Source organism: Carcharhinus amblyrhynchos, chromosome 2 (genome assembly GCF_965287045.1).
Source record: "Carcharhinus amblyrhynchos chromosome 2, sCarAmb.v2.hapA, whole genome shotgun sequence".
Taxonomy (NCBI): domain Eukaryota; kingdom Metazoa; phylum Chordata; class Chondrichthyes; order Carcharhiniformes; family Carcharhinidae; genus Carcharhinus; species Carcharhinus amblyrhynchos.
Genome location: NC_137325.1, coordinates 112,334,566 through 112,406,654, shown reverse-complemented (window position 1 = coordinate 112,406,654; position 72,089 = coordinate 112,334,566). Strand labels below are relative to the sequence as shown.

The 72,089-nt window shown below is 43.4% G+C and overlaps 2 protein-coding genes across 2 annotated transcripts; one reads left to right on the top strand and one right to left on the bottom strand.

The window, feature by feature from the left end:
• The first annotated feature begins 31,695 nt into the window (after positions 1-31,695).
• On the top strand, positions 31,696-41,969 carry LOC145361458 (sperm microtubule associated protein 1-like). Its single transcript, XM_080217287.1, has 3 exons — positions 31,696-32,003; positions 33,003-33,102; positions 40,917-41,969. Exons 1-3 carry the CDS (start codon positions 31,758-31,760, stop codon positions 41,072-41,074), a joined length of 504 nt encoding a protein of 167 aa, XP_080073413.1. The 5' UTR covers positions 31,696-31,757; the 3' UTR covers positions 41,075-41,969.
• Positions 41,970-45,664: 3,695 nt separating this feature from the next.
• On the bottom strand, positions 45,665-67,954 carry msrb2 (methionine sulfoxide reductase B2). The gene is made up of 5 exons (XM_080217275.1): positions 67,798-67,954; positions 58,926-59,032; positions 51,751-51,827; positions 47,375-47,522; positions 45,665-46,599 (listed from the first exon to the last, which is right to left on the bottom strand). Exons 1-5 carry the CDS (start codon positions 67,907-67,909, stop codon positions 46,492-46,494), a joined length of 552 nt encoding a protein of 183 aa, XP_080073401.1. The 5' UTR covers positions 67,910-67,954; the 3' UTR covers positions 45,665-46,491.
• Between the last annotated feature and the right edge of the window lie 4,135 nt (positions 67,955-72,089).

Below are 72,089 nucleotides of genomic sequence, written 5' to 3'. Positions count from 1 at the left end.
CCCCCGTCCCCAACACCTCCCCCCACCAGAGAGCCATCTGACCCACCTCCCTCCTCCCACCCACCAGAGAGCCATCTGACTTACCTCCATCACTACTGCCCCCCCCCCCCCCCGCCCCCGCCCCCACCACCCCCACCACCAGTCTGAGTCAGAGAGCCACCAGCAGCTCTGAACTTACCTCCTCTGAAGCTGGAGCACCTGAATCAGACTTTTGCAGACCATGTCAGTTTCGCACCAAATCTGGATGGGTGAACGCGGTGGTAAAGGGGGAAGTGCTGGTAAATTTGGGCGCCCAGCCCACTAGGTCAACTTAAATGCATGCAAACACTTTTAAATGGGTGTGATCCCAATGGTGGCCATTTTCGGCCATTGGTTAAGGTGGAACAGCGCGGAGGTGGGCGCAGATCACGCTACTCACCTCACGCCCGACTATATCAAGGTTTTGCGTTTGAAAACGGGCGCAACTTGATGGTAAAACTGGGTTCTTTGTGTTCAGAACCATTCCCTTTCAAGGAACTCCATCATTGCCAAACTCTCCTCATTATACTCTAATCTTTCCAACTCACTCTGACAAGTATCAATTGTCGCACTAAAACATCAAGTGCTTGACAATCCCCAAGCAGGAATGTTCCCTTCCTGTCAGGGAACAGTTCAGCAGTCACGGGCATTCAGCTTCTGATCTTCAAGTAAGCCTTCTCCAAGGCAGCCTTCACGACACACAACAATGTAGAATTGCTGAACAGAAACTGATAGCCAAATTCCGCACACATGAGGACGGTCTCAACCAGGATCTTGGGTCATGTCGCACTATTTGTAACCCCCATGACTTGCCTGGGCTTGCAAAATCTCACTGACTGTCCTCTGAGGATAATACACATCTCTGTAACCCGTGCTTAACCTTCTCTCCACTCACATTGTCTGTACCTTTAAGACTTGATTACCTGTAAAGACTCACATTCTAACCATTACCTTGTAAATTGAACTTGTGTCTTTATATGCCGTGTTTGTGAACACATCTCCCACTCACCTGATGAAAGGACAGTGCTCCTAAAGCTTATGGCTTGTGCTACCAAGTAAACCTGTTGGACTTTAACCTGGTGTTGTAAGACTTCTTACACTGCAGCAGACCAAGGACGGACATGTGGGCATGAGAGCAAGATGGGGAATTGAAATGGCAAGCAACAGAAAGGTTGGCGTCATGCTTGCGAACTGGGTGAAGGTGTTCCACAAGTGGTCACCCTGCCTGTGTTTAGTACCCCCCCTCCCCGGCCTGGTGCAGAGGAGATGGCATTGGGAGCAACGAATACAGCTGGAATAGAAAGAGGAGCAAATGAAATGTTGCTTCACCTGTGTTCGGGGACCTTAATAGAACATAGAACATTACAGCGCAGTACAGGCCCTTCGGCCCTCGATGTTGCACCGACCAGTGGAACCGATCTAATGACCCTCTAACATAAACTATTCCAATATTATCCACATGTCTATCCAATGACCATTTGGACACCCTTAAAGTTGGCGAGTCCACAACTGCTGCAGGCAGGGCATTCCACGCCCTTACTACCCTCTGAGTAAAGAGCCTACCTCTGACATCCGTCCTATAATTATCACCCCTCAATTTAAAGCTATGTCCCCTCATGTTAGCTGTCACCATCCAAGGAAAAGGCTCTCACTGTCCACCCTATCTAATCTTCTGATCATCTTGTATGCCTCAATTAGGTCACCTCTTAACCTTCTTCTCTCCAATGAAAATAACCGCAAGTCCCTCAGCCTTTCCTCATAAGACCTTCCCACCATACCAGGCAACATCCTGGTAAACCTCCTCTGCACCCTTTCCAATGCTTCCACATCTTTCTTATAATGCGGCGACCAGAACTGTACACAATACTCCAAGTGTGGCCGCATCAGAGTTTTGTACAGTTCTAACATGACCTCACGGCTCCAAAATTCAATCCCTCTACCAATAAAAGCTAACACTCTGTATGCCTTCTTTACAACCTTATCACCCTGGGTGCCAACTTTCAGGGATCTATGCACATGTAACTGAGATCTCTCTGCTTGTCGACACTACCAAGAGTCCTTCCATTAGCCCTATATTCTGTACTCCTGTTACTCTTTCCAAAGTGAATCACCTCACACTTTTCCGCATTAAACTCCATTTGCCACCTCTCAGCCCAGCTCTGCAGCTTATCTATGTCCCTCTGCAAACTGTAACATCCATTCTCACTGTCTACAACTCCTCCGACTTTACTGTCATCAGCAAATTTACTAACCCATCCTTCTACATCCTCATCTAGGTCATTTATAAAAATGACAAACAGCAGTGGCCCCAAAACAGATCCCTGAGGCACACCAATAGTAACTGAGCTCCAGGTTGAATATTTCCCATCAAGCACCACCCTCTGTCTTCTATCAGCTAGCCAATTCCTGATCCAAACTGCTAAATCACCCTCAATCCCATGCATCGGTACTGTCTTCAGTAGCTTACCATGGGAAACCTTATCAAACGCTTTGCAAAAATCCATATACACCACTGAGGAAGGATGAGGTAAAGGGGCAGGGATTACATCTACAGCGATTGCAAAGGAAGATGACATGGAAAGCGGGTGAGGGGTTCGGGGTGATGAAGTGTGTTATAGAGGGAGCGGTCCCTGCGGAATGGAGGCAAGTGAAGTGAGGGGAAGGTGTATTTCGTAATGGTATCATGCTGGAGTTGCTGCTTTTATCAAACATTTTCTGTTTTTATTTCAGGTTTCCAGCATCTACTGTAATTTGCTTTTATTTTAGTGTCACATTTATAGATGGCAGCGTGACTTGGGCCAAAATCAGAAAGCAGCCCTGATCCCAGATTACAGGAAATCTATGAAATGTTAATACCATGGAAGGCAGCAACTGAAAGAATTGGCCATAATTATATATCCAATGTTTCCTTTTGGCACAGAGTTTTGCCCAATAGGTAGTTCAGTCTGGTTTGTGACTGGCACACAAGATTTTCTTTTAAAACTGGAGGGATCAATCCAGTGGCCCTGATAATCGCAGGGTAAGTCCCAATATTCATACCAGTGATATAGGCTCTGGGAGGGGAGGGCTTACATAATAGTAACATTTACTCCGACTGCTGCTGCACGTTCTCATGACAATAACTTCATCCCATCAATTCTAACCCAACAAACGCCAAACTTGTTCATACACAACACAAATACAGGAAATGCTAGAAAAGCTCAGCATTTCTGACAACATCTGTGGAGAGAGAATAGAGCTATAGTTTTACCTCTGAATGACTCTTCATCAGAGCTGGAAACAAAAACTGAAAATGCTGGAAAATCTTAGCAGATTTCAGCATCCAAAATAATTTGCTTTTACTGGTTCATAAATACTTCTACACATTGAAAATAGGAGCAAGAGTAAGCCATTCAGCCCTTTGAGCCTCCTGCACATTCATTATGATTATGGCTGATCTTCCAATTCAATAGTCCAATCTCACCAACCACCCCCCCCCCCGCCATATTCTTTGATCGTTTTAGCTCCAAGAATTACATCTAACTCATTCTTGAAAACAAATAACGATTTGGCTTCAGTTGCTTACCATAGTAGCAAATTCCACAGGCTTGCCACTCTTTGAAAAAACTTCTTCTCATCTTAGTCCAAAAAGATTTAACCACAAATTCTTAGACTATGACCCCTGGTTCCAAACACCCCCACCATCGGAAACATCCTTCCTGCATCTATCCTGTCTAGCCCTGTTAGAATTTTCTAGATTTCTATCACTTCACCTCCTCATTCTTCTAAACTCCAGTAAATGCACCTGAACAGGTGGCGACTAGTGGATTTTCACAGTAACTTATTTGCGTGTTAATATAAGCTACTTGTGACACTAATAAATAAATTTCAAATTGCTAAGATGCAGGGAAAGATCAATTTAATACAAGGTCATTTGAAAGTCTGATGGCAGCAAGGAAGAAGCTGCTCTTGAGCTGGTTGGTATGCGTCCTCAGAATTTTGTATGTTTTTCCCAACCAAAGCAGGTGGAAGAGAGAATGTCCAGAATGCATGGGATCCTTGATTATTTGGATGCTTTTCCGAGGCAGTGGAAAGTGTAGATAGAGTCCACACTCTGGATGGGAGACTGAGCTTCATTCCTGACCCTTTGTAATTTTTTGTGGTCTTGGGCAGAGCAAAAGCCATACCAATCAGTGATAAAACCAGGAAGAATGCTTTCTATGGTGCATCTGTATAAATTGGTGAGGGTCATAACAGACATGCCAAATTTCCTTAGCCTCTTGAGAATGTTGGTGAGCTTTCTTAACTATAGCATTGGCATGGAAGGACCAGGATAGGTTATTGGTGATTTGGACATCTAGAAACTTGAAGTTCTTGACCATTTCCACTTTGTCCTAGTTGATGTAGACAGCTGCATGTCGTCCACTATGCTTCCTGAAGTCAATTACTATCTCCTTTGTTTTGTTGACATTGAGGGAGAGATTATTGTCATCACACCAGTTCACCAGATTCTCTATCCCTTTTCTGCACTCTGTCTCATTATTGTTTGAGATCTGACCCACTACGGTGGCGTCATCAGCAAACTTCAAAATCAAGTTGGAGGGGAATTTAGCCACACAGTCATAGTTGCATAAGGAGAATAGTAAGAGGCTGAGGACACAGCCTTGTGAGGCACAGGTGTTGAGGATCATTGTGGTGGACCGTGCAGGCTCTGTGTGCTTGTCTGGGTACCCAACTGGCTGCAATGGTGACCTCGGATACAGGTTCATCCGAGGCTTTCAGGATGATGGGCATGCTCTCACTGACCTCTTGCTCAGAATGGACATAGAATGTGTTTAGCCCATCGGGGAGAGGTGCATTGGTGCCAGTGATTTTATATGCTTTTGTCTTGCAGCCTATTATGTCTTGCAGACCTTGCCATAGTTGGTGGGAGTCCCTGTGGTGAGCCTGGGACTCCAGCTTGGTCCAGTATTGTCTTTTGGTAACTTTGATGGATCTCTGTAAATCATACCTAGTATTCTTCTATAGATCAGGACTGCCTGACTTTAATGCCTCAGACCCTGTTTTATTCACTTTAGTTATTCCAACTTTATTTATAATGAAGAACAAAGAAACAGCTGTTTAACTAAGTTCATACTTTCATAGAATCATAGAATCCCTGCAGCGCAGAATGTGGCCATTCAGCCCATTTAGCTTATACCGACATCTTTGGACTGTGGAAGGAAATCCATGATGTGGGTATGACTAAAACCTGGTGTTGTCAGACTTTTTACGAAGGAAATCCACCCAGACAAGGGGAGAATGTGCAAACTCCACACAGTTACTTCGGTTTTTCCTTCACAAAGGAGGACACAAATAACATCAGCAATGTTGGGGAACACAAGATTTACTGAGAGGGAGGAACTGAGAAGTTTAAAGTTTAACCTATTTGTGTCACAAGTAGGCTTACATTAACACTACAATGAAGTTATTGTGAAAATTTCATGGTCGCCACATTCTGGCACCTGTTCGGGTACCCTGAGGGAGAATTTAGCATGGCCAATGCACCTAACCAGCACGTCTTTCAGAGGGAGGAAATCAGAGCACCTGGAGGAAACCTACAGACATGGGGAGTATGTGCAAACCCCACACAGACATTCACCCAAGCCAGGAATAAATTCTGGGTCCCTGGCACTGTGAGGCAGCATTGCTAACCACTGTGCCACTGTGCTGCCCCCTGACTGTAACACTACATTCTGCACTCCCTCCTTTCCTTCTCCATGTACAGTATGCTTTGTCTGGATAGCGCGCAAGAAATAATACTGTATTCTAATACATGTGACAATAATAAATCAATTCAAAAATAAATTTCCCTGTTTCTGTCCATAACAGACTTGTATTTATCTTCACAAATCTATTTCTCTTCACATATTTATAGAAAATTTTACAACCAGTTGTTATAAGAACATAAGAAATAGGAGCAGGAGTAGGCCATCTAGCCCTTCGAGCCTGCCCCGCCATTCAATAAGATCATGGCTGATCTGTCGTGGCTCAGTTCCACATTCCCGCCCTCTCCCCATAACCCTTAATCCCCTCTCTTATCAAAAACCCATCAACCCGCGTCTTAAAAATATTTAGCGAGGTAGTCTCCACCACTTCAAGGGGCAGAGAATTCCAGAGATTCACCACCCTTTGAGTGAAGAAGTTCCCCTGACCTTACTCTCCCATTTTCCTTTTTTAAATTAAAACCGGGATCCTCCTTTGCTGAATTCTAAACTGCTTCCAGTCCTCGAGTCTGTTGCTTTTTTCCCTCTAATCAATTTGAATGCACCTCCCTTGGATCTAATACTATCTCTAATTTCCCTTGTAAGCCATGGTTTGGCCGCCTTTCCTATTTTACTTCTGCGTCAGACAGGAATAAACAATTGTTGCAGTTCATCCATGCACTCTTTGAATGTTTTGCTATTGCCTATCCTATACTAATTCGTGTGACAGTAATAAATCAAATCAAAAAGTAACGTGTCCCAATCCATCACAACCAACATCCGACTCAAATACAGACATGAGCTATCCACACCAATTTAAACCACGGCCCTTTAGCTGTTTGCTATAAATTTCGGGCTGTGTATTCCGTCTGGTTTGTTGCGCTGGTTGCGGTGACAATGAGAAAGAAAGAGAGTGACAGAGCCAACTCCGGCCTGGACTTTGTGTGGTCTGACTCGGTTCAGCCTGCGGGCGACACCTGCCGGAGGGACTGACAGACAGCACAGTGCCCAAAGCTGGTACCTAGCCTCTTGTACCGGTTTTATAACCAATGCCGTGCTTGTCTGCGCCATTCTGTCCAGAATCATGAAGGTCACGTTGTGAAAAACATGAAAACCCCTTTCAGCCCAGCCTGGCAATGCCTGTAGCGAGGAAGGGAGAAGGCGCTGGGAATCCCAACACATGCGTTCTTTCAGAGCAGCAAGGGGGCCGGACGCTATTCATATCCAGAAAAACGGGACCGTTCCATCTGAACATTATGAATTATGCAGTCATTTCATATTGCCTCAGAGAGCGTTTAAGCAATTAAATTTAAAAAAACGTTCGATGGCATGATTTCCACGCTGTGCAGTCTTGAGAAAGTAACACGCTTAAAAATTACGAACAATTTACTTGGATTTCTCGACGCCTTCCGCTTTCCGCATTCGGGGGTTTTAAGTGATGACCGGGAAGTTCCCCTTTTACTCCGATTTCTTGCAGCGTAGCCCGTGTTTAGACATGCTGAATGCACAATATTGGTCAGGGTCGCTTGCTGCACCAAGGCATTGTGTTTACCGCCGCTTGTTGCCTTTGGTTGCCTTTGTCGAAACAAGCGATTTTAAAATTTAATGTTCTAACCTGAGGAGCAGAGTGGTCAGGGGTTCTGAGTCTGCAGTAATGTATGAGGGAAATATGAATTTTAATCCGGAGTCGGATATTTTATCTTCGATAGTTTGATCACGTTCTCTCAGACTGACAATTACATCGATATCTCTCAGCCTCTGTCGCTGTTATAATCACATTTACAAAAGTTGCTGAAAGACATAAAGTGATAGGTGACTGTGGGCAGAATCTGAATAACGCAGCCCATTTTACCCCTCAGAATCATTCAGTAACAACACAGCTTCTCGCTCAGTCTCCTCCACTGAATTATTCAGCAAAGCCGTTTTGAAATTATACGTTTATTACAGGTGCGAAACAGACCAGGAAATTAAATATTTCCCACTACATTTTTTTTCTGGAGAAAACTTGTGCACTATTGCACACATTTTCACAGTCGCTTCATTGCAGTGAGCCCACTCGTGACACCAAAACTTTAAAACTATTATGTTAGAGAGTTTATTATTGAACTCTTTTTTTTCATGATCGTGGGGAAAATCCTGGGAGTGAACCGATGTGTCAGCCTTAATGGAAATGATTGTTTACATTCTGAAAGATCCACGGGCCATCTGTTCATGTTCCAAATTCTCCATTCAACATCTATCCCCAATAACCTTCCATTCCCTTACCTAATTAGAATCTATCTACCTCTGCCTGAAAAAAAATGCAGCGACCCCTCCCCCCCACCTCCATCCCCTTCCGAGACAGAATTCCAGTCACACAACCCTCTGAGAGAGAAAAAAAAATCCTCTTCTCTGTCCTAAGAGGGTGACTCCTCATTTTAAAACAAACGCGCCCCGAATCCTGCGCTCATCCACCAAAGGAAAACACCCTTTCTACTTCCACTTTGTCAAGACCATTCAGGACCTGACACACTTGTATCAAGTCACCCTCTCATTCTTCCAAACTCCATTGGAAACAAGCCCAGCCTGTCCACAGATTACAGCCCGCTCCAGTTCAGGTATTAATCTAATAAACCTCCTCTGAACTGCCTCAAGTGCATTTACATCCTTCTTTAAACGAGGAGACCAAAACTGCACACAGCATTTGAGATGTGGTCTCACCAATGCTCTGTACAACTGGAGCGTAATATCCCTACTTTGATGTTCAATTCCTTTCGTAATAAAGGATAGCATTTCATTAACCTTCTTGACTACTTGCTTCACCTGCACACTAACCTTTTGTGAGCGGTACACTAGAACACCTGGATCCCCCTGCACATCAGAACTCTGCAGCTGTGCTCCATAAAAGTAATACACATACCAAGGACGGTACATTACAGCCAGCTGAGGACAGGAACCAGTATCACAGGACATCCCAGGGTTAGACAATCGGCAAGCCCCAAACTCAGGGTTTGATCCCAATGTATGGGGGGAAAATCGAGAAAGCATTGTCATCCAGCAATTTCAACATTTGAAAAGGTCAGAGTACCTTCAGGCCACATTAACATGTTGGAAAGTCAATTCCTGTATCCAACACTGATTTAATTTATAGTATTTGCAATCGGTTATGCAAATCAGGACTTAGCCTATCATCACCACATCAACACAGTCATAACCCGTTTTATCGCGGAACACTAATCTGTCTTCGACAGGGAACTCCAACCTAATAACAATTGTATGAAAGTTCAATACACTGTTAACCCCGTTTATTTAAGGTAATTTATTCTGTTTGACGGTATTACGTAATGAAGGTATCGTCAGATTGCAAATCCATTCAACCAATAAAACAGAATGCTCCATAGAATATTAATAATTATTACATAAGTATGAAATGGTTTAAAATACATTCCAATCCCACGGATCAAGACGTACTTGCAAATTGAAAGGGGAGTCTTTTAATTATCGGGGAGCAAAGACAGGAACAATAAACAACAATGAAGGTTTTTTTAAAAATAAAACTGATGTGAGGCACATGCATACAGTTCACTACAATGTTGGTGACTATTATTCTTCCGTGACATGTGCCTCCCCCTAGCGAACTGAAGGTAGACCTGCAAGAAGGCCGCAATGTTGTAACAACTTTTCAACATGACCGTTCCCCTCCTATTTATGTTACTCAGTCCATTGGAGGACAAAACATATGAAGAATATTATAATGTGGGAAAGGCTCTAAGGGCCCTATATTCGTTCATCCATAATTAAGGACTTTTTTTTAAACTTCCCGTTTAATAATATACAATTATATTGCTCACAGCACACACACACATCTATATAATCGCATTTACATTCAGACGAGGTTTGCTCCCAGTTTTTAACGTGCTTCATGCACTAAACCAGATCACTTTTGTTCATATCGCACATTGATGGATTATATTGTGTAGAATTGAAATAACATGTTGGAAACTGAATAAAATTTGATGCACATTGCAACAACTTTTAACATTTTCCCGTCAAACAAAATCATGTGCTCAACGAGATTTCTTGGGTTAATGTTCAGAGTCAGTAATCTACTATTACTTCAACGCCGTTAGGAAGAATGAATGAGAGAAACAAATACTTCAATTTCCGTCGTGGCTTTCACCATATTGAAGCTATTTTTGTGTTTGCCCCCCAAAAAATTTTCGCCAATACTATTTGGAATACTACTTCGCCCGTTACTATTTGGATTTGATTTATTATTGCCACATGAATTGGGAAATAGTGAAAAGTATTGTTTCTTGTGCGCCACACAGAGAAAGCATACCGTTCATAGAGAAGGAAAAGAGACGATGCAGAATGTAGTGTTAGAGTCGCAGGAGAGCGTAGAGAAAGATCAGCTTAATATAAGGTCTGACAGCAGGAGGGAAGAACCTGTTCTTGAGTCAACTGGGGAAGATCCTGTGGGTATATTTTACATCTTGATATTAACGTGCTTTCGGATTAAAAATTCGAGCAACTTTTTAAGTGTTTTATATCAGATATATATTTCAATGATACATTTCACAGCTTCTAGCTCTGTATTGTAAATTAATACTTTAAGATGCAATGTTGAAATTGCTTGCTTTGCCAATCGGTGCTAGATGCCATGTTCACGCTGGTGTCTGGCGGCCTCTGGTGGATTGTCTGTGACATTGCGGAAAATGGAAATATTTTAATCGAATCATAAAACTGGGCCACTTTGCACTACTATCAACGGAATTCAGAAAATCCAAGAAATCTGATCCTTCTCCTCAAAACGCAAAAATGTTCAATTGTTAAACAACGTTGAATAAAGGCTGATGACCAAGGTCACTGTTTGCAAACCAGGAAACAATTCCATTTCATTTTACTGCATTGGATTTCAGGATTTTTGATATCAGGTACAAACGTTTCGTCAGTTGCATTGTAGGTGAAAGAATCGATTTCAATTTTTGTAGCGTTACAAAGAACAACACAGCACGGGAAACAGACCCTTCAGCCCAACGAGCCCACGCTGCCGTTTTAACATTGTGAGTGTCCTCTTCTACCTACGACCTTTGTCTACGCCTATTGGGGAAGATTGAGGAAGATTGAGTGAAGACTAATTTAGGGACAATTTGTTATACCAATCAGCCTAAGAGCACGTTTTTGGGGTGTGGGAGGAAACCGGTGCACTGGGAGAAAACCCACGCAATCACGGGGAGAATGTGCAAACTCCCACAGACACTGGCCCAAATCCATGTATCTGCACAGCAAACAGTGATAGTCACTGAGCTGTCATGTTGCCCGTCAGATGGTCCAGTTTAAGCGTACACTAATGACATGAAGCACTAGGCAACTCTCGAAGCAACATCCAAGAGCAGCCCTCGCACGACCCACCGCGTGTATGCCCCTTCTTGGGCAACAAGTTAGATATATAGAAATGTGCAAATTTTATTTCCCGGGGAGTCTGGAGCAAATCTTCCTAATCTATCCCATAAGACCATAACACCATAAGACATAGGGGTAGAATTAGGCCATTTGGCCCATCAAGTCTGCTCCGCCATTCAATCATGGCTGATATTTTTCTCATTCCCATTCTCCTGCCTTTCCCCCATAACCCTTGATCCCCTTATTAATCAAGAATCTACCTATCTTTGTCTTAAAGACACTCAATGATCCGGCCTCCATAGCCTAATTTAATCTTGTCTATTTCTAATTGCCATTGATAGTGGTGAACAATCTTCTTGAATACAACTTAGTGTCTTACTAGGCCATTATAAAGGGCAATTAAGAGTCAGACTCGAATGTCTCAATCACCATGTATAGGCCAGACAAGGTAAGGACAGCAACTCTCCATCCTTAAAGGATATTAGTGAATCATAGAATCCCTACAGTGAAGAAGCAGACCATTTGGCTCATTTAGCTTGCATTGACAACAATCCCATCCAGACCCTATCCCTGTCACCCAATGTAATTACCCTGCTAACCCCCTGACATGTATGGATAATTTAGCATAGCCAATCAACCTAACCAGCACATCTTTGGATTGTGGGGGAAATTAGAGCACCCAGAGGAAACCCACACAGACACAGGGAGAATGTGCAAACTCCCCATAATCACCCAAGATAGGAATTGAACCCAGGTCCCCTGGCACTATACGGCAGCAGTGCTAATCAGTGGGCCACCTTGCTGTTCATAATCAGAAGGGCTTTTAAAACAATCCTGTAATGCCATGGTCACTATTACTGATATTAGCTTTCTATTCCAGATTTATTTAATTCAAATGACTAACACCAACAAGAGAAAATGTTGCCATTCACCCTTGACGTTCAACAGCTTCAGCAACTCTGAATTCCAGCCTTCCTCACATCAACATAAGTGGATAAGTGGAAAAGCAAATTGTGCGGAGGGTGTGGAAAGTCTGCAGAGGGATCTAGATAGGCTGAGCGAGTGGGCGAGGACCTGGCAGATGGAGTACAATGTTAGCAAGTGTGAGGTTATCCACTTTGGCAGGAATAATAGTAGGGGGGATTACTATTTAAAGGGCGAAAAGCTGCAGCATGCTACGGTGCAGAGGGACCTGGGGGTCCTTGTGCATGAGTCGCAAAAACCCAGTCTGCAGGCGCAGCAGGTGATCAAGAAGGTGAATGGAATGCTGGCCTTTATAGCGAGGGGGATAGAATATAAAAGCAGGGAGGTCTTGCTGCGACTGTACAGGGCACTGGTGAGGCTGCAGCTGGAGTACTGTGTGCAGTTTTGGTCGCCGCACTTGCACAAGGATATTTTGGCCTTGGAGGGAGTGCAGAGGCTGATACCGGAGATGAGGGGATTGGACTATGAAGAGAGGCTGAATAGACTAGGTCTGTACTCGTTGGAGTTTAGAAGGATGGGGGGGGGATTTTATAGCAGCATATAAGATAATGAAGGGGATGGATAGGGTAGAGGTAGAGAGATTCTTCCCGCTCAGAAAGGACAGCAGGACTAGAGGGCACAGCCTCAAGATAAGGGGGGAGCAATTTAGAATAGAGTTGAGGAGGAACTTCTTCACTCAAAGGGTGGTGAATCTCTGGAATTCTCTGCCCGTTGAAGTGGTGGAGGCTACCTCGCTAAATATATTTGAGTCACGGGTAGATAGGTTTTTGGTAGACAAGGGAATTAAGGGTTATGGGGAGAGGGCGGGAAAGTGGAACTACAGATCAGCCATGATCTTATTGAATGGCGGGGCAGGCTCGACGGGCTAGATGGCCTACTCCTGCTCCTATTTCTTATGTTCTTAACATCCTGGTTACCACTGACCAGAAACTTAACTGTACCAGACACAGAAATGCTGTTGTTGCAAGGCAGGACAGAGATTGGGAATTTTTGGATGAGTAACTCAACTGACACTCCAAAGTCTTTCCAACATATCAGAAATGTGATGGACATGAGTGTGCTTGGATGAGTGCATCTCCAGAAATGCTCAGGAAGATCAATGCTATTCAGGAAAAAGCCACCCACTTGATTGGCACCCCATCCATTACCATGAAAAGCCACCTCCTCCCAACAAACAGTGGCAGCAGTGTGTGCCATCTACAAGATACAGTGCAGCGACTCACCAAATTTACTTTGACACCATCTCCCATACCCAGAATGACAAGGGCAACAGATTTCTGGGAACACATAGAAGTTTCTTTCCAACACACTCACTATCCTGACTTGGAAATACATCACCGTGCCTTCACTGTTGCTGAGTCAAAATTCCAGAACTCCTAACAACATTCTGGATGTACCTACACAACATGGACTGCAGCATTTCAAGAAGGTGGCCAAACATCACATTCTCAAGGGTAAGTAGAGATGGGCAATCAATGCTGGCCAAGCCAGTGACACTTAAATCCTAAGAACAGATAACAAAAAAAGTTGAATTGAAGTTTCCCAGCTACCATTGTGGGATTTGAAATCATACCAAGAATTTTCAGTCCCAGTGGGGGTGTACAGGGAGGTGGGTAGATATGAAGATTTGTTCCATTGGCCAGTGCATTGTTTTGTTGGCACCATCCCACCCCTGAGCCATTTTGCTGGAGTAGGACCCATTTGACTTCATTATACTCTCACTATTGAGTAAGAATATAAGAACATTGGAAACAGGAGCAAGATTACTCCATTTTGTCCTTCATGCCTTCTCCATCATTCAATAAAATTATGTTCAATCTGTTACCTCAAATTCACCTTCCTGCACTACCCACATATTCCTTATATCCTTTTGTACCCCTAAATTTATTGATCTCTGTCTGAATACTCAACAACTGAGCTTCCATAGTTTTCTGCAGTGGGGAATTTCTACGATCTACATTTTGATTGAAAAAATATCTCCTAATCTCAGTCATAAATGGCAGACCCCTTACTGTGACATTAAGAACATAAGAAATAGGAGCGGGAGTAGGCCATCTAGCCCTTCGAGCCTGCCCCACCATTCAATAAGATCATGCTGATCTGAAGTGGATCAGATCCACTTTCACGCTTTCTCCCCATAACTCTTAATTCCCTTGTCTGTCAAAAACATATCTACCCGTAACTTAAATATATTTAGCGAGGTAGCCTCCACCACTTCAACGGGCAGAGAATTCCAGAGATTCACCACCCTTTGTGTGAAGGAGTTCCTCCTCAACTCTGATGTAAACTGCACCCGCCCCCCCCCCCCCCCCCCCTTATCTTGAGGCTGTGCTCTCTAGTCCTGCTATCCTTTCTAAGCAGGAAGAATCTCTCTACCCTATCCATCCCCTTCATTATCTTATTTGTCGCTATAAGATCCCCCCCTCATCCTTCTAAACTCCAACGAGTACAGACCTAGTCTATTTAGTCTCTCTTCATAGTCCAACCCCCTGATCTCCAGTATCAGCCTAGTGAACTTCCTCTGCACTCCCTCCAAGGCCAATATATCCTTCCGCAAGTGTGGCAACCAAAACTGCACACAGAACTCCAGCTGCGGCCTCACCAGTACCCTGTACAGTTGCAGCAAGACCTCCCTGCTTTTATATTCTATCTCCCTCGCTATAAAGGCCAACATTCCATTTGCCTTCTTGATCACCTGCTGCACCTGCAGACTGGGTTTTTGCGACTTGTGCACAAGGACCCCCAGGTCCCTCTGCACCGTAGCATGCTGCAACTTTTCGCCTTTTAAATAATAATCCCTCCTACTATTATTCCTGACCCCTGGTTCCATTATGGACCCCTGGACCCCATTATGACCCCTGGTTCTAGGCTCCCCAGCAAGGGGAAGCAATCTCCCAGCCACAGCTGGAGTACTATGTGCAGTTTTGGTCGCCGCACTTACGCAAGGATATTTTGGCCTTGGAGGGAGTGCAGAGGAGGTTCACTAGGCTGATACTGGAGTTGAGGGGGTTGAGTTATGAGGAGAGGCTGAATAAACTAGGCTTGTACTCATTAGAGTTTAGAAGGATGAGGGGAGATCTCATTGAGATGTACAAGATGTTGAATGGGATGGATAGGATAGAGATGGAGAGGTTCTTTGCGCTCAGAAAGGACAGTCAGACTAGAGGGCACAGCCTCAAGATAAAGGGGGGGTGGTTTAGAATGGAATTGAGGAGGAACTTCTTCACTCAAAGGGTGGTGAATCTCTGGAATTCTCTGCCCGTTGAAGTGGTGGAGGCTGCCTCGCTAAATATATTTAAGACGCGGGTAGATAGGTTTTTGGTAGGCAAGGGGATTAAGGGTTATGGGGAGAAGGCGGGAAAATGGAACTGAGCCACTTCAGATCAGCCATGATCTTATTGAATGGCGGGGCAGGCTCGAACGGCTAGATGGCCTACTCCTGCTCCTATTTCTTATGTTCTTATGTTCTATCCAATGTTTTTGAAAAACAAAATACACTATATCTATTGGTTCTTCTTTATCTACTCTGCTCACAATTGCAAAATATTCTAGAGAATTTGCCAAACACAACTTCCCTTTCATAAATCCACAATGTCTTTGAGTAAACCAGTTATAACTTTAATATTACCATGTCCCTCTATAATTGTCATTTTCCCTGCTATAACTGTCAGGTTAACTGATCCATAGTTCCACACTTTCTCCCTCCCTCCTTTCGTCAATTGTGACATTATATTTGTTATCTTTCAACCTATGAGGTCTGTTCCAAAATCTAGGGACGTCTGGAAGATCAAAACCATTGCATTCACTATCCCTGTAGCTACCTCTTAATACAGGTCATTTGATCTACAGTAATTTTTCATTTTTAGTCCTGTTGCCTTCCACTGTGCTATTTTTTGTTAATGCTAATTTCATTCCCAATAGATCTTTGGTTCCTTATTATTTCCAGTCTGATTTCTGTGCCTTCTACCATGAAGACAAATGCAAAGTGCTGGGTTTTATAGTCTGGGTGGATGGCCTGACGGTGAGCTCATATCTGGGTTTGCGAGCCACATGGACAGGTAGCAGGACTTCCTCACATGTATTGCCATGAAAAGCCAATTAACAGCCAGAGGCTGTGCCAACAGACTGCTGGAAGGTGCCTCTTTTAAGAGAAGTCTGCAGTCTTCGGGCAGGCTGCGGACACAGGGTCCTGAGGAAGGTGGGGTGCTGAACAAGGGAGGCAGGGGATGAATCTTGAGGAAGGGTTGCCCCAAGGTTTAGTGATGTCTTCCTGGAGGGGGGAATAGAATGAAGTGAGATAATATTTCCAACTGATGGAAGAAGGTGGCCACAAAGAAAGCATAGTTGGGGATGTTCAGGGAGGTCAGTAGTTGTGGGATGGTGGCAGGAACATGGGTCCAATGCCAGAAGAGAGCTAATGGCCTGGTGTAGTCTGGAAGCTGAGGCTGGCATGGAGCCAATGGAGAATGAGCAGAGTGACAAGTATATTCTTTGAACATGCATGAGCTGTGGCGCCTGTGTTGGCCCTTAATACCACTGGAAGCTCATAGTTAAGGGAAGGCACAGGGGGTTGTTTGAAGGAACGGCTCTTTAATGATTAGGTAGAGGAAAGTACATTGAGGAATTCCAGTGATAAGTGTTTGGGTGCGCAGGAAAATAAACCGTTGTTGGAGATGCTTCAGTTGGAATTATTTCAGCAAGAAGGGAAAGAATCATGAATAATATATTATTTCAATTCCACATAATAAAGGTCATTGCATTGTATGTTGTTATATTGCAGAAATTTCATTTACGCATAAAATTAAATTTCTATGAAAAGTTGTTCATAGGTAAATATATAAGTGGAGAATGAACAAATAACCTTTTTATTTCCATCAGAGCTATTTCCAATTGTTTGCATTTATTACTATATTTGCTGAGCTGTGGTTGGTCATGCTGGTGGAGCCAGTGGGCAGATTTCAGACTGTGTCAGAAGATACAGTCAGAAGATTCAGAAGATGCATCATTAGGATAATAGAAGTGTTCTTGATTTCTCATGTTATAACTAAAAGGAGCATATTTGATGTCATCGGATCTAGAACAGAGAACTTGTTCTCTCTGTGAAACAGCTTTGATTAATAACAAAATGCATTTCAAGCAATTCATGTTATAAATGTGCTAACTAAACCTGTTTTGGTTTTGATAATTGTCCAGCTCAAGAGATTTCAATAGAGTAAGTTGTAAATACTCACAGGTATAACCAGGACATAGATCTGTCAATACTTTGAACATGAGAGCTAATCCTAGACCTTTCTTCACTATTATACATTGACTGTGTTCTAATTTTGTTATAAGAATTTAATGAGACCCAAAGAAATTGTAGACAGTAAATGATCTGATTATATGAAGAGACAATTAATTCTTTTCACACACATTCTCCATAATTCAGTACAAGCAAAGTAAAGTAATAAATTATATAGCAGTTTTAAGATAGAATGCATCACAAGCAACTTGAATGCACAGAATGAAAATACAACCTCTTAAATGAAATGAGCTTCAGTGCTAATTAGAGCACAACTTTTGACATAGCGAAAATAAGGTTGAAATAATCGTACTGGTGGAAGGGTGTTTGAAGAGAAAAGTGGATGAAGTAAACATGAACTAGAAAGAAAGAACTTGTATTTACATACGGGTAGATTTTCAAATTATCATCCTGGCTTAAAACCATCACTCCAGATCAGCCATCCATTATAGAAACCTGAGCTTCAGTTTTATTCCCGTTGATTTCAACACGTTGAAATTAAGACACATCAAAGTCTCCCATTTTAACAATAATTTCAAAACTGCTGACTTCTCCTCCCCCAACCTCAGCCACCAGTCTTTCCTTTGTGTTACAAATTTTAGGCTTTTAAAACTTAAACTTGGCATCACCTATTCATTTAGGGTTCACCTCATCTTCTCCTTCACACTTTGTGACCTTGTTAGTATGAGGGAAAATATAATGGATTACAAAGAAATAAAAATACCACTTTATAAAATATATTTTTATTGAAGATTTTTTTCAGATCATACAAATAATGCAACAAACTTTCAAAGATTCTTACAGCACATCAGGATAATTTTCAAACAAATACATGTAGGAAGAGAGAGGAAAAAAGAAAATTACCAACATAGTCAGTTCCAGATTATTTGTTGTATCATCGCCTCCCACCACATACATAATATAAGGATATATCGAAGGATGGGGGGACATCAGGAATACGTAATGCAGCCACAATTGGTGGCTACCTCACTCATAGAATTGTCTCTATCAATGTGATGAATCACACAACATGATCAATTAAGAGATGCAATTACAGGGGATACATTCAAGGATTAACAAAAAAATTCAGAACATGACTCTAAACAGGACAGTCAATGAAATTCACCTCATGGCTCAGTCACAGGATTGTCCCCATCAATATGAAAAAGTATTGGATGGATACCATTATTACACGTAAGCACACCACGCATCACAATACACATACTCATGTGACTCGGCCAACATTGCCTACCTCATACGCTTCTGTAAAGGATGTCCCAAGGTGTGGTACACCGCAGAGACCATGCACACACTATGACAATGCATGAATGAACACCGCACGACAATCATCAGGCAAGAGTGTTCTCTTCCAGTTGGCGAACACTTCAGTGGTCACAGGCATTCAGCCTCCAATCTTCAGGTAAGCGTTCTCCAAGGCAGCCTTCAAGACACACGACAGCGCAGAGTCGCTGAGCAGAAACTGATAGCGAAATTCCACATACATGAGGACGGCCTCTCCTGAGATCTTGGGTTCATGTCACACTATCTGTAACTCCCACTATTTGGCCTGGGCTTGCAAAATCTTACTAACTGTCCTGGCTTGAGACAATTTGCACCTCTTTAACCTGTGATTATCCCTCCTTTCAGTCACATTGTCTGTACCTGTAAAGACTTAATTACCTGAAAAGACTCACATTTCAACCATTATTTTGTAATGGAGATTGTGTCTGTATATGTTCTGTTTATGAACCCATTCCTCCACTCACCTGATGAAGGAGCAGGGCTCTGAAAGTTTGTGATTCCAAAAAACCTGTTGGACTTTAACCTGGTGTTGTGAGACTTCTTACTGTGCCTGCCCCAGTCCAACACTGCTATCTCCACAATATGAAAAAGTACAGTCCCAAGGAATAATTACAGGTGATACAATCCAGGATTAACAAGGATCTGCAGATTGCTACTCTAAATCAATGTCTTTCACGGATTCTAAAGAAGTTGAAGCCTCAGCAGGATTGTCAAATGTCCTAACTGACCCTTCGGAGGTGATCCTAAGGACAGCAGGTACTGGAGGACAGACTGAATTCCAAAAAGCCATCAAACGCTTCCTGACTGCATCAAAGCCTTTGTGTTTTTGCTGCTCTGCTGCCAAGAAGTCCTGGAAGAACCAGATTTTCACCTCTTCATAAAGCCAAGTCCTACCATATGTGGCAGCCTCCTAAACTCTCTGGTGGTCCTTGAATCCATGGAAATGTGTAATAGGCTGTGTATGTTCTTTGTCCCTGAGCGTCGAGGATAGCACATGATGCACCCTTTCGAGCTTGATCTGTTTTGCCTTTGTTTGGGGATAAAAAATGTGGCAACCTTCAAAAGATTTAACCAGCAGCCTGCCTTCAGCTCTCTCTAGAAAACAGATCTCACAGATATTCTTCCTCCCATCCTGATTTTCCAGATCCATCTTTGAGAGAACTGGACCCAGAGCCTGCTCCCCTCCTGGTCACCATGTTGAGGGCCCAGCTCCATCACAGGTGCCTCCAACTGCTCCCTTTATCGAGGATTTTCTTGACGCTCCTTAGACAGCACCATCCAAGCTCACGACCACTACCATCTACGACAAGAGCAACAGATACATGGGAACACCACCAACTTGAAGTCCCTCTCCCTTCACCAAACAGGCTTGGGGTATTGCTGGGTTAAAATCTCAGGACTCCCTTCCTAACAGCATTGTGGGCGTACCTACACCACATGAACTGCAACTCACCACCACCTTCTCAAGAGCAACTAGGGTGTGCAATGAATGCTGGCCTAGGCAGCGATGCCCATGTCCCATGAATGAATAATTTTTTAAAAATCTGTTTCAGTGCCATTGTTTGAGGATTAATATTGGAACGACAAAAGGTCATGAATGTAGCCCAATATGTCATGCAAACCAGCCTCTTATCCATTGGCTCTGTCTACACTTCCCGTTGCCTCGGCAAAGCAGCCAGCACAATTAAAGATTCCAAGCACCCTTTTCTCTTCCATCTTCTTCCTTCAGGAAAAAGGTACAAAAGTCTGAGATCACGTACCAAATGACTCAAGAACAGCTTCTTCCCTGCCGCTGTCAGGCTTTTGAATGGACTTACCTTGCATTAAGTTGATCTTTCCCTACACCCCAGCTATGACTATAACACTACATTCTGCACTGTCTCGCCTCCTTCTTTATGAATGGTATGTTTTGGCTATATAGCGCACAAGAAACAACACTATTCACTATATGTTAATACATGTATCAATAATAAATCAAATCAATATAGACCAGAACACCGGGGAGAACTTCCCTATTCTTTATTGTCATCAATTCTCCCCGACATGGAGTATACACTCCAGGAAAAATGATTATGAATGGTGCATTAGGATTAAAAAATGAATTAAAAAATGAGCAGCACCAGGGCAGAAACACAACCATTCCGCCATAATCACATCATGCAACTCCAGTTAAACAATCATTCAAAAAGTTTTTTTTGGAATCTATGCTGTTGTATCTGTGGATATGGTTCTAAGCTTCTAAGCTCCCAATCCCAAATCAAATAACTGAACAAAGTAGTCATTTTGTGTTATCAGAAAGAGTTGAGCAGATGATGAGTCACTTGGAAGGCAGATGTCCCAAACTGACCAGTTGGTAGGTCACCATGTCTTGTGTCACCATGATTCTATGTTAGCACTTTTGCCTGAAATAGTAAGTGGTGGGTTCAGTTGAAGGCAAATATCTAGGCTGTCACAATTATTTTTGGATAAGGCATTAAACCAAGTCTTTCCTGTCAGGTGGACATCAAAGATCTCAAAACACTATCTCAAAGAAGAACAGGGAAGTCCTCCCCAATGTCCTGTTCTGTATTAATCCCTTAAACAATGGCACTAAAACAGATTTTTAAAAAAATAATACATGGGATGTGGGGCATCGCTGCCTAGGCCAACATTCATTGCAGACCCCTAGTTGACCTTGAGAAGGTGGTGATGAGCTGCAGTCCATGTGGTGTAGGTACACCCACAATGCTGTTAGGGAGGGAGTTCCAAGATTTTAACCTAGCGACATCCAAAATCAGGTTGGTGCATGGTTTGGAGAGGGAGTTCAAGGTGGTGGTGTTCCCATGTACCTGCTGTTCTTGTCATAGATGGTGGTGGTCATAGGTTTGGATGGTGCTGTCTAAGGACCGTTGGTGAGTTGCTTCAGTACATCTTGTAGATGGTACACATGGTTGCTACCATATGTCAATGGTGGCTGGAGTGAACATTTGCAGAAGGGGTACCAATCAAATGGCTGCTTTGCTTGGATGTTGTTAAGCTTCTTGAGTATTGTTGGAGGTGCACTAATCCAGGTAAAGGGAGAGTATTCCATCACACTCCTGACTTGCACTTTGTGGACTGGAGTTGGGTGGTCAGGAGGTGAGTTACAAGCTGCAGGATTTCTTCCTCTGACCTGCTGTTGTAGCCACATTGTTGGAAGGCTGGTCCAATTCAATTCCTGGTCAATGGTAATCCCCAGGGTGACTAGTCATTATCTCATTGCTTTTTATTGCTCTTACAATGCATAAATTAGTTTCTACTGTTATTGGAGAACAAATTTTATGAAATTGGGTACACTCAGAGCCTCCCCACTGAAGGTCACAAGGGAACAGACACAAACTAGCAGGCAAGGACATGCTTTTAGAATGCAAATAAGGGCTAGCGCACAAAGGGAACTGGACAGGATGGCACCTACAGGAACTAAATTAAAAAGTACACCCCCATCCAACCAAATCAGCACCTCTGATCTAATCAAGCAACCCTCTATGGAGACTCTTAAGGATTAGCATAACTAAGGAAGCATCCCTGGCCCCTCAAACTTACTGAGAATAGTCAAACACCCATTGTTCAAACCCCAGAGATTCTAGACCCATCAGACAGAAACGATTAACAGACACTTAAAAACATTGTTACAACACTTGGAGACATCGAAACAGGATGGTTAGAGTCATATATTTTAAACAAAACATTAGTATTTGAATTGTACAATGTAGCAAGTTCAGGTATAACTGTAGCCCATTGCAGCAGGTCTTTAGAGTGCTTTTGGGGCAGTTCTGTTTGTATGTCCTAACTGCACCTCCATCGACGTAAAAATAAAGCTGTACTGCTGTTGAACTTGACCCTGAGTCGTGTTCGCCCACTCGCCCTAACACTACATTTCTTAAATTTACAACAGTGACAATCCTTCAAATGCATTACATTGACTGTGAGGTGCTTTTTGACATTTTGGAGTTTTGAAAGGCTTCTGGGAAAAGCAAGATTTGTTTATATCTAGTTGCTCAGCCCACAGCTTGTTAACAATGTGAGACACCAGGCTCAGTAAAAAGTCTGACAACACCAGGTTTAAGTCCAACCGATTTATTTGATAGTAAACTCACAACGGGCAGAGAATTCCAGAGATTCACCACCCTTTGAGTGAAGAAGTTCCTCCTCAACTCCATTCTAAACCACCCCCCCTTTATCTTGAGGCTGTGCCCCCTAGTCCTACTATCCTTTCTGAGCGGGAATCTTGAGGGGAACTGCTTGATAGAGCAGACGCAGCACGGTTTCGTTAAAGGGAAGTCGTGTCTGACAAATTTACTGGAGTTCTATGAGGATGTGTCTAGGGCGGTGGACAGAGGAGAGCCGGTGGATGTGGTCTTTCTGGATTTTCAGAAGGCGTTTGACAAGGTACCTCACAAGAGGTTATTGCAGAAGGTCAGGGGGCATGGAGTTGGGGGTAGGGTGTTAGCGTGGATAGAGGACTGGTTGTCGAATAGGAGACAGTGAGTGGGGGTCAATGGGTGCTATTCGGATTGGCGGATGGTGACTAGTGGAGTGCCCCAGGGGTCGGTGCTGGGGCCTCAGCTATTTACCATTTATATAGATGATCTGGAGGATGGAACCGAGTGTAGGGTGTCGAAATTTGCTGATGACACCAAAATTGGTGGAAAGGCAAATTGTGCGGAGGGTGGTGAGAGTCCACAGAAGGATCAAGATAGGCTGGACGAATGGGCCAGGAAATGGCAAATGGAATTTAATGTTGGCAAGTGCGAGGTGGTCCACTTTGGAAGGAATAATGGTAGGAAGGATTATTACTTACGTGGAGAAAAACTGCAGCAGGCGACGGTGCAGAGGGACCTCAGGGTCTTTGTGCATGAGTCGCAAAAACCCAGCCTGCAGGTGCAGCAGGTGATCAGGAAGGCGAATGGGATGCTGGCCTTCATAGCGAGGGGGACTGAATATAAAAGTAGGGAGGTCTTGCTGTGACCGTATAGGGCATTGGTGAGGCCGCAGCTGGAGTACTGTGTGCAGTTTTGGGCGCCGTACTTACGCAAGGATATTTTGGCCTTGGAGGGAGTGCAGAGGAGGTTTACTCGGCTGATGCCGGAGTTGAGGGGGTTGAGCTATGAGGAGAGGCTGAATAAATTAGGCTTGTACTCGTTAGGGTTTAGAAGAATGAGGGGAGATCTCATTGAGACGTATAAGATGATGAATGGGATGGATAGGATAGAGGTGGAGAGACTCTTCCCGCTCAGAAAGGATAGTAGGACTAGGGGGCACAGCCTCAAGATAAAGGGGGGGCGGTTTAGAACGGAGTTGAGGAGGAACTTCTTCACTCAAAGGGTGGTGAATCTCTGGAATTCTCTGCCCGTTGAAGTGGTGGAGGCTGCCTCGCTAAATATTTTTAAGACGCGGGTTGATGGGTTTTTGATAAGAGAGGGGATTAAGGGTTATGGGGAGAGGGCGGGAATGTGGAACTGAGCCACGACAGATCAGCCATGATCTTATTGAATGGCGGGGCAGGCTCGAAGGGCTAGTTGGCCTACTCCTGCTCCTATTTCTTATGTTTCTTATGTTCTAAGCTTTCGGGGTTTGTCCCTTCGTCAGGTGGATGGAGAGTTCTGGCCTCAGACAGAGCATATAAAGCACAGACAGTTTACAGATTACTGATTAGAATGCAAATCTTTACACCTAACCTGCTGTTCAAGTCCTGAAGTGGCCAACAATGTGAGTGCTCCTTCCACTCACATTGGTTGGACTTAAACCTGGCGCTGTCAGACTTTTTACTGTGTTTACCCCAGTCTAAGGCTGGCATATCCATATCAAGACACCAGGCTGCCAGCTGAGCCTGAGTGCAAAGCATCTGGCAACATTTTAACCCAACTATGAATGACTGGCCAAAAATGACTAGCCAGATGTGGAATATAGTCCAACAGTGCACAAATAGTGCAAACTAATTAATAAATTAAGGGCAAAAGTTCCCACGTTATGGATCCTTCTCTTGACTCAAGATATCCCTGGAGTATCTCTTCTGGGTGTGTGTAAAAGACATTGGAAGTTCATCCGCAATGGATTTTGATTTAAGTGTGGGGAAAAGAGCAATCCTATGGAAATCAGTTCAGTTAATTTTTTATAAGAACATAAACATAAGAACATAAGAAATAGGAGCAGGAGTAGGCCATCTAGCCCTTCGAGCCTGCCCCGCCATTCAATAAGATCATGGCTGATCTGTCGTGGCTCAGTTCCACTTTCCCGCCCTCTCCCCATAACCCTTAATCCCTTCTCTTATCAAAAACCCATCAACCCGCTTCTTAAAAATATTTAGCGAGGCAGCCTCCACCACTTCAACGGGCAGAGAATTCCAGAGATTCACCACCCTTTGAGTGAAGAAGTTCCTCCTCAACTCCGTTCTAAACCGCCTCCCCTTTATCTTGAGGCTGTGCCCCCTAGTCCTACTGTCTTTTTTGAGCGGGAAGAGTCTCTCCACCTCTATCCTATCCATCCCATTCATCATCTTATACGTCTCAATGAGATCTCCCCTCATTCTTCTAAACTCTAACGAGTACAAGCCTAGTTTATTCAGCCTCTCCTCATAGCTCAATCCCCTCAACTCCGGTATCAGCCTAGTAAACCTCCTCTGCACTCCCTCCAGGGCCAAAATATCCTTGCGCAGGTGCGGCGCCCAAAACTGCACACAGTACTCCAGCTGCGGCCTCACCAATGCCCTATACAGCTGCAGCAAGACCTCCCTACTTTTATATTCAATCCCCCTCGCTATGAAGGCCAGCATCCCATTCGCCTTCCTGACCACCTGCTGCACCTGCAAGCTGGGTTTTTGCGATTCATGCACAAGGACCCCGAGGTCCCTCTGCACTGTCGCCTGCTGCAGTTTTTCGCCACGTAAGTAATAGTCCTTCCTACCATTCTTCCTACCAAAGTGGACCACCTCACACTTGCCAACATTAAATTCCATTTGCCATTTCCTGGCCCATTCGCCCAGCCTATCTAGATCCTTCTGCAGACTCTCCACACCCTCCGCACAATTTGCCGTTCCCCCAATCTTGGTGTCATCAGCAAATTTCGACACCCTGCACTCGGTTCCCTCCTCCAGATCATCTATATAAATGGTAAATAGCTGAGGCCCCAGCACCGACCCCTGGGGCACCCCACTAGTCACCATCCGCCAATCCGAATAGCACCCATTGACCCCCACTCTCTGCCTCCTATTTGACAACCAATCCTCTATCCACGCTAACACCCTACCCCCAACTCCATGTCCCCTGACCTTCTGCAATAACGTCTTGTGAGGTACCTTGTCAAACGCCTTCTGAAAATCCAGAAAGACCACATCCACCGGCTCTCCTCTATCCACTGCCCTAGACACATCCTCATAGAACTCCAGTAAATTTGTCAGACACGACTTCCCTTTAATGAAACCGTGTTGCGTCCGCCCTATCAAGCAATTCCCTTCAAGATGCCTCGCAATTTCCTGCTTAATGATGGATTCTAACATTTTACCTACCACAGACGTTAAACTAACCGGCCTATAATTCCCCGCCTTTTGCCTGGCACCCTTCTTAAACAACGGCGTAACATTAGCCGTTTTCCAATCTTCCGGCACTTCCCCGGAATCCAGCGACGTCTGGAAAATAACCACCAAGGCATCCACTATCACCTCCGCCATTTCTTTCAGAACCCTCGGATGCATTCCATCCGGTCCTGGCGACTTGTCCACAATCAGCCCCTCCAGTCTGTCGAGCACCACCTCTCTAGTAACAGTAATGTCATTAAGACCCTCCATTCCTACCACCTTTCCATCGCTAACACCCGGCAAATTATTCACGTCCTCCTCCGTGAAGACAGAAACAAAAAAGTTATTCAAGACCTTCGCCATATCCCCATCCCCTACCACTAGCTCCCCTTTCTCATCCTCTAAAGGACCAATGTTCACCCTAGCCAGCCTCTTCCTTTTTATATATTTATAAAAACTCTTGCTATCCTTTTTTATATTAAGTGCTAGCCCAGCCTCATAGCTTCTCCTACCCTCCTTTATCAACTTCTTTGTCAATCTTTGTTGACATTTAAACCTTTCCCAATCCTCTTCTCGCCCACTGCTCTTAGCTACTCTAAATTCCTCCGCTTTTAATTTAACACTTTCCTTCACCTCCTTCGTTATCCACGGCTTATTACCTCTCTTCCTACTGTCCTTTTTAACCATCGGAATAAATTTCTGCTGAGCACCAAGAAAGATCTCCTTAAAGATCCTCCACTGCTCCTCAGCAGACCTACCTTCCAACACATTCCCCCAGTCCACATTCGCCAATTCTTCTCTCATCCTACCATACTCCCCTCTATTCAAACAAAGGACGCGTGTCCGGGAACCCACTTTCTCCTCCTCCATCTGCACCAGAAACTCCACCATACAATGATCACTCTCTCCAAGAGGATCCTTCACCGCAAGGTCCCTAATTCTACCCGCCTCATTACATAGCACCAGATCCAAGATAGCTCGCTCCCTCGTCGGCTCCAACACACACTGTTCAAGGAAATTATCCCGGCAGCATTCCAAGAACTCCTCCTCGAGCCCACCTCGTCCAACATGGGTCGACCAATCAATATGCAGATTGAAATCTCCCATAACTACTGCCGTCCCATTCCTGCACGCCGCACTTATTTGCGTGTTAACAGCCCGCCCCACCTCCAGATCATTATTCGGGGGCCTATAGACGACACCCACCAGCGTCTTCCTCCCTTTGCTGTTCCTAATCTCCACCCACAACGATTCCACGTTCTGCTCTTTGGCTCCGATATCATCCCTTGCTACCACCTTGATACTATCCTTAATCAGCAGAGCTACGCCACCCCCTCTTTCCTCCTGCCTATCCTTCCTAAACACTTGATAGCCCTGTACATTCATCTCCCAGTCCCTGTCACCTTGCAGCCACGTCTCTGTAATGGCCACCAGATCGTATCCATTTGTGTCGATCTGCGCCACCAGCTCATCCACTTTATTCCGAATGCTTCGTGCATTCAGATAAAGCGCTTTCATCCCAGCCTTCACCTGGACCCTATTTGCCGTAACGCCACCAATTGGGACATCCTCGGCCTCTTCCCTTACCTGTACCCTATCCTTAACTTTAGACCTCGTAGCGTCACCTACCCTCGCACCCTCCCCCCCCCTAATTAGTTTAAAGCCCTGTCTACAGTCCTCTTTACTCGATTCGCCAACACTCTGGTCCCAGCACGATTCAGACCAACCCCATCCCGCCCGAACAAGTCCCACCTACCCCAATACTGGTGCCAATGCCCCATAAATTCGAACCCATTCCTCCCACACCACTCCCTGAGCCACCCATTCACTTCCTTTATCCTGTCAACCCTACGCCCGTCTGCACTCAGTTCAGGCAGTAGCCCAGAGACGACCACCTTGTCGGTTCTACTTTTTAATTCCATTCCCAGCTTCTCATACTCCCTCCGCAGATCCTCAGTCCGCACTTTGCCTACGTCGCCGGCACCCACATGTACTACAACGACCGGGTTCTCACCCTCCCACTCCAGGTTCCTCTGCAGCCCAGCTGTGACATCCTGTACCCGAGCACCAGGCAGACAACACACCCTTCTGTGCACTTTGTCATTGTGACAAAGGACAGTGTCAATACTCTTCACCCCACTATCTCCAATCACTACTACGTTCCTTTTCCCCTTCTCTTTGCCTATGTCCTGCTGCATCACTGTACCGTGTGCAGTTTGCTCACCAACCTCACCTGCCTCGTCCTCTTCCAGAGTGGAAGCAAGAACCTCAAACCTGTTATGCAGATTAAGAGGCTGAGGCCTCCGCTCCTCACCCCCCTTCCTCCTCCTCCCAGCAGCCCCCTTTTGTCCCTGACCCTTAGATTTAGCCAGTCTAGGGGCACCCTCTCTCCCCCTGATGAGCCTCAGTGTCTGTAGCTCAGAGGCCAGCTCATCCACCTTGAGCTGGAGCTCCTCCAGCAACCTGCACTTACTGCAGACATGGTCACTGGGAAGGACCCTGGGGTCTGCCAGTTCCCACATCATACACAAACCACACATCACATGTCCCTCCATTATTCACTGTAATTTTTTATGGGAAAAAATTTTTTTTCCTTGTTTCTTGCTGTAGTAGTTTTGAAAAAATTTTTTTTTTTCCTTGTTTTTTTTCAAACAAACTCACCTGGCCTTTTTCCTTCCAGCCCTTTTTGATATTAAGCCCTATTAACTCACTCTGCTTCCCCCTCACTCCGCTGCCCGCTCAGACGCTGCCCGCTGTCTACACCAGGCCTCCTTTTAAACCTGGCGCTGATTTAAAGCAGGCTGGTCCACAAATGCCTTTTCACCACACCCTCAGAATTCTTAAAGCAGTAAATACAATAAATAAATGCTTTAAACAGTTCTACAAAGAGTAAAGTGCTTTAAACTTATTTTAAACAGGTTTTTAACAGGTAAAATCTTAGCTCTGTCTCTCTCTCTCTCTCAGCTCCAGCAAACAATGGAAGGCTTCACCGTGTGGCCCCTTGATAATTAAGCAGGCTGGTCCACAAATGCCTTTTCACCACACCCTCAGAATTCTTAAAGCAGTAAATACAATAAATAAATGCTTTAAACAGTTCTACAAAGAGTAAAGTGCTTTAAACTTATTTTAAACAGGTTTTTAACAGGTAAAATCTTAGCTCTGTCTCTCTCTCTCTCAGCTCCAGCAAACATTATTCATTCATGGGACCTGGGTGTCACTGGCTGGGCCAGCATTTATTACCCATCCCTAATTGCCCTTGAGCTGAGTGGCTTGCTAGACCATTTCAGAGGGCATTTTATGAGTCAAGCACTTTGCTGTGGGTCTGGAGTCACATGTAGGTCAGACCAGATAAGGACGGCAGATTTCCTTCCCTCAAGGGCATTGGGGAATCAGACCGGTTTTTACAAAAATCGACAATGTTTTTGCGGTCACTGCTAGACTTTTAATTCCAGATTTTGACTGAATTCTAATTTCATCGTCTGTTGTGGTGGGATGTTAACTTGGGGGCACCGAGCATTACCCTAGGTCTCTGGATTATCAGTGACAATACCAGTGTCACAGTGACTACTAATCATTTGTGGAGGATCAAAGATTCGCCAACCAGAACAGGTTTGCGAAGTCAGAATATTCTGCGAGGCAGAAGATGAAATGTTTTAATTCAGAGCGTAGTTTATGTGTGTGTGTGTGGGGGGGGGGGGGTGAGGGGCGGGGGGAGAGGGGAGGAGTTACTCACAAGCTACTCACCGAGTGTTACCAGTAGAGGGATTTCTGGGGAAGTCTGGGTTGCGTGGGTTGAGTAAGGCTCAGGCAAGTTCTGCATGCTGATTTTGCTGACAGCACAATCAAATCTCCTAAAATCGTGTAATGTCTTATTGGTCAGATAGACGCCGTGTTACTGCGTAATAATAGTTCAAAACTGGCCTCACCCATCAAGTATTTTCTTGCTAAGGAGAGGGACGAAGAACTCGCACAATTTCTGCATCAGCTAAGAGCCGAACAAACTTCTTAGGGGGCATCCATCGTTGCCTCCGCGGGGTAACATCACGCCAGCTCCACGCAGTTAGCCCTGAAACCCTGCCATACTCTCAGCTGCTGCCATTGGTTTTGAATTGGAGAGCAAATTCAAGGAACGTGATGCCAGCTTTCCGCATAGACAGGAGCGGGGCAAGTGTAATCCAGGAATCTTTCAGGCAGGATATTGAGTTGGACATGAAGATGTTTAACTATTGTCTCTGATACCTGTCGTCCACATAAGCAAGTCACCCTGAAATGGTCCTTGCTGATTTTATACATGAGACATCAATAACCAAATTCATGCAGGGAAATATATGATATAAATGCGAATCCATTCTCTGTCGTTTCATTTTAATGTTGAATTAAGCCGAAACATTGACTTCAAGTGGCTTTCTGAACAGGCCATCTCTGAATACTCCACATCCGCCCATACATAAACCATTGCTGGTGTTCTGCGAGTCTTAACAAAGTGATAACTTCATGGAATAACGGGAAGACTAATGCTGTGCTTGCATTAATTGGTTCCCCTCTCGGTAGTTCACATAGAGTTTAACGTGCACTTAAAGTTGAAAAAGTTAGTTTATTTACTTATCACAAGTAGGCTCACTGCAATTAAGTCACTGTGAAAATCCCCCAATTGCCACACCCTGTGGATAAAATAAACTCTGTGGATTGTATATAGATTTTTTTTAAAGTCAAAAAATATGTGGGTTAGGTGGATTGGCCATGCTAAATGGTCCCTTAATATCTGGGAATGAGCTAGGGTAAATGCATGGGGTTGTGGGGATAGGATCTGGGTGGGATTGTGGTCTGTGCAGACTCGACGGGCCGAATGCACTGTAGGTTGAATATCATTAATTTCTGGTCTGACAAATGGTAAAATGGAAAGGAGTGAATTGAGTTTGAATATAAAGGGGTAACCCACAAAACAGGTTGAAGATTAATGTAAATTCTATTTCACCTCAGCAGTAATGGAGAAAGATGCGGTGGGTCCGATTTCACTTGGTTTCATGGTAAAAACAGCGCCTGCTACAAGAACACAAGTTGGGGAGTCAGTAGCTGAGATGAGCCTGTTGGTGCTTGCTGTGACCTGTAAGCACAGAGGGGCGGCAGTGCACTGCCCGTGAGGGTGACCAGGTTATTAATGCATTTATTAAAGTGCCCTCATGTTTAGTTTTAATGAGTTGGGATTTTGTTAATTGTAATTTAAATAAAAATGAGCTCTTCAGATTTTGGCTTTGATGAAGCTGGCTTCTGAAGAAAAGACATCTGTGGAGAAATGAAAGGAAGGTTTCATGTTTCAGGGTCGGTGACCTTTTGTTTGTGTTTTTTTTCCACAGTGTTGGTTTACTAACCTCCTGTTTCTATAGCAACACTAAACAAATACACCATTACCCCCCTTGGACAATCACTTCCGAGAAGCTGAATTTCGCGCCGTTCACAATTCGCCGAAGCCTTTTCCACCGGGGTTGGAGTCTCACCGGCGGTAACATCAAAGTGAAGGGAGCCGGGGATCGCCATGGTGATGATGGTCAGTGGGTTGTCACCTCGCTTCGCCCCCTCTCCTCCCCGGGCAGAGTTGAGGCGGCGGGAGAAGACTTTCCTGCTGGACTGTGTGGCTGTCAGCTCCATCGCCAGAGACCACAGTCACTCCGCGCCCAGAGCCGCATCCATCATCCCGCCCTACAACCCACAGAAGGACCGCCATGTGCGAGCCTATTTCAGGACCAAGCCTCTCCCACCACTCTTGAAGAAGACCGGCCAAGTAAGTAGATCGCACAGGACAGGTTGAAGAAATTTGTCTTATTATTTATTAGCGTCACAAGTAAGCTTACATTAACAATGCAATGAAGTTACTGTTGAAAATCTCCAAGTTGCCACGCTTCACACCTGTTCGGGTACGCTGAGGGAGAATTTAGCATGGTCAATCCACCTAACCAGCCCATCTTTCCAATGAGAGGAAATTGGAGCACCCAGAGGAAACCCACACAGACATGGGGAGAACATGCAGACTGCGCACGGATAGTGACCCAAGGCTGGGAATCAGGGTCCCTGGCTCTGTGAGGCAGCAGTGCTAACCACTTTGCAGTCCCAATGTTTTATATATTGTATATGTATGCACACGCACTTTTGAAGGACAAAGAATCACCAGACTTGAAACTTTGGCTCTATTCTCTCTCCACAGATGCTTCAGATCTGTTGAGTTTCTCTGGCATTTTCTCTTTTTGTCTTTTGGAGGACCTACTCGTTTCTGGTAAAATAATAAGTAATGCATCCAGCAGCCTGTGAACCCAGCCTGACCTGATGGGTTGTCCCCATCCAATCACCCATTAGATTACAGCAATTGAACAGAAAGGGCAATCCAATGCATTGATTGTATGTAACTGCAATTTAATCAATGCAGTTCAGGCGTAGATGTGGATTTTAATAAAGAACCATGAAATGAATGGCAAGTGTTTGTGCATCAATTGAGTTTAACTTCCATGATCGTTTATTTCTTAAATCCTATTGCACTATTATGTCATTTTTTTAATAAGACAAAAAATCATCCTGACTTGAAATGCTAGCTTGATGCTCTCTTCACAGATGCTGTCAGATCTGCCGAGATATTCCTGCATTTTCTGTTTTTGTTTCAAATTCTACCATCTGCAGTATTTTGCTTTTTTAGTTTATGATTCCTTTGGTTCTGTGTTGTGTCTATGAGTAATGCATTAGAAGAATACATTTGTAAATATTGACAGCTGTTAAATCTGTGCCCCCTTAGGCTCACGGTGGGACGTCAATCCATGGCGCAACCGTCGATCGATTCCAGTCCCAAGGAGCAGCCGCCAGTTACCTGCAAACCAGAAATCGAAGCGGCGCAGGTACGGCATCCACACGGATTAATCAAAGTACTCAGCAGGGCAGGCAGCAAGAACAGAGAGACTGATCCGTTCAAAACTGGGAGTTGTTAGAGATGAGCATCTTACATCGGGAAAGTTAAGGCAACAACCAGAATGAACTGTGATTAATTAGAGGGCAATGGTTAAGTAGGAAGAGTGATAATTGTGTGACAAAAAGAAGCAATAATATGATAAATAAGAAAAATGATATATATTAGTTAAAGATGATATCAAGGTTGTGTTAAGAAATGACATTAGCACTGAGAAATGACGTAAGCACTTGATGCTACCGCCTACAAGAGGTTGAATCAATCTGGGTGGAAATAAAAAAAACTAAGGACAAACATCATGGTAAAAGTAATTTACAAGCCCCCAAGCAATAGTTCCAAAGTGGGGCATAGTATAATCCAAGAATTAATGAAGGCTTGTGAAAAGGTGCATTGGTAATCACGGGTGATTTTAACGTGCATATTGACTGGATTAATCAAGTTGGCAAAGGTAGTCTTGAGCGAGATTTCATAGAGTGTATGAGGGATTGTTTCTTAGAATAATATATTATGGAACCAACCAGGGAGCAGGCTAGTTTAGATTTAGTATTAAGTAACGAAGAAGGATTGATAAATAGCCTTGTTGCCAAAGATCTTCTTGGAAAGAGTGATCACAGCATGCTAGAATTTCAGATTCAGATTGAGCAAGAAAAGAGAGAGTGCCATACTAGAGTTTTAGCATTGGGCAGAGATAACTATAGAGGCCTGAGGAAAAAGCTGGCCCAAATAACCTGGGCAGAAATAATTGAGGGCAGGACAGTTGAGATACAATGGCGGATGTTTGGGGAGATGTTGAATACTACTCAAGATAGGCTGGGCGAATGGGCCAGGAAATGGCAAACGGAATTTAATGTTGGCAAGTGCGAGGTGGTCCACTTTGGTAGGAATAATGGTAGGAAGGATTATTACTTACGTGGAGAAAAACTGCAGCAGGTGACGGTGCAGAGGGACCTCAGGGTCCTTGTGCATGAGTCGCAAAAACCCAGCTTGCAGATGCAGCAGGTGGTCAGGAAGGCGAATGGGATGCTGGCCTTCATCGCGAGGGGGATTGAACATAAAAGTAGGGAGGTCTTGCTGCGGCTGTATAGGGCATTGGTGAGGCCGCAGCTGGAGTACTGTGTGCAGTTTTGGGCGCCGTACTTACGCAAGGATATTTTGGCCTTGGAGGGAGTGCAGAGGAGGTTTACTAGGCTGATGCCAGAGTTGAGGGGGTTGAGCTATGAGGAGAGGCTGAATAAATTAGGCTTGTACTCGTTAGAGTTTAGAAGAATGAGGGGAGATCTCATTGAGACGTATAAGATGATGAATGGGATGGATAGGATAGAGGTGGAGAGACTCTTCCCGCTCAGAAAGGATAGTAGGACTAGGGGGCACAGCCTCAAGATAAAGGGGGGGCGGTTTAGAACGGAATTGAGGAGGAACTTCTTCACTCAAAGGGTGGTGAATCTCTGGAATTCTCTGCCCATTGAAGTGGTGGAGGCTACCTCGCTAAATATTTTTAAGACGCGGGTTGATGGGTTTTTGATAAGAGAGGGGATTAAGGGTTATGGGGAGAGGGCGGGAATTTGGAACTGAGCCACGACAGATCAGCCATGATCTTATTGAATGGCGGGGCAGGCTCGAAGGGCTAGTTGGCCTACTCCTGCTCCTATTTCTTATGTTCTTATATCCCTGAACATTCCATGGCTAGACAAGGAAGTTGAAGAGAACATAATGACAAAAACTAGGGCATATCAAATGGCAAAAGCTAGTGGCAAGCTGAGCGATTGGGATAACTTTAAGGTTCATCAAAAGGTTACTAAAAAGAACCAAAAGAGCAAAGGTAAACTATGAAAGGAAATTAGCAGAAAACATAAACAAAGATACCAAAAGCTTCTACAAGTAAAAGAGGAACAGAATAACTAAAGTAAATGTTGGCCCTTTGGAGTACAATACTGGTGAGGTATTAATGGAGAACACAGATGGCCAATATTTTGCATGTCTTCACAGTAGAGAACAATGAAGATTTTCTAGAAACTGTAGTTAATGCAGAGCAACTTGGTGCAATAGCCATCACTAGGGAGAGGATATTGAATAAATTAATGGGATTAAAGGCAGATAAATCTTTGGGACCTGATGGCCTTCACTCTAGGGTATTAAAGGAGGTGGCAGCAGAGATAGTAGATGCATTGGTTGTGATATTTAAAAATTCATTGAATTCTGGTAAGGTCCCGGTGGATTGGAAACACGCTAATGTGACACCCTATTCAAAAAGAGAGAGAAGCAAAAAGTAGGAAACTATAGGCCAGTTAACTTGATCTCAGTGGTGCGGAAGTTGCTGGAATCAATCTTTAAGGAGGAGAAGACTGAGCATTTGGAAAGACAAAGCTCAATCCACCATTGTCAGCATTATTTTATAAAGGGAAAGTCATGCTTGACAAACTTGCTTGAGTTCTTTGAGGATGTAACCAGCAAGGTGGATAGCGGGGAGTGTATGGATATGGCATATCTAGAGTTCCAGAAGGCTTATCCATTTTGACAAGATGCCGCATAAAAGACTGATCCAGAAGGTGAGATCACAGGAAATTAGGGGTAGTGTACGCGATTGGATTTAGGATTTGCTGTCTAACAGAAAGCAGAAGGACAGGATAAATGGGTCCTTCTCTAGCTGGCGAAATGTAACTAGCAGGGTGCTGCAGGGATCAGTCCTCGGACCTCAACTGTTTAAAGTCTATATAAATGATCTGCAAGTAGGGACAGAGTGTAACATAGCAAAATCTGTGGATAATACTAAAATAGGTAGGCCAGCAGGCAGTGAAGAGGATATAAAGATTCTATAGATGGATACATTAGGCGAGGAGAGTGGGCCAAGTTTTAGCAGATGGAGTTTAATGTGGATAAGTGTGAGGTTATCTACTTTGGCAGAAAGATTTGAAAGGCAAATTATTACTTAAATGGAAAGCAGATTCAAAATGTGTCCAAGCAGAGGGATCTGGGTATCTATGTTCATGAATCGCAGAAAGTCGGTATGCAGGTGCTGCCATAATAAAAAAGGCAAATGGGATATTGGCATTTATTCTAAAAGGACTGGAGTATAAAAGTAGGCAAGTGTTGTTGCAACTGTATAGACTGTTGGTGAAATCACATCTGGAGTATTGTGTCCAGATGTGGTCTCATTATTTGAGGAAGGATGTGGTGACATTGGAAGTAGTTCAAAGGAGGTTCAACAGATTGATTCTGGGGATGAAGGGGATGATGTATGAGGTGAGATTAAAGTTTGGGCTTGTACTTGTTGGAGTTTAGAAGGATGGCAGAGGATCTGATCAAGGTATATAAAATTTTAAAAGGGCTTGATAAAGTAAGTGTAGACCAAATGTTCCTTCTTATGGGGCAATCGGTATAGTTGCAAGGCTGTAGATTTAGGGACGAGGAGGAGCTACTTCTCACAGAGAGCGGTGATTTTGTGGAACTTGTTGCCCCATAGCACAGTGAAATCTGAATCATTGAATGGTTTCAAGAGGGAGACAGACATGTTTCTAAGAAAAAAAGGGAAAGGGATATGGGGAACAGGTGGGGAGATGGATTTGAGACCAGGGAGAGATCAGCCATGATCTGATTGAATGGCGGAGTAGGCTCAAAGGTCTGAATTTACCTACTTCTGCTCCTAATTCCTATGTTTCCTAAGATCAAGTGTACAGTTTGACATACAAATGGTTATTGATGTACCCAGCATCTGAAGTTTGAAAACTGTGGAATTGTGCAGAGTAGTAGTTCTAATATAAACCTGGTGTCTTTTTTTTTGCAATGCCTGATGCCTAAAAACAGTCAACAGTTCACATTTAGTACTGGATAAAGTAATAAATTACATTGAACATAAGAACATATGAAATAGGAGCAGGAGTAGGCCATCCAGCCCTTCGAGCCTGCCCCGCCATTCAATAAGATCATGGCTGATCTGTCATGGCTCAGTTCCACATTCCCGCCCTCTCCCCATAACCCTTAATCCCCTCTCTTATCAAAAACCCATCAACCCGCATCTTAAAAATATTTAGCGAGGTAGCCTCCACCACTTCAACGGGCAGAGAATTCCAGAGATTCACCACCCTTTGAGTGAAGAAGTTCTTCCTCAACTCCGTTCTAAACCGCCCCCCCTTTATCTTGAGGCTGTGCCCCCTAGTCCTACTGTCCTTTCTGAGCGGGAAAATTCTCTCCACCTCTATCCTATCCATCCCATTCATCATCTTATACGTCTCAATGAGATCTCCCCTCATTCTTCTAAGCTCTAACGAGTACAAGCCTTGTTTATTCAGCCTCTCCTCATAGCTCAACCCCCTCAACTCCGGCATCAACCTCCTCTGCACTCCCTCCAAGGCCAAAATATCCTTGCGTAAGTACAGCGCCCAAAACTGCACACAGTACTCCAGCTGCGGCCTCACCAATGCCCTATACAGCTGCAGCAAGACCTCCCTACTTTTATATTCAATCCCCCTCGCTATGAAGGCCAGCATCCCATTAGCCTTCCTGACCACCTGCTGCACCTGCAAGCTGGGTTTTTGCGACTCATGCACAAGGACCCCGAGGTCCCTCTGCACCGTCGCCTGCTGCAGTTTTTCTCCACGTAAGTAATAATCCCATGGATAATCACATTGATAATCACACAAGTAATAATCACATTGATATGTGTTTTTCACATCTGCATGATACCCAAAGTGCCACAGAACAAATGAATTACCTCAAAAGTGCAGTGTTTTGTAGGCAAAATGCCTACACTTGTGTACTGTTGTGGGGTTCTCCCAAGGCTAGATATCATCAAAACTTCAGCCAATATAAAGACTCATGAAAGCCAGTGTCCCAGTTTAAATACTTACCTTTATTAACCAACGATCAAAGGGAGAATGAGCATTGGATACTCCAGTGCCTCACTACAAGAGAAGGCTTTGAGCATTGCAATACCATTCTGAGGTTACAAGGCATGGATCAATCAACTATACATTTTTCATATCAAATTTTCCCACCTTCCATTAGTTATGATCAAATCATCTTCAATATAAATCAATCATTAATATCACTTGTCACATACTTTAGCCAATTACAGTCTACCCTCTGGTATCATGGGATTTCATTGGTCCGTAGAATCCAGATGCTTCCTCCCCCTATTGCTGATGCTTCTTCCTCTGTTGCCTAGTAACCCCTGATGCTTAGCTACAAAAATCAAAAGTTAAGGTTCCCTACAACTCCTGCTACATCACTGGCCAAATGAGACAGATGTATGTTCTCACATCTGAGAAGCAGCTGGTCTTATCTGGGTAGTATGAAAAACTCCAACTGTAAGTAGTCCTGAGAACCTTATTGCTAGCAACCTTCGCTGATAAGAACTTGCACATTCTGAGGTTTCATTGTTTCCGAAGAATGTGGTACTGTTTGCTAAGGCTTCATCTCACCATCCTTTGCAGCAGCCTGCTCTTGGCTAAAGTGCACAATTACTTTTATAAAATACAGTTTATATATTTAAAATACCAAAATACATGTTTAATTCAGAAATACTTTTTCAAATCTCATTCTTATGCCTTTATGAAGGCAGTTTCCCTGTTAAACTATTAGTCTGACCTGAAGCCATTTCACTTAGTGTCAGTGGTTTGATTAGTGCCTTAAATACGTAATTATTTAAAATTTCTCTAATCTACTAGGATTTTCTCTCCAACATGTATACTTCCTGCTGCATCAGAAGAGCAGCCAGCATAATTAAAGACCCCACACACGCCGGTCATGCTGTCTCTCTCTCTCCCATCTTCTTCCATTGGAGAAAAAAATACAAAAATCTGAAAACGTACCAACCAACACAAGAACAGCTTCTTCCCTTCTGCCATCAGACTTTTGAATGTTCATATCATATATTAACCTGATCATTCGCTTCACCCTGAGGGGATTTTCACAGTGATTTCAGTGCAGTGTTAATGTGAGCCTACTTGTGATAGCGAATGTTGCACCGTTATCGGATAGCGAATGTGGTACCGTTATTTAAGAAGAGTAGCAGGGATAACCCAGGTAATTATAGGCCAGTGAGCTTGACGTCCGTGGTAGGGAAGTTGTTGGAGAGGATTCTTGGAGGTAGGATATATGCACATTTAGAACAGAACAATCTCATTAGTGACAGCATGGTTTTGTAAGAGGGAGGTCGTGCCTTACAAATTTGGTGGAGTATTTTGAGGAGGTGACAAAAACGGTTGAAGAAGGAAGGGACGTGGATGTCATCTATATGGATTTCAGTAAGGCATTTGATGAAGTCCCTCATGGCAGGTTGGTGAAAAAGGTTAAGGCTCATGGGATACAAGGAGAGGTGGCTAGACGGGTAGAGAACTGGCTTGGTCACAGGAGACAGAACATAGCAATTGAAGGGTCTTTTTCCCACTGGAGATCTGTGACCAGTGGTGTTCCGCAGGCTCTGTACTGGGACCTCTGCTATTTGTGATATATATAAATGATTTGGAAGAAGGTCTAACTGGTGTGATCAGTAAGTTTGCGGATGACATGAAGATGGCTGGACTTGCTGATAGCGATGAATGAACATTGTCGGAGAATACAGCAGGATATAGATAGGCTGGAAAATTGGGCAGAGAATTGGCAGATGGAATTTAATCCAGATAAATGTGAAGTGATGCATTTTGGCATAACTAATATAGGGCGGAGTTATACAATAAATGGCAGAACCATCTAGAGTATAGAAATACAGAGGGACCTAGGTGTGCAACTCCACAAATCCTTGAAAGTGGCAGCACAGGTGGAGAAGGTACTGAAGAGGGCATATGGCATGCTTGCCTTTATAGGACAGGGTATAGAGTATAAAAACTGGAGTCTGATATTGCAGCTGTATAGAATGTCGGTTAGGCCACATTTGGAATACTGCACCCAGTTCTGGTTGCCACACTACCAGAAGGACGTAGAGGCTTTGGAGAGAGTGCAGAGGAGGTTTACCAGGATGTTGCCTGGTATGGAGGGTCTTAGCTATGAGGAGAGATTGGGTAGACTGGTGTAGTTCTCCCTGGAAAGACAGAATGAGGGGAGACCTAATAGAGGTGTACAAAATTACGAAGGCTATAGATAGGGTGAACAGTGGGAAGCTTTTTCCTAGATCAGAGGTGACGACGATCACGAGGGGTCATGGGCTCAAGGTGAGAGGGGCGAGGTTTAACTCATATTAGAGGGACTTTTTGTTTTACACAGAGGGTGGTGGGGGCCTGGAATGCGCTGCCAAGTAGGGTGGTGGAGGTGGACACGCTGGGATCAATTAAGACTTATCTGGATAGTCACATGAGCAGGCTGGGAATGGAGGGATACAAACGAATGGTGTAGTTGGATCAATGAGCTGCACAAGCTTGGAAGGCCGAAGGGCCTGTTTCCTGTGCTGTATTGTTCCTTGTTCTTTGTAATAAATAAACTTAGAATTTAAACTTAAACTTAAAACTTACCTGTAACTGCACACTATATTCTGCACCCTATCCTTTCCTTTTCCCTATGTACTCTGTGAACGTTTTTGTCTGTATAGCATGCAAGAAAATCAAAACTTTTTACTGTAAACCAATACGTGACATTTAATATTAAATCAAATGTTTCTTCCCCTACACTGTTAAGATCAAAAGGAGGATTATTCTTGGTATTTTGGTGCTGTGTAGTGTAAATATAAGGAGAGTTGATGGATTTTGATGATGTAACTGGAAATGTTATATTGTTATAAAAATACTTAGAATATCATGGTTGTGTGCTCAATGACAGGTCACTCCATCGATCAAGTAAAGGGACACTCTCTCTTCCTTAAAGGAATTCAACCTATATTTGGATACAACGGTCGCTATGGATACAGGAGGAACACACCGGCACTGCGTAAATTCCCTTCACCTTTTGGTGTAATTACCCGGTCCCCTATTTATTGAACAAGCAAGCCCGGATGCAGTTGTTGCCCATTACAATTTGGTGGTGCAGTGTCAGAATGGTTTACACCAGAAGTGTGTTCGAGACCATGCCTGCTGCTAGGAGCTGTATGTCACCTAACAGTTGTGTCAGTCTCCTTGTTAGATAGTAGTTCTAACCCTAAAATACAAATAGATGAATCTGCTATAAGAGTAATCCCCAATGAAATACTGTAGATCATTGCTTTTACTTACCATGTTTAATAAAATCTGTAAAATATCGCTTCCTAATAACACATGGATACAAAAGTGTTAAGGAAATAATAAAGACAATCCAAAATTTCTACATTTCAAGTATCTAAGAATTTGATTTGACTTGTTCTCTAGTTTGTACTGAAAGATATATAATCTATACTCCAATGGCTAGGGGAATGAATTAAAGGTCAACACAACCTTTGTTGTGTTGACCTTTATGTTTTGTAGCTGTTTTTCTTTATAGAAAATTGTTAAGTCAGTAAAAACTCTCGGTAACAGTGACCAGTCATTGGTAAGTATTTCTAATATCCTTGGTTATCATTTAAAATTCTCTTGTTTACATTCATGGAAATTGGTATAAAATAATAAAATTTGGATCTCAGTAGAGTGCTTTTCTCTCGGTGTTACTTCTGGAAAAAGCTGTTCAGAAATTTTGAAGTTGAAATAAAGAATTGATGAGCTTTTTAACTTTGTGAGATTATATAAATCCATAATGAGTGTGTGTGCATTATATTTTAATCTGCTTCCTGTCCATTGTATTTTTCCCACCCTATTGCATTCCTTTTGATTTGTTCTTTGTTCTAAATAATTTAGACCTCAAATGTAACATTTTGAATTTTGTTAATTTGAGAACTATTTAATAAACCATTTTATACAGAAATAACATGAACAGCTGTCTGAAACATTGACAGGGATATACTTTGTCAACATAGCAAATTACTTCATTGCTTTCAAAAGTACCAAGCTAGTTTACATTTGACCTGATGCAAATCACTCATTTGCCGCTATGGCTTGTAGCTACAGCTGCATTGAGATCTGCTGTAACAGCATGCCATGTTTGTACGTTTCGTCCACTGTAGCCCATCTTCAACCACTCTGTGATATCCATCATCTAAGTACACCTAGGTCAACTCCTCTCTCTGCTGCCCGCCACATTACCCTCTAGAAGAAATCTCTGTAGTTTTTCGGTGCTGATCAAATGGCCATTCTAGGCGCATTCTTTCTGGTTATCACATTTTAGAATCATTATGATTTTACAGTTTCAGATACTTCTTCTGGTCTTATCATCTGTATATGGAATGTTTAGATTACCTCTAATTATCCACATTTCCAAGATAAGGTGAGAAAACAGTGACTGCTCTTGACATCAAAGCAACATAACTGAAATCAGTGGGAATTGGGGGAAAATTCTTTGCTGGTTGGAGTCACACCCAGTACACAAGAAGATGGTTGTAATTGTTAGAGGTCAACCATCTCAGTCCCAGGGCATCAGTACAAGAGTTCCTCCGTGTAATATCCTCGGCTAAATCACTTTCAGCTGCTTCACCAAAGACCTTCTTTCCATCATAAGGTCAGAAGTGGGGATGTTTGCTGATGATTGCACAATGTCCAGCACAATTCGCAACTCCTCAGGTACTGAAGCAGTCCATTTGCAAATAAGGCCTGGACAATATGCAGGCTTGACCTGGTAATTGTCAAGTAACATTCACAAGTGTTACACAATGACTATCTTCAACAAGAGAGAATCTAATCATCGCCCCTTGGCATTCAATAGCATTTCCATTGCTAAATCCCCTACTATCAGTATCCTGGGCATTATCATTGATCAGAAATTGAACTGAGCTAGCCATTTAAAATTCTGTGGCTATAAGAGCAGGTTAAAAGCTAGGAATCCAGCAGCGAGTAAGTCACCTCCTGACTCCCCAAATCCTGTCTGCCATCTAAAAGGCACAAGTCAAGAGTATGATGGAATGCTCTCCACTTGCCTAGATGGTGCGGCTCCAACAACACTCAAGAAGCTAGAACAATATTGGACAAAGCAACATTCACTCCCTCCACCACCAATTCATGGTTGCAGCAGTGCGTACCATCTACAAGAATCTGCAGGAATTCATCAAGTCTCTTTAGACAGCATCTTCCAAACTCACAGCCACTAATATCTAGAAGGACAAGAGCAGCAGACACATGGAAGCACCACCATCTGCAAGTACCACTCCAAGCAACTTACCATCCTGACTTGGAAATATATCACCGTTCCTTCACTGCCGCTGGGTCAAAATCCCAGAAGTCCCTCTCTAATAGTATTATGGGGGTACTTTCAGCAGATGAGCTGCGGTGGTTCAAAGCAGCAGCTCACCACCAATTCTCAAGGGCAATTAGGAATGAGAATTAAATAGTGGCCTAGCCAGCGATACCCAATTCCAATAAATAAATTTTTAAAAACTTTCTTTCTACCTACCACAAACTATGCCCCCTCTGTACGCTGTGTGCCAGCGAATCTCAGAGAAAACCACAGCTGTGCTGGAGAGCTACATGCTGGTCTTCAATTTGAAACTGATACCTGGGACAATTCCCACCCTTGGCTTTTAACTTTCAGGGTGAAGTCCTCATCCTTCATCATATCAAGATCTGAATGATATTTTTCGTTTTTAATATTTTCAGTTTCAATTTCATTTTTGTCACAAGGAGACAATGATCTGAATGTGTATACTTGTATGTCAGTACACATACGAATATTCCTTATACCATTTCTAAAATGTTGCTTCACCATCACATGATCTATTTCTTTCCACATTATAAACATGCTTTTAAAAGTTGAATGCTATTATTGGCATTATATTTTTGATGTGGAGATGCCAGTGTTGGACTGGGGTATGCCGGCATCTCCCTGTTTGTGAACACCAGTCCTCACTTACCTGATGAAGGAGGCTGAGACTCCAAAAGCCAGTGCCAAATAAACCTGTTGGACTTTAACCTGGTGTTGTGAGACTTATTATAATTTTGATCCAGTGAGGTTATAAGAAGGCTTGATTATCCTACCAGTAAACTGCTTTTAAGGAACAATTCTAAAGATTCTCTCCAAACATCTTACACCAGAGGGGTAATGTGACCTTTGCTGTCAGGACTATATTCCAGAAGTAATTGATAAAAAGAAATTATACAAAAGGAAACATTAACAAGGAAGGGCCTGTCTATTAGCATTGAACCGCCCCTATCTCAATTACTACCAAGGGTTTATCTGCTCATCTATTACTCTTGGTTAAGAGCTAGATCTGTGGGGATGGGAGTTACTCATACCAATGCCTGAATATTTGGCTTTATCATTTCAAACTTGTGGCAGCCCTCGAGAAGGTAGTGGTGAGCTGCCACTTTGAACCACTGCAGCCCATCTGCTGAAAGCACACCCACGCTACTATTAGAAAGAGACTTCTGGGATTTTGACCCAGCGGCAGTGAAGGAACAGCAATATATTTCCAAGTCAGAATGGTAAGTTACTTGGAGCGGAACTTGCAGGTGGTGGTGCTCCCATGTGTCTGCTGCCCTTGTCCTTCTAGATGTTAGTGGCTGTGGGTTTGAAAGATGCTGTCTAAAGAGACTTGGTGAGTTCCTGCATAGTGTCCTATAGATAGTACGCGCTGCTGCAACTATGAATGGGTGGTGGAGGGAGTGAATGTTTTTGGATAAGGGTCTCAAAGTTGAAGTCCTGGGTATACTAACTTTGATCCCACTGAAATATATTTGAACCCTCAAATCTCACAACATTCCATAAAATGATATTGTTCATCATGATGGTGAAAAGTATACCCAGGCAGGCAGCCTTCAGCAAGGAGCAAGGTTTTACTACACCCAGGAGGTGAGTTTCATTGAAAGTCAGGATATCAGTGTAGCCATTCAGAATTAGGTCACAGGTGACAAGGACCTTATTTATGAGTGAAACCTGGGCAGAGATGATGATCTGCTGGCAGAGTCCAAGGAAATAGTGTCAGAATGCAAATGAAAAGTTGTTAGAAAGTTTATTTATATCACAAATAATATTGTAATGGATTTTCCACAGTAACTTCATTAATATTGGATTGAAAATAACATTAATATTGTAATGAAGTTATCGTGGAAAATCCCTTAGCCGTCACACTCTGGCACCTGTTTGGGTACATTAAGGGAGCATTTACTATGGTTAATGCATCTAACCAAAATGTCTTTCAGACTGTGGGAGGAAATCAGAGCACCTAGACATCAGAAATCAGAGCACCACACAGACATGTAGAGAACATGAAGACTCTGCACATACAGTGACCCAAGCCAGGAATCGAACCTGGGTCCCTGGCACTGTGAGGCAGCAATGCTAACTCTTGTGCCACGTTGCCACCCCAAATTTACAACTGAATGTGTTTTATCTTTTAACAAAAATGTTTACTGAATTTATTTGCTTAGAAGTTACTGAATGTCTGTTGTTAGCCCATTATTAAAACAAATTGTATTGATTAATACATATCCTGCCCATTGTAATTTTTACCTCTTTGTAAAAGATTGTTCTAATTAAAGACTAGATGAATTAAAACAATGCTCATTCATAATAGCTCAAGGTAAATATTCACTTTAATGTAATAGATGATATTCTTGAAGTACAGGAGTAGATATATTCAATCAAGTCACAATGGATTTTTAAAATTACATATCACACTACAAGTCACACAATTAACCTCTAGCATATCAAGCAGGATGACTGAAGATTTTCAGTTCTTGTTGAGAACCAAGAAATCACAGTTGCCTAAATACAAATTTGAATAAATGAAATTTAAATTTTTGGCTGACCTTTTGAATAGAAATATTATCTCAATGAATGCCAACAAATGAATAAGAACTGTATACATGAATTCTTAAGCATGGACTAATTTAGGCTGAGAAATTAGATGTTTGAACGTAGCAACGATAAAAAGGAAAATTTCAAATTTCAGAAACATATCAGGAAGCTTTAAAAATTAGTAGAATATTACAGGTGGTATTGCATTCTGATGACAGATCTCTATTCAAAACATTAATGTATCAGTTTATGTCTGTGTATATCCTGCATTTTGTTTTATATGAGAAATGTAAAATATTTGTTTTTTAAATTATCTATATAAATAAAATCACTGATATTAATTTTACATTTATTTCTTACAAAATTATTTGTAACAAGGTGAAATATGATCTTTGCTTAAATCTTAAGGAGTGTATCTCCAATATTTCAGCACAGGTATTAAAACGTACACAATTTGCACTGTTAATGCACCATAACTATTTGAGAGAATGTACCACACAGAAGGAACTACCAAGAAAACAAGTAGTGACACTAAATTGTTGTATTGGCAATCTAGTTTACACTAGTTGTTACATGACAAATTTGCTACCTAACATTGTAAAAATCACAGCACTGATTTGGGCTTGAAAGTTAATGCAACGCTGTTGATGCAAAATCGATGTCCTGTGGGTTCTGGTCCATCATCAAACACATGGCCCAGGTGTGCATCACACTAAATGGTTAAAACAAAACAAAGATCAGTGGACTTAACATGATGGCAAGAATCCCCTAGCTAGTCGTAACTCCACAAAATTAAATCATTGGCAGGTACTTATGCAAATTAAATGTGTATTTTTTTTTACAGAGAGGGGTTTCAGGTATCCTCCCCATCCTATGGCATGCAAAAACATGAACCCTTAACAGCAAATATTCTGAACCCATTTTAAAAGCAGTTGTATGCTATAAATCAAACATAGATAAATGCTACCATTTATAAATTCTAAAGTTATCACATAAATTTTGTTAGTAGCATATAGTACTTGTGAAAAGATAATTCTGTAACCTTGATTATAGCCATCTCATATTCTAACTAAGTATTCACTTTCTAAAAATATTTTAAATTCATTTATGGCATGTGTGCATGCTGGCTGGGCCAACATTTACTGCCCATTCTTACTGCCCTCCATTTCAGAGGGCATTTAAAAGTCAACCACATTGTCGTGGGTCTAAAGTCACAAGTAGACCACTGAACCGAGGTGGTCATTTTGCAAAAAATAAACTTGCAAAACTTAAATTGCATTCTACAAAGTTCAGAAAATGTGGTCTTCTTTAAAAACGTGCATTTTCTGAATAGTTGACGCTTCGTAATCGACTTTTACTTTCATTGAGAGGAAGCAGATTTTCCCTAATGATTTATGTAGACAAGAAGTTTGGTACTTTAACCACAAGGAATTTTGATTGAAAATTGGCAACACTACTAACAACACTGGGAGACTGTTAATACCTACCTTTTTACAAATAACCTCTGTTCCGGTCGAGCCCATGGAGTTATCTGTGCGGCGCAGTGCATTGGTATTGCTTTCATCACTTTCCACTGTACCATGAACTTGCCAGAAAGAAGGCCAACCAGTGCCAGAATCATACTTGGTTTCAGAGCTATTGTTAATCATACAAAATGTGATCAATTCATTACTACAAACACAGTATCGCTAAATCTCAATTTCCTAATTTACAAATAAACTGAAAACAGAAAAAGAATTGTACTACAGTACTGCAAATCAGATGAATAAACTATAAAATTGAGAAAAGTGTGCTGGATTAGCTAGAAATTAACCTCAAGTTGGGATCATAAAGAATCTCTTATCAATCAGTGTATGACAATATATTGGGTATGTTATATTATTGGACAAATAATGCTGAGCCCAGCCCCAAAGAATGCAAGTTCAAATCAGAGCATAAGAATTCTGGAGAACTTGAAAATCAGTTAGATCTGGAAATAAAAGCTCGCATCAATGAAAACATCCATAAAGCAGACAGATTCTCATTAAATCCTAGCTGAGTCACTAATGCCCTTTGTGAAGAAAATCAACTCAACTCTAACTGCTCCCTAAAGTGGCCTAGCAAGCTGCTCAAAACTGTGGTTCCACAGGAGTGTCGAGCAGCATCTTTCCAGGGTGACTAGAGAGGGGCAATAAATGGGAAACCCACAACCCAACAATTTTAAAATGTATTTACATTCAGCACTAAACATACGTGATATTTCAAGACTCATTTCTGATACATCATGGAACATTACGGCACAGCATAGCACAACGTTTAACACTGCTCTCAGTGCCAGGGACCCAGGTAATCTATGCAATGCCTAGTGTAACGGGGGCAGCACAGTGGTTAGTACTGCTGCCTCACAGCTCCGTGGACCTGGGTTCAATTCCTGGTTTGGGTCACTATCTGTAGAGTTTGCACATTCTTCCCACGTCTGCGTGAGTTTCCCCCAGGTGCTCCGATTTCCTCCCACAGTCCAAAGATGTGCGGTTAGGTGCATTAGCCATGCTAAATTGGTAGCACAAGTCAGAAGCTTTTAGAGCACTGCTCTTTCATCAGGTGAGTGGGAGTTCTGTTCACAAACAGGGCATATAAAGACACAAACTCATTTACAAAATAATGATTGGAATGTGAGTCTTTACAGGTAGTCAAGTCTTAAAGGTACAGGCAGCGTGAGTGGAGAGAGAGTTAAGCACAGGTTAAAGAGATGTCTATTGTCTCCAGATAGGTCTGTTAGTGAAATTTTGCAAGCCCAGGCAACTCGTGGGGGTTACAAAGTATGACGTGAACCCAAAATCCTGTTTGAGGGTGCCCTCATGTGTGCGGAACTTGACTATCAGTTTCTGCTCAGCAATTCTGCTTGTGAAGGGTGCCTTGAAGAACGCTTACCCAAAGATCAGAGGCTGAATGCCCGTGACTGCTGAAGTGTTCCCCAACAGGAAAGATGATTCTTGCCTAGTGATTGTCGAACACCTGCCTGGTAATTGTCAAGCGGTGTTCATTAACACTGCTCGACAATCACTAGGCAGGAATGTTCTCTTCCTGTTGGGGAACACTTCAGCAGTCACAGGCATTCAGCCTCCAATCTTTGGGTAAGCGTTCTCCAAGGCGGCCTTCACGACACATGACAATGCAGAATCGCTGAGCGGAAACTGATAGCCAAGATCCGCACACAAGGACAGCCTCAACCAGGATCTTGGGATCATGGCACATTATCTGTAACCCTCATGACTTGCCTGGGCTTGCAAATTCTCACTAACTGTCCTGGCTGGAGACAATTCACATCTCTTTGACCTGTGCTTAACCCTCTCTCCACTCACACTGTCTGTACCTTTAAGAGTTGATTACTGAAAAGGCTCGCATTCCAACCACCATTTTGTGAATTGAGTTTGCGTCTTCATGAATGAAGGAGCAACGCTTTGAAAGCTTGTGGCTTGTGCTACCAAGTAAACCTGTTTACTTAGTGTTGAGAGACTTCTCACTGTGCTTATTGCAGTCCAATGCTGGCATCTTCACATCATGTTAAATTGCCCCTTAGTGTCCCGTGATGCATAAGTTAGAGGGATTTGCGGGGTCAAATTGTGGGGTTAAAAGGATAGGGGCTGGGTGGTATTGTTGTTTTTGCAGACTCGGTGGGCCAAATGGCCTCTTTCTGCACTGATTCTATGATTCCAACTCGGAGAGGAATGCAGGAGGAGTGCATTGGTATGTGAATTTTGCCAATTGGAAGATTTAAATCTAGCTCTAAATAACTGCAGGTATAGGTACCACACATCCACCCTGCACTGCATTGTGACCACTGTCCTCCTTGTCTTTCTCTTCTGCACATTGTATTTTGTTTGTATCAGAGATTTTCTGGCTTTCTCCATACCCCTCCAACATGCTCTGTTTTATGCTAACCCCTGACCCCATCCCCCCACACACATCACCACCGATTCACACAATTTCTTGCCATTCGTGGATAACAGATTCTCTGGAACTTCTACATTTACATTCTCTACATCAGTTCTTGATGGTCTTCAGCTGATGGCCAGGTCAAGTGAAGAAAAGTAAATAAAACAGCAGACATTGAAGAATATCTCTAGATCTCTGATCTAAATACAGAAGGATTACTAATCATGACGGCAGATTTTCTTTATTTGAAACTCAAGACCGAGGCATTAACAAAGAACAAAAACAGCCCGGGAAACAGGCCCTTCGGCCCAACGAGCCCGTGCTGCCATTTTAACATTACCAGTCCCCCCTCCACCCATGACCCTTATCTATGATTTGCCACGATGAGTAGGAGGGCCGCTGCGGTGAGCATGAAAGCCTAAGGCGTGAGCCCGGGTGGAGCCACCGCTGGTGCAGATCTTGGTGGTAGTAGCAAATATTCAAAGTAGAACTTTGAAGGCCGAAGTGGAGAAGGGTTCCATGTGAACAGCAGTTGAACATGGGTCAGTCGGTTCATGATTTTCAGGAGGTTAAAACTTACAAACAAAAAGGGGCTGAAACTGGAAGAAAGCAACTAGAAAAACCCTCTTCTATCCAAATATCAGTGATACAAACAGCACACAATTCCATTGGCTGTGCATCTATCAAACATCCCAAAGTAAAAAAGGAGCAGCAGTCAGCCATTCAGCCCTTTGAGCCTGCTCTATCTTCATTACGATCATGCAACTCAGTAACTCCATGTCATTGGATCCTTTAAGCCCCAGGAACGATGCCTAAATCCTTCTTGAAAACAAACAATGTTTTAGTCTCACCTGTTTACTGTGATAGTGAATTCCACAGGCTCACCACTCTAGCGGGGGGCAGGGGGACGGGGGGAGAAATTTCTCCTCATCTTAGTCCTAAACGGTCATCAAGTATCCTTAAGCAACAGCCCCGGTACTGGACACCCCTACCATCAGGAGCATCTTTCCTGCATCTACCCCGTTTGCCCCGTTAGAATTTTATAGGTTTCTAATGAGAACCGCACCCACCCCCCACACACACCCCTATTCTTCTGAACTCCAGTGAATATAATCCTAATTGACTCAATCTCTTCTCATAAGTCAGTCATAGCCATCCGAGGAATCAGTTAAAAACGCATCAAGCAGCCTGTCCGAATTTCCTGCTGATTCTCAAGTTCAATTACTTTAGTGAAAACAAACTTCAAAAACAATTACTAAAACTGAACAGGGGACAGAAAAAAAATGATTTGCAAAGTGGGTCTTCTTTAGAGTCATCCATGCGTTTTGAAAATATGGGGAAAATGCTGGTAGCCAACTTTCATTGAAAAATTTGAATTACCCACATTACTGCAGTTTGACGCCTGTAATTCTTAGATCCTTATTAATTTTTTGGAAATTTATTCTGTGATTCTATCCAACCTGTCATGGACCATTGGCCTTGATCACTTATGACAGCTGTAGCAAACTGGAGGGTGTGGTGACACCAGATATCTTGGTCTTACATCCCATTTGCACTTCTATTTCACATCGCTGGGTTTAAATTTCATGGACCTGCAGTTTTGGAAAGGCTTATTTCAGCATTACTGATTCATTAGTGGGTAAATCCTAAATGCAAACTCTAATCTCCATTTTATTCACAATTTGAGGCATATGCAAGTAAACAGATAATATTGATTTAAACTTTGCACATGATCCTCAAGACACAATATTCATCTACAGCTGCCAACAAAGTCAAAACACTTTGCCATCTCTGACTTGAACACATCTATTCCCATTGGTGCTATTTACCTGCAGTTTTTAAAATTGTTATTTCTGTTTAACTACCATTTCCTAGTACACACACCTGATGTACCGACATTTAATACTGGTTACAGATGACGTGACTTTGCTTCGCTCTGGTGGCTTACCTGAACAGTGGAGCATTGCAGCACACACAATGGTACATGCCTTGCTCAGTATTATTCAGATAGATTCCACTGAAAGGCTGCAAACAACAAAACAGAATAGTTTATAAAACTAAAAGCTGCAATCTGTATTTCATTTAAAAAAAATGCAACAATGAAGTGTAGATAAAGGTGACAAGAAAACTCATGCACAATTTAAGTTTGATATTTTTTCCCAACATGTCTGATACAATGTGTTTATAAGTTCTTAGACAAAGCTTCAAAAAGCCGAACAGTCCTGATTTGAAATATTAACTCTTGCTTCTCTCTCCACAGATGCTGCCTAAACCTGCTGAGTTTTCACAACATTGTTTTTATTCCACATTTCCAACCTCCACAATGTTTTACTTTTATATTATTCAAAAATATCTGCATGCTAAAGTATTACCTGCCTGATATGGAGTGCACATTCTCTTCCTGTAGGAATACAGCCCACTTGTCTAAAGCAAGGCAGCTCAGCTGTAGCTAGCAAAGCAAATAGTCACTGACCTGAGCTCTCCAACTGATCTTCCCACCACGACTTCCCACCTCAATTCCACAACCCGTAACAGCTCCCTTTTACTTACTGCCATAAACAGCACTGTCCTGATGGAACTATCATTTCAGTCTGTTCCTGCCCCAGTGAACTGATTTCTCCCTACATTGGGAGAAAAAATCATTGTCCAGTTTCTTCCTACCTACCTCCATGACTCTACTGGTGGCTTCCAACACTTTACAAATTTCCAATTTCCTGGCCCCACCCATCTCCTCTTCTTTACAATGGATGTCTAATCTCTCTACAACTCAGTTGCCTGGAGGATCTCAAAAGTTGTAACGCCTGAAGAAGAAATGATCAGAGTAGAAGAACTATCCAAGTAACAAACAATAACTTAGCTCTTCAGAAGGCACCACTGGCAGGTATTAGCATTTCCAGGGTAAAAACAGACAGAATGGTGTGAAAGTAAGCAAAGCTGTATAGGTAATGAAAGGGAAACTATTTTTTAAATAAAGAATTAATAGACAGCACTACTTTAAACACAGTAAATGCTGTCCAATGTATCCAAACATGAAAGCTAACAAGGTTGGACAGCCAAAGTCAAGGAACCAAAGTGTGCAAATCAAAGTTAAAATTCAGAAAAATCATTGCCACATAAGAAAAGCTGCACAAACGTTTCCAGATTCCAAATGACTTCAACTTTGTTGGAGCACCTTGATACCACAATCAAATGGCGCTTTGATATCAAGGGTAGTCACTTGCACCTTGCCTCTAGAATTCAAACTTTTTGTCCATGTGAAGTCTGAAGCTGAGAGAGCCTGAACTGAGCATCCGTGCACAGTTATTGGTGAAGAACTCCATCAACGACAACTTCTATCATTTAGTTGATGACTAAAAGTAAACTGATGGGGTGGTAGCCAGTTAGATTTGCTCTATTTTGTAGTCAGGACATACCTAAGCAATGCTCCACATTGATGGGTAGATGTCAGTGCTGTTGATGTACTTAAACAAGTTGCAGCTAGTTCTGGAGCACAAGTAAGGCTTACACTAACACTGCAATGAAGTTGCTGTGAAATTCCTCTAGTAGCCACAGTCCGGCGCCTGTCGGGTCAATGCACCTAACCAGCACGTTTTAAGTATTGCAGTTAAGTATTTAACTATTGTCATTATACCTCTATTAAAATCTGCTTTTTAAATGTAGCCAAACGACACCAGAGAAAGGAGTAAAGTCAACCCAGAAAGAAAATGGGCGGCATGGTAGCACAGTGGTTAGCACTGCTGCTTCACAGCTCCAGGGTCCTGGCTTCGATTCCTGGCTCGGGCCACTGTCTGTGTGGAGTTTGCACATTCTCCTCGTGTCTGCGTGGGTTTCCTCCAGGTGCTCCAGTTTCTTCCCACAGTCCAAAGATGTGCAGGTTAGGTTGATTGGTCATGCTAAGAAATTAGCCCTTAGTGTCCAGGGATGCGTAGGTTAGAGGGATCAATGGGTATAATATGTAGGGATATCGGGGTAAGGCCTGGGTGGGATTGTGTTCGGTGCAGACTTGATGGGCCGAAGGGCCTCTTTCTGCACTGTAGGGGTCTATCCTTCCATTCTGGCACCATGACGGTGCAACAGCAGCAATCTTAATAGCACCATAGTCAAGTGGTCTTCATTTTAACTAGTCTCTGATTAAAACGTGGGATGCTTTTGGTGAGATTTTCTCATTGGAGAAGAACTATTCAAATTTTCTGGTGGCTGCTGTTGTTAATAAAACAGAAAGAACTTGAATTTATTTCTTCAGAATATCTCAAAGCACATCAAGATGTGTTGGTTAGGTGCATTGGCCATGCTAAATTCCCCCTCCATGTACCCGAACAGGCACTGGATTGTGGGGACTAAGGGATTTTCACAGTGACTTAATTGCAGTAAGCCTACTTGTGACACGAATAAATAAAGTTTAACTTCAATGCCAATTCCTTCATATGTGGCCAGTCCACTTAAGTTTCTAACCAATGATAACCCCAAGATGTTGATGCTGGGACACTGTATTCAGCAATGTGGCAATGTCAAGGAAACTGTGGATAAAAGCCTGCTGAAGGAAACTCAGAATTAAAAACCAATTGTGCTGTGGAGAATTTGTTTTAATATTCTTACTACTTCGAAAGGTACAATTAGTGCAGAGAAACAGAAAAATAACCCCACAAAAACATCAATTTCTAATGATTTATGTTTAGAATGTTTTTGGTTTTTAACTGCAAAGTTCATTTAGAATCCAGCATGGGTTATTGGGCATAATAAATTCTCAGTAACATAATCAATAATGAAGTGTTTCACCATGGAAGAAACTAAACATCTAAATTTAGAACTCTATATAAACAGAATTATTTCAAATGTTAGAATTATATTGGGACCTTTACTGTTGCAGTAACCAAAAATATTATTTCAGTTTTATATATATTTGAATGGACTCTATTTATCTACATAGTTCAAGATTTTGATGCTATTCCAATGTAAATGAAACTTGCACCTTTACTGGATAAAGATGTTGACATTATAATGATGGAAAATAAATCTTTAGACAAGGAAAATTACAACTGAAACACCTTGTGGCATTTTCTCTGCCATCTGGATTATATGTCTTTACTTTTTGACAGATTCGTATAAATACTTATATTCAGTTCATGATTTTCTATAACCTGGCACACAGGCATCCCTCAAATTTATATCAAGATTATTCACAGACTGGCATGTTTGCTTGTTTTATGGCGGAGCTGGCTCAAAGGACTGAATTACCTACTTCTCTCCTCATTCCTCAGTTCCTGTATTTTCACACTTTTTTTTGGAAGGATTAGAAAGCTGATTTTGAACCTGTTGAACTGTGTCATGAATGCTCCTTCCATGGCCAACGAAATCTGGAGTGGAACCTAAACCCAGAGCTTCTGACTCAGAGACACAGTTGGGCAACACGGTGGCACAGTGGAGCTGGGTTCAGTTCTGGCCTCAGGTCACTGCCTGTGTGGGGTGTGCACTATCTCCCTGTGTCTGTGTGGATTTCCTCCGGATGCTCCAGTTTCTTCCCATGCTCCAAAGATGTACAGGTTAGGGCGAATGGCTGTGCTAAATTGCCCCCTAGTGTCCTAAGATGTGTAGGTTAGGGGGGATTTTTGGGGTAAATACATGGGGTTTTGAGGATAAGGTCTGGGTAGGATGCTCTGTTGGGAGAGTCTATGCAGACTCAATGGGCCGAATGGCCTGCTTCTGTACTGCAGGGTTTCCATGATTCAAAGGTAGGTGCATCACAAGACCTCCACATGGGCTAGCATGACATAAAATAAACAAGATGGGTTAATATATGCAGCTTATTGTACAATCATTACAATGATAGGGAAATGAAGAACTGCAGACCTAGTGGGTTACTCGATGGTCCTTTCACAGAGGATCTGGGTGTGATCCAGTTTAAATGTGATTCAAGTTTCCTTTCTTCAGCAATCTATAGCAGACAAATAAGAACACCACCACCTGGAAGTTCCCTTCAAGCCACCCATCATCCTGACTTGAAAGTATATCGCAGTTCCAATCCTGGAACTGCCTTCTTAAAAGCACTGTGGATGTACCTGCAGCAGTTCAGGAAGGTCAACGCCTTTTCAAGAGGAGTTGTGGATGGGCAATAAACACTGGCCCTGCCAGGTGAAGCCAACCTCCCAGGGTTAAAAAAGGAAAAAAAAAAATCAGTGAAATTCTGAGGGGGAATGGACTTCCAGATTAAAAAGCACTCAACTGGCAACCTGTTTAAAGAAACAAAAAGGATTTTTTATGTTCTTTGAATCATATGCCATGTTTGAAAGGAGAAACTTTATAATCAATTTGCACCTCATACTATTGTAGTCTCCTTTATTAAGATTCAGGACCCTTGTCTCAGAATAAACTACATCATTTTTCATCTTGTTGGGGGAATGGACAGTTACAGCACCCCTGAGCTCAGAAATACGGGCCCTTGAAACTAAAGAAACATTATTTTTCAGGAGCATAACTGACAGCAAATCCACTGTTGCCTCCCCATCAATTGCACTTCTTCTGAAAATCCTGGTGCCCAGAGAACAAGAGGCATCCGAGATGCACAAACCTGCCTTCAGTTCCTGCAAATAAGGGGAACCAATCTCTGCATTTGCATTCAGTAATAATCACATTTCTATCACATAGAACGCAGCCAGGCACTGACACATGATTAAAAATATATGAAGAGGGATAAAGAGACAGTCTCTCTGGACAGGAACAATTTAACAGGAAGAACATTGCAGCTCTTGCGAGGTGACCTAATACCACTTGCCAAAATGTAATCACGGTAATTGTTGCAGCAGCTGCCTACTATTTCGTTTTCACTTACATATAAACAGATCAGAGAGGGATTAGCAGTTATTGGGAAGATTTCAATTGACATTGGTATTTGCATTTGCTGTTTATCTACAATTCCTTACAAATGCAAACAAAAAATGTGCTAACCTCTGATTGAAGTGTTTTTATGTGCAAGTGAAAATATGCTGAAAAATTGTGTTTTTCAAATGCGGTGTCACCAGTACTGAGCTGGCAATGATTTTTTTGTATTATTGTTTAAGCTACAGCAGATAATGTGGTATCAGGAGCTTTTTGAGGGGGGTATGGGCAGACAAACATGATTCTCCTGTTTGTTCTTCAGTTGGGAATGTCACAGGTTCCTTGCATGTTTTCTTCAACACTCAAAAAGTTGGAAAGAAGCTGAAAAATTGACAGCCACCTTATGTCTTTCTACTTCTAAAAGGGGACACAGTGGACCTGCTAAAGACTACAATCTAAAAGTCAGTTGTACATCAACTGGAGTACATTGCCACTTGAAGATGGTGTCACTACCACTAGCAAATTGATATTCACACAAGACTCTCAGCATTGAAATGCAATTTTTCCTCTGATAACTTGGAAGAGATTTTGATAGATTAATGGCAACCCTGCACTGTAATATTACATAGTAGCAACCCTGCACTGGTGACAGGTCTAGATCACCATGATATAGTGCTGTCGTACAAATGTCCATGGCTTTTTTTTTAAGTGGAACACTGGTGAATAGGCGAACAATGTCATACGGGAGCACGGACCTAGCCTGGCTGTCCATATGCAAGTCCTATATCGTCTTCACAAACGTGAAGGAATATTTCACCACGTATGGGGAAAATTTGCTCAAAATTGGTTGCAGCAACTCATCCAACCATTTGGCCCATTCATGTTGTGAAGATGAGATGGCGTATAAAGGGATATCACTTTTCTGTGTCTGGGGAAGCCACTCCTACATGGATGCAGTGAACTGTGAGGATGAATCGTATCATAATTATCACCTGACAACTCATTGTGCTTACACAATTCCAAAAAAGCGAGCTTGCTTTCAAGCAAGTCTGTCTGGTTACGCTATATGGCAGACCCAACAGATACAAATTTGGACCTATCGTTAAGAATGGCTTGCGTTTTGTGATTGCGGTCACATTGTTAGGAATGACTAACCAGGCCCTTTATCAGGTTTATACACATGTATGTATGTATGGGTCGGCCCTGAGGCCTCACAATGCTACCAGATATATACAAAGAACAAAGAACAACCCAGCACGGGAAACAGGCCCTTCGGCCCAACGAGCCCGTGCCGCCGCATCACCCTACACCTATTCTACCCTGCGTGTCTACGAATGGAACCCCTGACTTAGCCAGATTCAGGGGAGAATAGTGTCAATTTGGTAAACCAATCAGCCTAAGAGCACATCTTTGGGGTGTATTGCATATGAAAAATCAGTCAATTTATTCAGAGTCCTGTGACATGCATGTGTTAGATTAGCTAGGTGCACTTTCAACAATTCAGTGTGTTCTGTGGATGCTGGTTTATGGCAGAACAGCTGGGAGTGAAGGAGTTGAAACTCAGAAAAATACCTCTCGTCTCTTTGTTCAGCAAAAGGTAAATAATCAATGACAGAATGAATAGGATTGGTTGGTATGTGGGGAAGTCACGAAATCGAGAGAAGGACATAGTGGATCAGAGGGCAAAGTACAGAACCATTCACCTCTGGGAACTGGGTTCAACACTGTATTTTTATAAACTAACTGATAACCCCTTATGTTTGCTAGTTGTGAAGGTCTTAAATGAAATTTAGACTAAATTGTGAGGGCCACACAGGCTCAAACTTATAAAAGTTAAATTTAGGGCCAAAAATCAGGAAGGTCTTCACACATTAGTGAGCAGTGTATGGAATCAACAGTCAGATAGAATGGTAGATGCAAACACCTTGGGAGCTATGTAATAATGAAATGTAATCGGGTGAATGCAGGACTTTCTGGGGATGGGTAAGATAAGAAGCCTGAAATGGTATTTCATATGTTTAATGATCTTGTGAACTTAGTTTAGGCCATCTTAATCCAGTTGCTGGTGAGAAGGTACAGTACAAAAACAGTCCTTTGATTTGATACTGATGGGCAGTCTGACTCCAAAAGGCTACAAAAGCCTACTAGTGGAGGAAAAGGAAAACAATGTCATGCTGGGGAGCTCTTCTGAACTTGTGCTAATATCCCACATCTAAATCACATGAAAAAAATGTGTTCAATGGTTTTAATCATAATCTTCCAGAGGCCAGATCTAAAGCTGGCCTAGATTCAGAGTTTAACGCGACTTACCATCTCTGTTCCCTTTTCTCGAGTTACGAAGTATTGCTCTGGGGTTAGCTTCTTTTGCCAATCAACACTTACAATTGTTTCATCGTATCGAGTCAGTGATCTCAAACCTATATAAAAATAAAAACGAGATAAATGCTACAAACCAATCTTAAGATATTTGGTAAAAAGAAAAGAGCAGTAAAATAACTTGCAGACCTACAGGATAAAGGTGAGTGGAACCAGCTGAATGGTGCTTTCATAGGATCCCTAAGGTACAGAAGGAGGCCATTTGGCCCATGTATCAACACATACCCCCCAGGCCCCATTCCCCTAACCCCACAGATTTACCCTGCTAATCCCCCTGATACTAGGGTCAATTTAGCATGGCCAATCAACCTAATCCGCACATCTTTGGAGTGTGGGCGGAAACCAAAGCCCCCTGAAGAAACACACACAGACAAGGGGAGAACATGCAAACTCCACACAGACAGTGATCCGAGGCCAGAATTGAACCCAGGTCTTTGGTGCTGGAGAGGAATTCAATGCAAAAAGAAACAAAATCAAAGTAAAGCAAATACCTCATCAGGCAGAAATGTTAAGTCAGGCCATGCTTATGCTTTTCTGAGATGCACTAAAACCAGAGACTGCCATTCAAGGCCTCTCTAGCATGAGGGTCTATTTTATTTCATCTTTCCTCCAATACCAACTCTCCTATTTTGTTACAGAAATAATTCTCCAAGGCACAACATGAGATTCAGTTGTTCCTAGCAGTCAGTGAATCCCCCCAATTCACCAATAAAGGATTTTTTAAACAGTAATTAAGCAACTATACTGTAATCGTTCTACACTGGAATGAAAAGGCAGAGAGATTCAGGCCTCGTAGAACACTCATGACTTTCAATATGAAACAGACAAGCTGATAGAAATATCCGAGTCAAAAGTTATGAAACTTCACAGTGGATATGAAAACTAAATGTCCCCTCACTATAAATTCAAATTTTAATTACAAACAAAATTAAAATGTGGTGGGGAATGAGGCACAGTACAAAGGAATCTCCACCAAGGCATCAATGGGACAATATGTTTTATTCTCATTTACGAGGCCTAACGGTAATTACAACATTCGGTGGGAAAACTGCAGGTAGTTTACAGGAGACAAAACTAAGCAGTTAGCTTATTCAATTATTAATAAGTTGCCGTACCTCATGCACAATATGGTGGCACACTGCCTCACAGCCCTAGGGACCCAGGTTTGATTCCCGGCTTAGGTCACTGTCTATCCAAAGTCTGTACATTCTCCCCACGTCTGTGTGGGTTTCCTCCCACTCTAAAGATGTGCAGGTTAGGTGCATTAGTCATGCTAAATTCTCCTTCAGCGTACCCAAATAGGCACTGGAGTGTGGCAACTAGGAGATTTTCACAGTAACTTCATTGCAGTGTTAATGTAAGCCTACTTGTGACACTAATAAATAAACTTTAAACAATACTACAAAACCAAACAACATGGCACCTTCAGCATCCCTAGCGGCCTAATTTGAAAAAACTAAACTCTGTGAAAGCTTTTACTGTGCTTGTATTTTGTAGGCCTTAAGCAGTCTAATATGCAACATTGTTAAAGTTAACCTGACACCTATAACTGCCTTATTAACATTACGGAACAAGCTTCCACTGTGTGCATTACTCATATGGGAAGCACACAGGTTTCTGGGTAGGAGACCTCGTATGCTTTAACTGCTTTTAGCTGGGCGTTAGGGAGGAAGGATTTGTGGCTGTGTGATTTATATTGCAATTGTATGAAGATGAAACTGGCTAAAGGAGAATCCAAAGATCAGCGAGAGGGAGCGTCAGGTATAGGGGCAAAAAAAAACTCACCAAAAGTGATAACAGTGCAAGGGAAGGGGTTGATTGGTACAGTGTATTGCTGGTCTTTTTTTTGTTCATATCATGTGCAAGTTTTAAATTTACTTCTGTTAAGCTTAAATGTTAATCAAATAAATAAAGGTTTTGACAGGGCGCCTCAATCTTGTGTACCAAGTGGGTACTCAAGGACCAACAGCCACAGGTTGCGTTTTGTTTGAGTGGCCCTGTCAGTGGGCTAAAAGGCCAAGGGGGAAACCTGCATTATCCATTTCTGGAAGCACTGATTGCTAAGCAGGTACTAATGAGTTGCCGCCAGGGCTCTTGTCCCTTTAAGGGATAAGATCCCACCTCCAAGAGTGGCGCCATTCAGCACGATTGCAGCTGATCCTCAATCTCAATTCCACGTTTCCCATATCCCTCCATTCCCTGAGACACCAAGTATCCGTGTTTGCAGTCTTAAACATATTTAACAATGCAACATTCACAACCCTCTGGAGTGGACAATTTCAAAGATTCACAATCCTTTGAATGAAGAAACATCTCTTCAATTCAAGCCCTAAATGGCTATTCCCTTTACCCAGATTCTCCAGGCAGGGATAAGGCAAATTGTGCGGAGGGTGTGGAGAGTCTGCAGAAGGATCTAGATAGGCTGGGCGAATGGGCCAGGAAATGGCAAATGGAATTTAATGTTGGCAAGTGCGAGGTGGTCCACTTTGGTAGGAATAATGGTAGGAAGGATTATTACTTACGTGGAGAAAAACTGCAGCAGGCGATGGTGCAGAGGGACCTCGGGGTCCTTGTGCATGAGTCGCAAAAACCCAGCCTGCAGGTGCAGCAGGTGGTCAGGAAGGCGAATGGGATGCTGGCCTTCATAGTGAGGGGGATTGAATATAAAAGTAGGGAGGTCTTGCTGCGGCTGTATAGGGCATTGGTGAGGCCGCAGCTGGAGTACTGTGTGCAGTTTTGGGCGCCGTACTTACGCAAGGATATTTTGGCCTTGGAGGGAGTGCAGAGGAGGTTTACTAGGCTGATGCCAGAGTTGAGGGGGTTGAGCTATGAGGAGAGGCTGAATAAACTAGGCTTGTACTCATTGGAGTTTAGAAGAATGAGGGGAGATCTCACTGAGACGTATAAGATGATGAATGGGATGGATAGGATAGAAGTGGAGAGACTCTTCCCGCTCAGAAAGGACAGTAGGACTAGGGGGCACAGCCTCAAGATAAAGGGGGGGCGGTTTAGAACGGAGTTGAGGAAGAACTTCTTCACTCAAAGGGTGGTGAATCTCTGGAATTCTCTGCCCGTTGAAGTGGTGGAGGCTACCTCGCTAAATATTTTTAAGATGCGGGTTGATGGGTTTTTGATAAGAGAGGGGATTAAGGGTTATGGGGAGAGGGCGGGAATGTGGAACTGAGCCACGACAGATCAGCCATGATCTTATTGAATGGCGGGGCAGGCTCGAAGGGCTAGATGGCCTACTCCTGCTCCTATTTCTTATGTTCTTATGTTCAGACGACAAGTTTGCAAATTAGGCTGTTTGAATATGGCAAATCAATAGTACTGCTCTAAAGCATCTTTCATATACTTTCCAAAACACTTGTTTTTAAACATAGAATTGCACATATTGTCTTCAATTGTCTGAAAATACCTGAAGGAGTACTGTTTGGGATTGCATGTCAAATCTGTTTTAAAAAACTCGGAGTACTTCCTGAGCACTTTGCCATCACATTTCATTTTAAATGTTAGTGTTGGCCAAACATAGGCTCTCCAATTTTAATGGCAGAGCTTTCTTCAGGGGGCATCGCAAATGGAGCCAGGCACTATAAATTAGGAATGAAAATCTGAAAACACTAGAAAAACCCAACAGGTCCAGCAGCATCTGATAAACAGAGTCACCATTTTTGAGTGCATATAATTCTTCAAATATAAATTAGATAACTGACCATAAACTGTGACTTGTGGTGATTTGACCTGAGGGTAGAAACAGAGAACAGTACAGCACAGTACAGGCCCTTCGGCCCTCGATGTTGTACCGAGCTTTTTCCAAAACTAAGATCAAGCTATCCCACTCCCTATCATTCTGGAGTGCTCCATGTGCCTATCCAATAACGGCTTGAAAGTTCCTAAAGCATCCGACTCCAGGGAACGTGGTAAAAGAGGGGGAGGCGTGGCATTGTTAGTCAAGGACAGCAGGCAATCCATTCCACACCCCAACCACTCTCGCCATACCTCAGATGAGGGGCAAGGTCAAGAAGACAGGGCCTTCATGAAGCACCTCAGCTTGTATGGGAATTGAATCTGTGGCTTTTTTTATTCATTTGTAGAACATGGGCGTCACTGGCTGGCCAGCATTTATTGCCCACCACACAGTATCATTAACCAGCCAACTGGACTAAACCAAAATTGGTGTGTTGCCTCCAAGTGCCAGGGTTCGTGATGAATCCGATCAGGTTTTCGGGGTCTTTAAGGGGTAGGGGAACCAGCCCCAAGTCGTGGTTCATGCAGGCACCCATGACATAGGTAGGAAAAGGGATGGGGATGTAAGACAGGAATTCGGGGAGTTAGGGTGGAAGCTTAGGGCTAAAACAAACCGAGTTGTTATCTCTGGTTTGTTACCTGTGCCACGTGATAGCGTGGAGAAGAATAGAGAGAGCATTTGAACACGTGGCTAAACGGATGGTGCAGGAGGGAGGGTTTCAGATACCTGGACAATTGCGGCTCATTCTGGGGTAGGTGAGACCTCTACAAAGGGATGATCTACACCTGAACCAGAGGGGTACCCATATCTTGGGAGGAAAATTTGCCAATGCTCTTCGGGAGGGTTTAAACTGATTCAGAAGGGGGGATGAGAACCTGAATTGTCGCTCCAATGTACAGGAGGTTGAGAGTAGGGAGGTCATGGATAAGGTTTCAAGGTCGCAGGAGTGTACTGGCAGGCAGGAGGGTGGTTTGAAGTGTGTATACTTAAACACTAGGAGCATACGGAATAAGGTGGGAGAACATGCAGCCTGGGTTGGTACCTGGGACTTCGATGTTGTGGCCATTTCAGAGACATGGATAGAGCAGAGACAGGAATGGTTGTTGTAGGTTCCGGAGTTTAGATGTTTCAGGGAACGTGGTAAAAGAGGGGGCGGTGTGGCATTGTTAGTCAAGGACTGTATTACGGCAGCAGAAAGGACGTTTGATGAGGACTCGTCTATTGAGGTAGTATGGGCTACGATTAGAAACAGGAAAGGAGAGGTCACCCTACTGGGGGTTTTTTTTTATAGGCCTCCAAAAAGTTCCAGAGATGTAGAGGAAAGGATTGCAAAGATGATCCTGGATAGGAGCGAAAGTAACAGGGTAGTTGTTATGGGGGACTTTAACTTTACAAATATTGACTGGAAAAGCCATAGTTCGAGTACTTTAGAGGGGTCAGTTTTTGTCCAATGTGTGCAGGAAGGTTTCCTGACACAGTATGTAGATATGCCAACAAGAGGTGAGGCCACATTGGATTTGGTACTGGGTAATGAACCAGACCAGGTGTTAGACTTGGAGGTAGGTGAGCACTTTGGTGATAGTGACCACAATTCGGTTACGTTTACCTTAGCGATGGAAAGGGATAGGTATATACCAAAGGGCAAAAGTTATAGCTGGGGGAAAGGAAATTATGAGACGATTAGGTGAGATTTAGGATACATAGGTTGGAGAAGGAAACTGCAGGGGATGGACACAATTGAAATGTGGAGCTTGTTCAAGGAGCAGCTACTGCGAGTCCTTGATAAATATGTACCTATCAGGCAGGGAGGAAGTGGTCGAGTGAGGGAACCGTGGTGTACTAAGGAAGTTGAATCTCTGGTGAAGAGGAGGAAGGAGACTTATGTAAAGATGAGACGCAAAGGCTCAGTTAGGGCACTGGAGAGTTACAAGTTAGCCAGGAAGGACCTAAAGAGAGAGTTAAGAAGAGCCAGAAGAGGACATGAGAAGTCTTTGGCAGGCAGGATCAAGGAAAATCCTAAAGCTTTCTATAGGTATGTCAGGAATAAAAGAATGATTAGGGCAAGATTAAGGCCAGTCAAGGACAGTAGTGGGAAGTTGTGTGTGGAGTCTGAAGAGATAGGAGAGGTACTAAATGAATATTTATCATCAGTATTCACATAGGAAAAAGTCAATGTAGTCGAGGAGAATACTGAGATACGGGCTTTTGGGCTAGACGGGATTGAGGTTCATAAGGAGGAGGTATTAGCAATTCTAGAAAGTGTGAAAATAGGTAAGTCCCCTGGGCTGGATGGGATTTGTCCTAGGATTCTCTGGGAGGAGATTGCAGAGCCTTTGGCTTTGATCTTTAGGTCATCATTGTCCACAGGTATAATACCAGAAGACTGGAGGATAGCAAATGTTGTCCCCTTGTTGTCAAGAAGGGGAGTAGAGACCATCCTGGAAATTATAGGCCAGTGAGCCTTACTTCTGTGGTGCGCAAAGTTTTGGAAAGGATTATAAGAGGTAGGATTTATAATCATCTAGAGAGAAATAATTTGATTAGGGATCGTCAACACAGTTTTCTGAAGGTTAGGTCTTGCCTCACAGACCTTATTGAGTTCTTTAAGAAGGTGACCAAAGAGGGGGATGAGGGTAAATTTGATGTGTATATGGACTTCAGTAAAGTGTTTGGTAAGGTTCCCCATGGTAAGCTACTGCAAAAAATACAGATGCATGGGACTGAGGGTGATTTAGCGGTTTGGATCAGGAATTGGCTAGCTGAAAGACGGAGGGTGATAATTGATGGGAAATGGTCAACCTGGAGTTCAGTTACTACTGGAGTACCACAGGGATCTGTTTTGGGGCCACTGCTGTTTGTCATTTTTATAAATGATCTAGATGAGGGTGTAGAAGGATGGGTTAGTAAATTTGCAGATGACACTAAAGTCTGAGGTGTTATGGACAGTGCGGATGGATGTTGCAGTTTGCAGAGGGACATAGATAAGCTGCAGAGCTGGACTGAGTGGTGGCAAATGGAGGTTAATGCGGAAAAGTGAGAGGTGATTCACTTTGGAAGAAGTAACAGAATTACAGAGATTGGACTAATGGGAAAACTCTTGGTAGTGTGGATGAGCAGAGAGATCTCGGTGTCCACATGCACAGATCCCTGAAAGTTGGCACCCAGGTTGATAGGGTTGTTAAGAAGGCATACGGTGTGTTAGCTTTTATTGGTAGAGGGATTGAGTTTCGGAGCCATGAGATCATGTTGAGCTGTACAAAGCTCTGGTATGGCCGCACTTGGAGTATTGTGTACAGTTCTGGTCGCTGCATTATAGGAAAGATGTGGAAGCATTGGACAGGGTGCAGAGGAGATTTGCCAAAATGTTGCCTGGAATGGTGGGAAGGTCTTATGAGGAAAGACTGAGGGACTTGAGGTTGTTTTCGTTAGAGACAAGGTTAAGAGGTGATTTAATTGAGGCATACAAGATGATCAGAGGATTAGATAGGGTAGACAGTGAGAGCCTTTTTCCTCAGATGGTGATGGCTAACACAAGGGGGCGTAGCTTTAAATTAAGGGGTGGTAATTATAGGACGGATGTCAGAGGTAGGTTCTTTACTCAGAGGGTAGTAAGGGCGTGGAATGCCCTGCCTGCAGTAATGGCCTCGCCACTTTTAAGGGCATTCAAATGGTCATTGGATAGACATGTGGATAATATTGGAATAGTTTGGGTTAGAGGGTCATTAAATTGGTTCCACTAGTCAGCGCAACATCGAGGGCCGAAGGGCCTGTACTGCACTGTAATGTTCTATGTTCTATGTTCCAAAAGCAAATTAGGTAGTGCCCAATTGGAACAGAAAGACAGAGTGTGGATTTATGTATATATAAAGGATATGTAGCCACTATTGTAATAAGGGAAGCATTCACAGCCTTCTGGAGTAGACAATTTCAATATACAGAAGAGTAGTGCAGCCAATTTTCACTTAACGCCCTGTCTGCACTGAGCTAAATGACACCAGGAGAACTCATTGACCTTCTTCAAATAGTGCCATGGGATCTTTTGCTTCTAGCTTAGAGGTCACAGGGTTTTGGTTTAACACTTGAAAGACTGCAGGGTCGAGAATGTGGCACACCCTTGCTAGTTTAGGTTATGCACTCCATTTTCTAGCTGAACCTTTACGGTGTCTGGCAGGGGAGCTGGGGTTTTCCCCCATCATGTCTGGCTGTAATGAAGAACTTCAGTTTCCACTACGCTTCTGTCAAGCAGTAAATTCTCTTTCACAGAATTCCCACAGGAGGCCGCCATAATCCCACCTAGGTCCCATTCCCATAACTACACGTAGTTACCCTGCTTACCCCCCTGACACAGGGGCAATTTAGCTGGGCCAATCAACCTAACCACCTACATATCTTTGTTGGTGGGGGGGGGGGAGAATTGGAGCACCCGGAGGAAAACCACGCAGATACGGGGAGAACGTGCAAGCTCCACACAGACAGCGACTCCAGGCGCTGAGGCAGCAGTGCTAACCCCTGTGCCCATTTAGACTTTACAATCAAAACACGTAATTACGAGTACCTCCTCCTTCCTCCCTGTTTAAGGCTGCATTTGAGAGGGTAACGAAATTTACTACGCCATAATATAACAGTTTGAATGGGAGATAGGGAGCCTCCCACGTCAATACATCCTCCCGTCAAGCAGCAACCCACTCCTGCTGTTTCAGCCCAGGAGAATGTCACTTCCATATTCACACAAACACAAACACCTGCAATTCCTCCAGACATTATCCCTGATCTCTCACACCGAGCTGACAGGGAGAAAGCAAGAGCCGGGGGCATTGCCCCCATTGATCTGTTTCCACCTTGTTTTAATATTTTAACATGACGTCTCGCTCGAGCTGGATAAAATTGAACATTTCCAAACCCAGCGCAATATCACTTGCAAATTCATTCATATCAAATGTACGGAAGCCGCTGCTTTTATTTTCTGATCCAGAAGCAGCTCCGCCTGAAACGCTGGCTGGGCAGAGTGGAAATTTCCACTCCTCCGGCAGCTTGGGGAAATCTATCAGCTCCACCTACCCGGTACAGTGCGGAGCTGCCGCGGCCGCTGTACACTCCTGGAAGCGGCGAAGACTTTGAGGAAGTTTCCCCTGAAGAGAAGTTTCGGAAGACGAGCGACAAAGCCAGCCATGGTTCTTCGGGATTGTCCTTCCCCGGTCACCGCCCGGAGCCCCTCTCCCCCCTCCCCGCTCACCGCCCGGAGCCCCTCTCCCCCCTCCCCGCTCACCGCCCGGAGCCCCTCTCCCCCCTCCCCGCTCACCGCCCGTAGCCCCTCTCCCGCCTCCCCCCTCCCCGCCCGGAGCCCCTCTCCCCCCTCTCCCCCCTCCCCGCTCACCGCCCGGAGCCCCTCCCCCCCCTCCCCGCTCACCGCCCGGAGCCCCTCCCCCCCCTCCCCCCCCTCCCCCCGCTCACCGCCCACCGCCCACCGCCCGGAGCCCCTCTCCCCCTCCCCGGTCACTTCCTGATGTCTCTCTTCCCCCTCTCCAGTCACTGCCTAAAGTCCCTCTTTCCCCGCCCCAGTCACTGCCTGAAGCCTCTCCTGTCTCCCTTCCTCTCTCTCTCTCTCTCACACACACACACAGGACAACCTCACTGACGTTGTCATGTTATTAGCATCTTTTACCATATTTGTTAATGTGTCACAGGGCAATCCGGTAAGATTTCCCCCAAGCTGCAGGGGGGGGGGGGAGAGAGAGAGATGGTGCTGTTATAACAGGAGTTTTCAACACCAAATAGATATCTGCCCCTTTATATCAGTGTGCATGTTTAAACGTGGGCTGCCTTTAAATGTCCTTTTTGTTCCTAATTGCAGCCTTGTTGTTTCAGGAAAGCCATGAACTGTGAGCCAAGAAAGAACTGCCTTCGCCGTTTTATCTCTGAGAACTTGTATGAGGTCTTGTTAGTCCATTCCTGGGAGTTTTCCGAGTGCCAGACTAAGATAAAAGAAGAGGGTGTTTACTCTCCTTGTTTTCGGCAACATTTCTCTTAGCCAAGCATAGCGACTGCTTAGCTTTACCAGTGTTTTAGTATTCTAGTCGTTCAATGATGGGAAGATATGCTTATCGAAATGGAATAGGAATATAAAACTTTACTTTTATGTATCTCAAACCCACTCTAATTATACTGTAAGTAGAGTGTTACCCCCACCAAACTAAATTATTCTCTTAAAGGGGTGGCATGGTGGTTAGCACTGTTGCCTCATAGCGTCAGGGACCTGGGTTCAATTCGTGTTGCACATTCTCCCCGTGTCTGTGTGGGTTTGTTTCATAGAAACCCTACAGTGCAGAAAGAGGCCATCTGGCCCATCAAGTCTGCACCAACCACAATCCCACCCAGGCCCTACCCCCATACATTTCCCCGCTAATTTCTCTAACCTATGCATCTCAGGACCCTAAGGGGCAATTTTAGCATGGCCAATCAACCTAACCCGCGCATCTTTGGACTGTGGGAGGAAACCGGAGCATGCAGAGAATGTGCAAACTCCACACTGACAGTGACCCAAGCCAGGAATCAAACCCAGATCCCTGGAGCTGTGAAGCAGCAGTGCTAACCACTGTGCTACTGTGCTGCCTAGGGCTTCAGTTTTCTCCCACAGTCCAAAGATGTGCAGGTTAAGTTAACTAGTCATGCTAAATTGACCCTAGTTGTCAGGGGATTAGCAAGGTAAATATATGGGGTTACAGGAATAGGATGTGGGTGGGATGTGGTCAGTGCAAACTTGATGGGCCAAATGGCCTCCTTCTGCACTGTAGGGATTCTATGATACTATGATAATCATTGTTAGCAATGCCTCCATTTTATGGGCTGTCTTAGAAAAAGGAAACAATTACCTTTGGGTTTGCATGTACATGTAATTTTACAACACTCTGAGATACAAATCTGTCCATTCACTACAGAAGAAATCAATGCATGGGAAAGAGTGAGAACAATAGGTAAAGAATTGTGGAGCTGGCCACATGTGCAATTGACTCTTGCATCTGACACTCATCCATTGAAGATGTCACACCATAACTTGTCACTTATCAGCCCAAACCTGAATCTTGTCCAGGTCTTGTTGCATATGAACATGGTCTGCTTTCAGTATCTTGAGGATGGTGCAAACATTGTTCAAACATCTCAATTTCTGATCTGGTAATGGAAAGGAGGACTACACTTCAGGATTACTTCACTGGTTGTGATATACTTTGGGGCATTCTGTGGCCATGCAAGATGCATGTAAATGCATTTCTTTCCATTTTTACTTGCTGGCCCTCCACCTAGACAGTGATCATCCACCCATTCACTCCATATCTGTCCAGTTTCTCGGAGTTCTTTCTGTTTCTTTCTCTAGTGATGTGCAGGTTGGGTTGATTGGACGTGTTAAATGCCCATTAGTGTGAGAGGGATTAGCAAGGTAAACAGATGGGGTTACAGGGATAGGGATTGGGTAGGATTGTTGTTAGTGCAGGCTCGATGGGCCGAATGGTCACATGTACTGTAAGGTTTCTATGATTCTATGCTTATCTTTTAGCAATCCTGAGCATTTTTCAATCTGTTAGCTCATTCATCGAGGGCGATCTTGAGGGCACGCTTGCTGCCCGTGCGAATACCAAGATCCAAAAGTGACAGATTTTGCCAGCGAGATCACGATCCTGGATCTCCCCTGCCTTTCGCTATCAATTTCATCAAGCTCATACTCATAATAGGCGTGAACCTGTTTTACATCAATTTCAAGACAATTTCATATCATTAACCCACCCCCTCACCAGTACATATTATGCCAGTGCAGTTTACAACAGGTCCAACCTAGATGTGAACCTAGGGGGATCTCCCCAGGCGTGTAAAAGTAAATATAGCCCCCAGGGGTGGTAGGCCTGGCCAGGCAGTGGTAACCTGTGCCATGAGGTGGGCCCCAGTGGGAGCCTCATGGGAGAGGGGGATTCATTTAGATGTGGTGGTGGCTGGCAGCAGGGGATGCTAGAAATGGCTATTGCTGGGGGAGAGATGGATGCTGGCTCTGGCTGGGGGCGGGGTGAAGGTGCTGATGATGGGGGGAGGGGCTGATGATGGGGAAGTGAAGGAACTGTTAATTGTGGGGGACAAGGGGCTGATTTTTGGGGGGAGGAAGAGAAGTGCTTTCTCTGATCAGGGGTAAGGAGGTAAGACCCTGAAACTTCTGTGGCACCCTGATCTCACTGCAGCTGGGTTTTGCCTGCACGTTGAGTCCCCACCCTACTGCACAATGGTGTGGAATACGCCCCTTGATCTTTTTGGCAGAGTGTCTAAGATCTGGAGAGAAACAATGGTTTTCTTGCTGGAAACAACACTCTGCCACTTCTTGCTAAGATTCCCCCCAATTCAGATGCTTACATGTCCAACCCAAGAGGTATCCAGACCTTCCAAAGCTTTGTAGCACCATGGAAACTTATGCAAGCCTGTGCTGCCACCTAACACCTTTTGATTTGATGCACTCCATGCCAACTCACCCAGTATCCACCATGGGTAGACCTTGAGCCTTGTGCTGAAATTAAATAAAGGCTTTTCAAAGCCTTTATTTCAAAAAAACATTCACATTGCTAAAAACACATTTATTACATTTAACTTCCTGAGTCTTTTACAAAAACAAGCATTTGTATTCATTGTTCCATTTCAAGACTCATAAGTACTTGGAACTGTCAAACAAACTGAACTGATAGACATCCTGCTGTGATAATAGATTGTGAAATCAATCATGTAGCACTAATCCCATAATGAATGTTGGCGATCTGAACTAAAAACAGAAAGTGCTGGAAAACTCAACAGGTTTGACAGCATCTTTTGAGAGAGAAACAAAGTTAATGTTCAGAATTGTCTGGCTGCTCCATGGCAGGTTTCCTGCTGTAGATGCAGCAGGCAATTGGTGGCAGGATCTTCTAGTCCTGCCAAAATCTATGGGCCTTGGCATATCTCACCCACCCTGCCAAAAGGGAACCCACCATGGAGGGGGTTGACTTCAGCGGAACTGGATGTTCCCACCAGCAGGAAGAGCCAGGTAATCTGTGCCAGTGCAAGGATGTGCTTTGCCAATACTGTAGGAATCCCACCATGTACGCTTTCAGATTATAAAGGATTAATCAGACAGGTTTGTCTGAGTTTTTAATACTTGGTCAGTCTTAGTTTAGGGGATTAGCTCAATGGCCTTTTACATTTGATTCCTCAGATTGCAGCCCAATTGAAAGAATGGATGTTGCTTTTCTCCGTTGGTTTTAAGGGATATTAGTATAATGGGTTTGCAGAGACTGTGTATACTTCTTAATCTGATTTCACATGCTAAGTTGTTGTTCTCATGCAAG

Excerpts from the sequence above, each read along its gene's own strand:
- LOC145361458 (XM_080217287.1), top strand. The coding sequence starts at position 31,758 with ATGGTGATGATGGTCAGTGGGTTGTCACCTCGCTTCGCCCCCTCTCCT. Across the intron at positions 32,004-33,002 it reads TCTTGAAGAAGACCGGCCAA|GCTCACGGTGGGACGTCAAT; the intron begins GTAAGTAGATCG and ends GTGCCCCCTTAG. Across the intron at positions 33,103-40,916 it reads CAGAAATCGAAGCGGCGCAG|GTCACTCCATCGATCAAGTA; the intron begins GTACGGCATCCA and ends GCTCAATGACAG.
- msrb2 (XM_080217275.1), bottom strand. The coding sequence starts at position 67,909 with ATGGCTGGCTTTGTCGCTCGTCTTCCGAAACTTCTCTTCAGGGGAAAC. Across the intron at positions 59,033-67,797 it reads GCAGCTCCGCACTGTACCGG|GTTTGAGATCACTGACTCGA; the intron begins GTAGGTGGAGCT and ends ATTTTTATATAG. Across the intron at positions 51,828-58,925 it reads GAGAAAAGGGAACAGAGATG|CCTTTCAGTGGAATCTATCT; the intron begins GTAAGTCGCGTT and ends TGTTGTTTGCAG.